Source organism: Magnolia sinica, chromosome 2, assembly GCF_029962835.1.
Source record: "Magnolia sinica isolate HGM2019 chromosome 2, MsV1, whole genome shotgun sequence".
NCBI lineage: Eukaryota > Viridiplantae > Streptophyta > Magnoliopsida > Magnoliales > Magnoliaceae > Magnolia > Magnolia sinica.
The window spans coordinates 48,569,959-48,642,047 of record NC_080574.1 but is presented as its reverse complement, the minus strand read 5'-3'; the positions used below and the strand labels follow the sequence as shown (position 1 = coordinate 48,642,047).

At 39.8% G+C, this 72,089-nt stretch overlaps 1 protein-coding gene, 1 long non-coding RNA gene and 2 pseudogenes across 2 annotated transcripts; all 4 read left to right on the top strand.

Moving 5' to 3' along the window:
• The first annotated feature begins 33,691 nt into the window (after positions 1 to 33,691).
• LOC131228701 (uncharacterized) lies at positions 33,692 to 34,901 on the top strand. The gene is made up of 3 exons (XR_009163071.1): positions 33,692 to 33,851; positions 34,223 to 34,415; positions 34,774 to 34,901. It is a non-coding gene; the product is annotated as an uncharacterized LOC131228701 (long non-coding RNA).
• Positions 34,503 to 34,682, top strand: LOC131238080 (U2 spliceosomal RNA; annotated as a pseudogene).
• Positions 34,902 to 36,525: 1,624 nt separating the features above from the next.
• Positions 36,526 to 38,030, top strand: LOC131228690 (exocyst complex component SEC3A-like). The gene is made up of 4 exons (XM_058224536.1): positions 36,526 to 36,624; positions 37,173 to 37,337; positions 37,428 to 37,572; positions 37,661 to 38,030. Exons 2-4 carry the CDS (start codon positions 37,302 to 37,304, stop codon positions 37,726 to 37,728), a joined length of 249 nt encoding a protein of 82 aa, XP_058080519.1. The 5' UTR covers positions 36,526 to 36,624; positions 37,173 to 37,301; the 3' UTR covers positions 37,729 to 38,030.
• A 10,223-nt stretch (positions 38,031 to 48,253) lies between these two features.
• LOC131225287 (E3 ubiquitin ligase BIG BROTHER-related-like) lies at positions 48,254 to 49,154 on the top strand (annotated as a pseudogene).
• Positions 49,155 to 72,089: the final 22,935 nt, after the last annotated feature.

The window sequence follows — 72,089 nt, the reverse complement described above, 5'->3', positions numbered from 1 at the left end:
ATCCTCGTGAGCCAATCCATACCCATAATAACATCGTAGTGATAAAGCGGTGCGACTAGCAAATCAACACGGATCGATCCACTTCCCGGATCGACCAAACAATCCATACAACGCTTGCCCAAGGCGGAGGACATCCCCGTAGCGGTAGTAAGCGTCACTCCGGTATAGGAACAGATCTCAAACCCAAACGCCTAATCGCCGCATAAGAAATAAGAGAAGTAGTGGACCCCGTATCCACTAACACAGAAACGGGAATACCTTCCATATGCGCGGTCACCTCAAGACCTCGGCACAAAGTCAGACATAGGCGCTTCAGCCGAAAGCGCATGAACACGAGCCGGCTGCTGACGATTCGGCGGAGGAACCATGGGACGCTGAGGTGGCCGGAACCGCAGTGTCAAGGATGGATGAGCTGGCGCCGATCGAAGAGGAGGAGGAGAAATAACCGGAGGCATCGGACGGCTAACCCTCTGCGGTGGAGTAAAACCACCGCTCGCATACGGGAAAAGCAGAAACGGTCCAAGTGCCCAACCTTCCCACAATAAGAACATCTCAGATCAGCTCTCATCTAGCGGGCGGCGCTGAACGCCAAGGAGGAGAATCAACACGCGGCCTCTTGCCAAGGAAAGGTGCACCATGGAAATCCGGTCTCGGCCTAGGAGGCATCGGTGCTCGCATGCGGGACGCTCTATCTCCGTCTTGCTCTGCTCGCAAGGACATGCTCACTAGCTCCGCATATGAAGAAATGCGAGCACAACAAATCTTCGATCGGATCTCAGGTCTCAATCCCTCAGAGAAACGCCGCATCCTCATCGGTTGATCACCCAAGATCAAAGGAACATACCGCCCCAACTCAGTAAACCGGTTCTCATACTCCGTAACCGACAACCCTGGCGGAGGCGAAGGAACTCACTCTCCTTCTCATGTCGGTACGTAACCAGGAAATACTTCTCGTGGAAGCGCGCCTCAAACGCCTGCCACGACCACACGAAGTCCTCCTCGACAGTGCGAAGCACACTGTCCCACCACAAACCGGCCTCCTTCTCAAACATGAAGGTGGCAAGCTCAACCTGCTCGACCTCAGAGCAGTGCAACGGCCTCGGCATCTTAGAGATGCGGTCAATCCAATACTCGGCCTCCTCGGGTCTGTGAGAACCCGCAAAAGTAGGAGGTCTCAAGCGCTGGAATCGCTCGAATGTGCCGCTGACACTACCTCGCACTGGCACTCCCGGATGGAGGCATAGGTGAAACAGTTGGAGTCGCCCCTACTGACTGAGAAAGATGCCCGCCATGGAGGAGAGGAACTCCTGCTGCTGCCGCTGCTGCTGCTGCATCGCTGCTGCTTCTGCTGCATCAACAACATCATCTGCTCAAACCTATCAACAGTGGAGCATAAGAAGGTGCATGGCTCGGCTCGAGGAACCGAGGGTGTGACTGGAGGAGCCATAGGTGTCGACCCAACACCGGCACGAGATGGACCCGCTTGCGGATCTGACTGGCTATCGCTCAAGGGAGGAACCCCAGCAAGCGACTCAATCAGAGAAAGACGGGCCGAAGCCTTCGAACCCTTAGGAGGCATCCCTACATTAAATCAAAGGATGCAACCTGTCAGATTCTAAGTCACATAATCCATCCACACAACAACAACACAACAGCACAACACCAAAACAAACCACATGCATTCCATTAATCAAAATCGTCGCAATACAAGTAGTGCGGCAATACATGAATCACTACTATGAAAGCATGAAAACAACAACATCTAACACAACAAACAACCACAACTACTACAACAAATAAAATCTAACACAAAACAACAACTCCAACTAAAAGACAACAAAGGCTACACACAGAAAAGAAACACCAAACAAAGCAAAGACGGCCACGACGATGCTACTCGTCGGAATCAGGAGACGGAGGCGGAGCACCCCTATCCTGCAAGCAACACAGGATAGACTTCAAAGTCCGGACATCTTCTTGAACTTGTGCTTAACCAAGCCTCGAAGATCCACCATCTCTGGCGTAAAGCGGCTTGCCCTTCTTCAAGCCGTGTAAGACGGGCATCTCTGCAACTGCTCTGCGCCCTGCTCTGGCACCACAGGAGGAGAGCAATCACTCGAATCTGTGCCCCACTCTCTTCCTCGTCTTGCTCGCTTCTTCCTCGGACTCGGCACCACCTTCAAGATAACTCTCATCATCACTCTCGGACCCGGCCTCACCCTCGAGGCAAGCCGACGTAACCAACCTCCATCGCCTTAAGGGTCCTCAAGTTGAGATGACGAACAGGGACCGGCTTCTCGGCTCCAAGCCTATAGCCAAACTCATGTGCAATCTTGCAAATGAGGCGGCCAAAGGGAAGAGACTCGGTCCGTCTACTCGAACGAGCGATGAGAATAATCGGGCGCAGGACGTACGTCGGCACCCACAACTTCGCATCCTGCCCCACCCGATATAGAAAATCTACCATCGCGCGTACACTCATTGCGGTTGCTCCACCTTGGGATACACATTGAACGTAAAGATGTGGTGAAGTAAGCGGAAGTCGTCCGTCATGTGAGAAGCCAAAAGACTCTTATTCGGCTGCCATTCGACCAGACGACCACACAAGGTTCGGGTGCGACGATCCCTCTCGCGCACACTGTCCACATTCTTCTCGCGGGCATGCACGTCCCCAAGTGGCACCTTCAAGAGTCGGGATATCAAAGCTCCATTGACACGTCCAACTCGACCGCTACCACAGGAAATCTTGAACTGCAGAGGATCCAGCGAAGGCTCCAGAAGTTGGCATAGAAGGCCCGAACAGTGCTAGCATTCGCGCGATACTCGCCTTCGAACAAGGGACCCCAACCAGCCCCTTCTAGGCGCTCCAACAAAAAGAACTCACCAAAGAGCCGCGGATCAACATGAGCCTCAAAAGGACTCTACGCCCCTCATAGACTCCATGCGACAATTCCGCCAACAAGGTCCTACTAACGGGAGCTCGAGGATCGAGGTCCCGCTTCGTCTGGAACTCGCGCGTGGCGGACGTGCTAGCGGCGGCACCTCTCGGCCTCCGTGCACGGGTTGGGCGGCTCGGCCCGGCTTCATCCACGGGCGCTCTCTTCTTCCCCATCAAGGAAAGAAGGGAAGAAATGGAAAAGATGGCCGTCACAATCTCAAAGAGGGCCATGAGAAATGAGAGAAAGAGAGAAATAGGAAGATGGTGAAGCTTCCACACAACTATGAGCCAAAAGGGAATGAAAGGGCTCAAATGAGAGGGAAAGATGGAGAAATCAGCAATGGAATGGAAGATTTGAGTATGGAGTGATGGGTTTGCACGAAAATGGAAGGAAGATGAAGATTTGGGAGAGATTTGAGAGAGTTTGGAGAGGTTGTTGAAGAAAAGGAGAGCTTGGAAGAGGGTTTTGTGAAGGAAATAGATGAAAGGAAGGGTTTTAAAATGGAAACCGTGGAGGGGTGGGCCACACAAGCCTCATGGACGATCGGCCCGCGTCGGCCCGCCTGGCCCGGCGACCGGCGATTCCTCGCCGAACCGGCGATGGCATCGCCGGTCTCTGGACATATCGGCGATGCCTCGCCGATTTGGCGAGGTCCTCCTTGGTCCAAATGATGTGGTTGATGTGGTTCCCCCCTGGGTCCCACAGAAAATGCCCCGATTGGCCCCTTGTGTAATTTGAAGCTTATCGGGTCATTCTGACAGATAGTTCAAACAGCGATTTTCGGAAGGTTTAAAATGAATAATGGGAGGGTAGACCATCTACACTCATTAATAGAGGGTCTAGAAAGGGTTTCGGGTCGCTGTGTGATCAGGTAGGGTACAGACTCGATCTCGGTAAAGGTTTTCAGAAACTTTCGCCGATAGAAACTACGAGCACAAACACAAAGCGATGATAGACCCGCACCCAATTACACTATAGTGGTGACAACGTGCGGTGTGTGACCATAACCCAGGTCCGGTTTAATCCAGATCATGCTCGATACCAACTTGTAACGCCCTGAAATTCGGGGGTCGAGCATAACTCGGCTCCCGAGTTCCAAAACATCACTTATGCAACATAATTAATGAGAGATGTATGTTGACTGTATTAGCACATAAACTCTGGATAGATTAAGCCAAAACGCAGATATGATTCAGGGGTAAGTGAATAAAGCAAGCGGAAGACTTATAGTAAAATATGTGTACAAGTGTAAGTCCCTGAATTACATATACAACCAGATCGTGTAAAAGTGTTATTTATCAAAATTTATAAGTACAAGTTACATCATTTCAGTTCCCAAAAATAGTAATCCCATAGATCCCGCGCAATACACCGAGGCTCGCTAGAACCCGTCAAAAACTGCATATAGGAGAAGGCGGCCTGCGTCGTCATCCGGCTCCGCTCTGCCTCGACGTCACATCCACATCTCGCAACATCGTGGCCTAAGAGCAGTCGGTGGGTGTGAAACACCGCCAGAACGTGGGAGTGAGTGATCAACTCGGTGGAACAATAAGGCCTGGTTAACATGCTATCAGATCAATCAAACAAATGATAAAGCACGACAATTAAATAAATCCTAAGTACTCTTGTTAATGCAAGTATGAATGCAATATGATGCGTGCCCTCACGCGTACACCCTCGGCGTCTTCATCTTACGTTACGCATGACATCGCCTCAAAGTGCGCCACATCTACAAAGCACATGCAAATGCGGTGCATGGATATGATTACCAAGTTGTTATTAGTCCAATTCATACAGCAGGATTGGGAAGCTAAGATACCTTCCTCATATCACCATCCAAACCATGATCCATACTAGGGTCGTCAATCCTAGACATCTCATACGATCATATAGTTGAGGTCGTAGCAAAGGGCTCGTCACCAATCAATGCACGCCTTTCATGCCCTTACTACCACAGATCGGCTCGTCACCTCCTTGTGGTATCCAGGTATGCTCGAGGTCACTACAAAGGGCTCGTCACCAATCAATGTAGGCCGACAAAGACGAATATAGTGTCCCATACCACCATAATCGGCTCACGAGTTTAGTTGCTCACTGGTCACTACGGGGAGTCTCGTCACCCGAGCGTAGGCCTACATCTCGACCACGGTGTCCCATACCACCATGTCCGGCTCATGAGTGTTAGCGGATCTGGTACCATGGTTATTAGGATTTCACTGGTAAGTTCTGTACCCTAGATTCAAGCAGTGTAGCGTCCATACATGGTTAACATACATCGGACAATCGGGTTAGTTGACGAACTCGACTAGCACGAGCGCACGTTGAATTGAACGACATAGAGTGCGCAAACACTCCGCGTGGCCAAACCACGCCGCCAACTCTAATACGACTCGGGTTCGTCTAATGCGTCTCACGTGGCGAAAGCAATCTCAACCACGACCAAAGGGTCAATTACCGATTTCTTGGACTAAGGCATAGTCCCAAACATCCTACACTACGACAGATATTCATATGGAATGTAAAACAATAATGGATCAACAACTCAAATCATGTTACATACACATCGAATAATATCAACTTAACATAAATGTAAGCATAGGAGATGCTTGAATTTAAATAACTTGGAATGTAAATGCATAAGGAAATCATGCGCATCCATAGGAGTATTGAGAATCACTTCTCAACGCCTGCATTTAGTGTAATCAGTTACACTTAGGTCATTCATGCATTTCTACAAACACTTAGCATACAAGGAATAACATACATGACGTATGTTGGAATACATGCACTTAGACAATTCCTTTACCAAGGAGTTGTCATACATGCATCTAGCATACATACATGACCAATAATCATGGCAAGCACAAGTGCGTATTTTATACGTATACGGTACTTTATAAATACACATAGAATACACAAATCTCAATATAGCACATGCATATCGGAAAGCAATGCAAACATAACATTTGACATGTGAAATCTCATCCATAACAAGAATAAATCACTAAGCTGGGATTGAAAGCCTTGAAAACCATAACCTATACACTTAAAGTCCGCACCTTAAGCGAAGAAAGAACCGCCGAACTGATTTAGACGAGTTGTCTTCGTCAACGGTGGAAGAATACCCTAAAATAAGGATAGAAATGAGATACAACAACACCAAGTCTAATCTAAGCTCTAACACGGGTTAGGGTTAGGTTAACTTACCCCAAAGGAACTCAGAATCGTCAGAGGAACGATTCAAAGTGAAGATTCAAAGGTGAAGAAGAACAAGGAAGAATCAAGATGATTCACCAACCAATCTCTCTCACTAACTCTCTCTTTTCCACTCTCTCTCCAAGCTAGGGTTAGAGAAAATTCGTATGGAAATGAGAGCTAGGGTTTAAGGACTATATATAGGCCTTAAAATGATGGAAATAACCCGTGGTCAAGGTATACTTAGGTAATAACCAAAGTACGCCTTTCTCGATCCAACGAAGCACTTCGGTGGGCCTATAACCACGAAAGGTCGGACTTAAGCTCATCGACCATGGATCTAGGTCAGCTGAGTTTTCGTATTGATCGCCTTCAGATCAACCGTGGCGGACCACACTCAATTCAACGGTCACGAAACTCGATCAGTCCACAAGCACTAGGATATGCATGGGCCAACCTCCCTGATTCGAGGGTGAAATTGGGTCGAGAATCCAACGGTCGATAGCTTAAAATCATGCAAGCGACACGACTCAATTTCATAAAAAGCTTATTAAATTCCAACCGTTCTCACACTCTTCACTCGAACTCAATCAAATCGACCCGGAACATCAGATCGACTTGATTTTGAGGTGAAGACCAAGCCCAACTCGTGACCGCAAGACTAAGATCATCGCCATCGGACTTTCGATGCGCGGTCCAGTCCGATCCGGATCTTCCAAAAATTCCCCGAACAACCGGATTTAGCGATGGATCCCAGATCAGAGTGATGTAGCGCTCACTAATCTGCACGTTTAGAGCCATGCAGATACAATTTAAAGTGATTGATGCGAATTTCACAAGCAATCAAGTAGAGCGCTAATTACCCCAAAAACAACTACTTAAGGAAAGATTAGCACAAAATTCCAAGGTCGTTACAGAGATGACAATAAAATTAAGGCTTTGTCTTCTTCCTCGATCTTCACCTCAACACTTGTCAAATTACAAACCAGTTTCTTGAACGTGTTAATATGTTCAGATAGATTTGACCCTTTCGGCATATTTAGATTATAAAATTACCTCTTTAGAAATAGACGATTGGTAAGATATTTCATCATGTAAATACTTTCTAACTTCGCCCATAAACCTTTAGTAATCATATCATCTATGACATTGTAAAAAATTTCATTGACCAAGAACAATTAAGTCGTATTAATTGTCTTTTGATCTAATTCATCACAATCTTCTTCATTCATAGGTTTCGGATGGCGCACTTTCCCAAGGAGTGCACACTGTAGACCTTACTGAACTATGAGGGCTTTCATCTTTAATATCCATAGTTCAAAGTTATTTTCGCCCATGAATTCTTAGTCTCAAACTTCACATTCGATCTCATTGACACCATATTTTCAAATCCAAACTAACAAACTAAGCAGTATCTTTGATTCCACTTATTGGTGAACTAGCCTCGCAGAAGCAGCTTAGTTTGGATTGATGTAAATAAGAGAAAATGAAGAATCCAAGAATCCAAATACAGAGAATACACAATTTTTATGTGGAAAACCCTTGCGGGAAAAAGTCACGACACAAAGCGACGATCAATATACTATTAAGAGAAATTACAGGGATGAAGAGACCTTATAACAAAATACCTTAGCTCTCTTCCCTCGGAGGTTCTAAAAACACCCAAAAATAATAAATAATCATAACTCTCTCTTAACCATAACATAACTTACCGTAAAAGCTACCTCGAGAAAAATGTCAAAAATACCCCTTCAAAATTCTACTAACACCCCTTCAAAATTCTACTAACACTTGCATCTTATTAACATATGAAATATAGGTTATATGAACTCAAAAAAGTAAATAGACTCAATAATAATTTTGGTGTCAGAATTTTAACAGTACCCCACTATTATAACTCCTGAATGAACCTGCCAGGAGGCTGTGATTAACATATACGTATAAAGCGAAGAAATGGGAACCCCCATGTGAAAAAGTAACAATAATTGCATCCCTATCCATGCTAACAACATCATATTATCTCATTAAAATAGAGATATAATACATGTACATGCCAGTGCAATGCAGAGGAGACAAGGTAGCAAGCCACTCGTGCATGTGTATATATAAATCATGTTACACCTAGCTACGAAGAGATGTGATGAGATGACCGTATATTACGTGTGACCCACATGGCATATCACAAGCCCAACCCAATCTCATCTAACCTTAACAGGCGGAGATTCCTTGTGTCTCCTCTCTACGTGTGCATTGCTACAATGTCATCTATATAAAGTGCTCCCCGTACAGGAGACCTGCCCATTTTGATAAAAGAAAGGAATAGAGAGAGAGAGAGAGAGAGAGAGAGAGAGAGAGAGAGAGATGGTCGGACCACTTGTGATGCCCAAAAATCCTTTCCATGGTTGCCAGCGAGCATGCTCTCAAGATCACATCCCCTCGCTTTTAGAGTCCAGTATCGATTGCAGAAATTACAGGCTTGGGAAACCTCAGCTTCATCCGCCCGACCCAAGATGGAGATGTTGTGTAACGTTTTGCATGGTCTCAGAGACTTGTACAATTCCGTCAAGGATTCGCTTCAATTTCCATTCGCCCAACAAGCCCTGGTGAGGAATGGGCGTGAGACATGGGTGAGTGACTGGGCGTGTTTGGCTTTTAATTTACATGTAAATACTAGGAAAATGTAATAATTATTTAATAATGTAATTCCAACACTACTCCCAATTTTTTATTATTTATAATTTTTTATTTGGCTTTTTTGAAGGAAAATTGACCATATTGGCCTCGAAGTTTAGGCAAATTACCTAAAAAGCTATGACATTCCATATATCCTAAGAGTGGCCTTCTGATAACTTTTGAATATTGTTTCGGATGAAACTGCCCCTGTCCTTGGTTCAGAAGTCGTACAGTCCTGGAGTGAATAAGAAGTTACCTTTTTATTGCAACCCCGAAAAAGTGACGGATTGGCTACTCCCCCTGCCACCGCCCAATGGCTAGTGGTCTGCGCTCTGTGGGCCCCACCATGATGTATGTGTTCCATCCATGTCGTCCATATATTTTTCCAGATCATTTTATGGTATGAGACTAAAAATGAGGTATATCCTAATATCAAGTCAACCACATTACAGGAAACCGTGTTGAATGAGCATAGACCATTAAAAACTTTTTGGGGGCTGTAAAAGTTTTAGATCAAGCTGATCTTTTTTTTCTTTTTTTCCCTTCACTTGTGTCTGTATGACCTAATCAACAGATTGGATGTTAAATAAACAATACAATGGGCCTTACGAGGATTTTAATGGTGGATATCCAATCACTATTGTTTTCATCTGGTGGTTCACATGACAACTACGATCCATACAACATGACAACCACGACCCATACAATATGATAACTACGACCCATGCAAACCACGACCCAAATGGGCCGCAGTTGTATGGATCGTAGTTGCATGTTATATCGGTCTTACTTGTCCTGTTATATGGGTCTCAGATCTATGGGTCGCAGTTGTCATGTTATATGGGTCACAGTTGTCTTGTTATATGGTTCATAGTTGTATGGATCGTAGTTGTATAGATCGTAGTTGTCCTGTTATATGGGTCACAATTATTCTGTTATATGGGTCGCAGTTGTCCTGTTATATGGGTCGTAGTTGTCATGTTATATGGGTCGCAGTTGTATAAATCGCAGTTGTCATGTTATATGGGTCGCAATTATCCTGTTATATGGGTCGCAGTTGTCCTATTATATGGGTCGTGGTTGTCATGGGTCGTGGTTATCATGTTATATGGGTCGTGGTTGTAATGTGACGTATGCAGTTCATAAGGGTCGAGGTTGTCATGTGATATGGAACCCACCTTGATGTATATGTTTAATCCACGCCGTCCACCACCTTCTCCATATTATTTCATGCTATGAGCCAAAAATGACACAGATCCGAGTCGTGGTTGATATAGGTTGTGGTTGTCATGTTATATGGGTCATGGTTGTCATGTTATATGGGTCATAGTTTTAATGTTATATGGGTCGTAGTTATCATGTTATAGGGGTCGAGGTGGTTACATGTGACATGTGCAGTTCGTGGTTGTAATGTAGCAAGGGTCGATGTTGTTATGTTATAAGGATCGTGGGTCCTGTCGTGATTTATGTGTCGAATCCAATCCGTCCATTGAATTTAGAATTTAATTTAATGTCATGGGCCAAAAAATGAGTTACATCCAAAAAATTTATGCCCGAAAAGGTTTTTAATGGTAGGTTTTCAATTTCACTGCTTTCTTTGGTGTGGTCCACATGAGCCTTTGATATGCGTCATTTTTTGGCTCATTCCTTAAAATGATCTTTCAAAATGAATGGACGGCATGGATAAAATATATACATCACAGTGGGCCCAATAAGACCATTCATCTCTACATATATTGGGATGGGTAAGTCAAGTAACATGATGTACTAAAATAACCTTCCCGAGGTCTTGGGAAGTTGGACTCCTCCAGCTACCTGACTATGGGGTAACGTGACCGTATTGGACTGGACACGGATTAACAACTGATAGGTTGATTTCGTTACCGAAGTGATGTCACCAAGTTATGTGGGACCCACCATGATGTATGTGTTATATTCGTGTCATCCATCCATTTGGAGAGATAATTTTATGGCATGAAAAAAAAATGAGATAGATCTAAAGTTCAAGTGGACCCCACCATAGCAAACAGTGGGGACAGTGATATCCCATATAACATGACAACTATGACCCAAATGGGCCCACATTGATGTATGTGTATAATCCATGTCGCCCATCCTTTTTGTCGTGTCATGTTATATAGACCATGGTTTGCATGTTGCATGGATTGTGGTTTGCATGGGTCGTGGTTGTCATGTTATATGGATTATGGTTTGCATGTTGCATGGATCGTGGTTTGCATGGGTCATAGTTATCATGTTATATAGATCGTGGTTTACATGTTGCACGGATCGTGGTTTGCATGGGTCGTAGTTGCATGGATCATGGTTGTCATGTTGTATGGATCGTGGTTTGTATGGGTTGTAGTTGCCATGTTATATGGGTCGTGGTTGTCATGTTGTATGGATTGTAGTTGTCTTGTGGCGTGTGGAGTTGATGAGGGTCGTGGTTGTAATGTTATAAGGGTCTTGTCGTGATTTATGTGTTGAATCTAATTCATCCATTGGATTTAGAATTTAATTTAACGTCATGGGCCAAATAATGAATTACATCTAAAAATTTTATGGCCCCCAAAAGGTTTTCAATGGTAGGTTTTCAATTTCACTACTTTTTATGGTGTGGTCCACATGACCCTTTGATATGCTTCAATTTTGGGCTTATTCCTTAAAATGGTCTTTTAAAATGAATGGACGGTGTAGATAAAATATATACATCACAGTGGCCCCAATAAAACCATTCATCTCTACGTAAGTTAGGTTATCCTATCCACATAAGAGTAACGTGACTTACTAAAATAAGCCTTCCCAAGGTCTTGCTAAAGAGTCCAGACTCCTTCCCAAAATTAGTAGACCATTTCAAAACTCAAGTGGGTCTCACAATATGAAAAATTAGGGGAAGAAATTCATACCGTTGAAACCTTTTTGGCTCCACCTTGATGTTTATTTGTCATCCAAACCGCTTATAAGGTTATTCCCACTTGGATGAAGTAAAAAACAAAACAAATTTAGGCTGATACAATACTGTTATGGCAAGTAGAATTTTTCAATGGTGCTCGCTGAAAACCCACTCTTTCCTCTCGTGCGACCCACTTGAGTTTTGAATCTTCCAGATTTTTTGTTGCATGTCATGAAATGATCTTGCAAAATGGATGGACGGAGTTGATTTCTAACAAACATAGCAGTGGGTCCCACACACCATCCTTGCATAGGAACTTCCGCCAAAGGCTTTTACTGGAAATCCGCTTCCAGATCCAAACTAAGTTGGTGTATCTTGGATGGAAAGGGATTGGCTGTGGTACCACACACCAGCTATATAGTTGCTGTATTAATGTCAGTAAGTTCTATAGGTCCCATCACGAGGTATGTGTTATATCCAAACCGTCCATTCATTTGGTGAGCTCGTCCTAAGGCTTGAGATGAAAAATAAGATAGATCTAAAGATAAAGTCGACCACACTACAAAAAGAAAAAGGGGATTGAACGTCTACCATTGAAACCGGCCTTTGGGGGGTTAGAAGTTTTGGATCAACATGAAAATTTTTTTCCTCTTCATATAGGTATTTGTGACCTTATGAATAGATAGGATGGAAAATAAAAGTTATGGTGGGCCTTAAATTTTTTTTTTTTTTTTTTATGGTGAAAATCATTATCCCCTCCTCAACTCGTAGCTAATCCATGTCCTTGTTTCCGGATAGTACGCAGGTTTGATATTGACTAACCAATCGCTACTAAAGTGACATCACCAAGCTATGTAGACCCCACCATGATGCATGTGGTGTATCCATACCATCCATCCATTTGGAGAGATCGTTTTATGGTATGAAAAAAAGAATGAGATAGATCTAAAGTTCAAGTGGACCCCACCATAGAAAACAGTGGGGATAGTGACATCACTATTCAAAACTTCTAAGGGGCCATAGAAGTTTCGGATAAAGCTGATATTTTTGTTGTCACTTCATCTATCTATATGTTAACTTATGAATAGGTTGGATCTCAAAAATACATCATGGTGGGCTCTATAAATGTTTCAACGGTGGGTGTGATTGCTCCCACAGTTTTTTTGTGGTGGGTCCACTTGAACTTTAGATCTATCTCATTCCTTTTCTCATGCCATAAAATGATCTCTACAAATGGTTGGATGGTATGGATACAATACATGTAATGGATGGACGGCATGGATTAACAACAAAATGCGTAAAGGTGGCCCCACATTCAGGTATTCATCAAAGCCGCGACCATGAAATTCGTGTAGCTGAAGGAGTCTGGATTCCCAAGACGTCGAGAAGGCTATTTTTGTAAGTCATGTTATTCGACTTACGCATCCCAATATATGTAGAGATGAATGGTCTTATTGGGCCACTGTGATGTATATATTTTATCCATGTTGTCCATTCATTTTGAAAGATCATTTTAAGGAATGAGCCAAAAAATGAGGCATATCAAAGGCTCACGTAGACCACACCATAGAAAGCAGTGAAATTGAAAACCTACCATTGAAACCTTTTGGGGCATAATTTTTTTGGATGTAACTCATTTTTTGGCCCATGATGTTAAATTAAGTCTAAATCCAATGGACGAATTGGATTCGAGACATAAATTACGACAGGACCCACAATCCCTATAACATATCAACATTGACCCTTACTATGTTACAACCACGAACTGCATACGTCACACATAACAATCTCGACCCATATAACATGATAACTATGACCCATATAACATGATAACCACGACCCATATCAACCATGACCCATATAACATGACAACCACAACCCATATAACATGACAACTACAACCCATGACGACCGCGACCTGGGTGACAACCACGACCCATATAACATGACAACTATGACCCATGACAACCACGACCCATGTAACATGACAAACCTCGACCCTTGCTACATGACAACCACGATCCATTCAAAGGGTCATGGTTTTCATCCACAAAGGGTCGTGGTTGACAACAACGATCTATAGTGAATGTGAACCACGACCCTTCGAATGAATCGTGGTTGTAATGTACTAAGGTTCGTGGTTGTAAGGTTGATGTAATCAATAACTTGTTTATTTTTAAATAACAGGAGTCGAGGCCCACCATGGGGTGATCCGTTCCGTCCATCTTGTCGGCCTACTTGCCGTGGGTCCAAAAAGTCCCGACTTAGGCAGTGACCACTTCTAACAAAGATCACATTGAGCCTGAAAAGTTTCAACAGTGGGTTTCATTGTCACCATTATTTTTTATTATGTAGCCCACACGAGCTCTGGATAGGGTTGATATTTGGGCCCTAGCCCTAAACTGACATGGTAAAAAGGATGGGCGGCATGGATTATACACATACATCAATGTGGCCTCAATGTATGGTCAAATTCCCGGGTCATGGTTGTAATATAGTACGGGTCATGGTTGTAATGTGGCAAGGGTCGTAGTTTTCATGGGTTACGATTGTGATGTTATGTGGGTCATGGTTGTCATGTTATATGGGTCGTGGTTGTCATGGGTTGTAGTTGTCATGGATCGTGGTTGTCATGGGTCGTAGTTGTCATGGATCATAGTTATCATGTTATATGGGTCATGGTTCTCATGTTATATGGGTCGTGATTGTCATATTATATGGGTCATGGTTGTCATGTTATATGGGTTGTGGTTGTAATGTGGTAAGGGTCGTAGTTGTTATGGGTTGTGGTTGTCATATTATATGGGTCGTGGGTCTCATGTGATATGGGTCGCGGTTGTTACATGTTGACTTCCTTTACTACCAAATGAAAGGATAACCATTGGTACAATAGCCTAAAGCCCACAATGGGGTGATTCGTTCTGTCCACATTATTGGCCTGCTCGCCGTGGGCCCAAAATGTCCTGACTTGGGCAGTTTCCACTTCTAACAAACATCACAGTGAGTCTGGAAAGTTTCAATAACGGGTTCCATTGTCACCATTATTTTTTATTATGTGACCCAATGAGCTCTAGATTAGGCTGATATTTGGGCCCTAGCCCTAAAATGACACGACAAGAAGGATGGGCGGCATGGATTATACAATACATCAATGTGGGCTGCACAAGTTTGGTCCTTGCCTATGTGCAAAATAAGGTTCTGTACACATCACTTTCTTGGCATTAAATACGATGTAACTTCTTATTCTCTAGAAAATTGTACAACTACTAAAACAAGGACAATGGCATTTTAGTCCAAGTAATTTTCAGAAGCTTGTCAGAAGGCCACTCTTGGAATATATGGAACGTGGTAGCTTTCTAGGTAATTGACCCAAACTTCGAGGCGAGTACAGTCAATTTCCCTTTTTTGAATGCTAAAATCGAGTTTAAATTTTGTTAGCAGTCTATTGTGATGTATATACATTATCCATGCTATCCATCTGTTCTATTAAATGATTTTAGGACATAAGCCAAAAAATAAGGTAGATCTGAAGGTCAAGTGGGCCACACCAAAGGAAACAGTTGGAATTGAACGCTTATAGCTAAAAACTTCTTGGGGCCTTAGAAGTTTTGGATCAAGTTGATATTTGTTTTTTCCCCTTCTCCATGTTTGTGTGACCTCATGAATAGGTTAGATGACAAATAACAATCTTCTAGGCCTTAGGAAGAAAAAACCTTTCAACGGTCCAAGTTTAATGACCACAATTTCTTGTGAACTGGTTAGAACATTGGATTTCTGCGAGACTACTGGAGATGACTTCAAGCTGATGAAGAAAAATGTGCAGGACCTCCTATCCTCCTATCTGCTCTTTTGCTGAAGAAGAGTAGGAGACTCAGGCCTCTGTAGCTAAGTTCATGATACATTTCTTCATTTAAGAGGATGAAGAAGGATATGGACAAGTACCTTCTTTGGGGATTTGTGCTGCGGAATCACACAGATCTAGATCTAGGATAGTAATCCAATGGCACTAAGCATACACAAGAGAACACAAAGATTTAATGTGGAAAACCCTTGCGGGAAAAAACCACAGCACAAAGCGACAGATCTCCACTATGAAAGCATAAATTACAAAGAGAGAGGACTTACCCGATTTGAACAACCTCGAATCTCACCCTTGCTACACCCTTTGATAACCCTAGAACCCTTTAGAATACCTTAGAATAACCTAAGGACCCCTATTTATAGTTTAGGAAACTCCAGTTACGCACCTAGTCCGAAAAAGTCTGAAAATCACCTCAAATTTACGCAGTTCGTGCAGGATCTGCGTAACCTCGATTAGTCGAGCCGAGGCCTCGACTGGTCGAGGGATCCCACTTGACCGATTGAGCTTGACCCTTAGCTAGTCAAGCATCACGGACACCCAAAAAACTGAGCTCGCTGGACTTTGAGTCGAGCGTGTCTCGACTAGTCGAGCGGAGTACTCGATCGGTCGAGCGACCCAGAAGATTTAAGACATATTCTCTGACAACAATCTCCACCATGCCTTCAATATTCAACTATGTAGCTGCTTGACCTCTTATCTTATCTCTGCATCGCATCATAACTTCAATCAACGCTTCTTGTACACACTCCGTTATTCTTTTTACACCTTTGCCAAGCTCAGAGAAGTTGCACAGAACTTGAACTTCTCTTAAGGAACGATCTTGGTGAGCATGTCTGCCGAATCTGAATCCGTATACCCAACTAACTTTGTTCCTGTCTTCCCAAAAGAAAAGATGTAATCTTCTTAACATCTCACCGCTACCCAATATTGCTTGCCGTGGTACTTGCTCACAACACTAATAGCCTATGAAATAATCGATCTAATCCAGACCATGACATGCATTGCTAACCGCATTCAAATAAGGCTTATGAGATATCCTGCTTTTCCTCATCTGTTTTGGGACATGTCCTAAGGAGGGAGAGATGCGTAGGGAATGCTCTCCGACTTTACCTGGCCCATCAGATCCTTGATCAATACCTACACACAAGGTATTCCTCCCGTGATTACCAAAGCCTACTCCTCTTTCAGTCTCAATGCCGGGAACCATCTTTGCAGCCCTCCGATCCTTCATCCTGAATGTCCCACTTAATCGAGTCTTCAGCACATTGATTTTAAACATGTCATAATTGACGATCTACATATCATCAATTCCTGACTCACCATGAAGGAATCAAACTACTGCCTAGGCGACAAGTTGAACCATGACCTCCTGCAAAGTCTTTTCTCATCCCCTTTAACTTCGAACCGCTCTGGTTGCTTCATGTAGATATGCTTTTCACTTTTCCTTGTAGAAGTGCAGACTCCACATCCTTCCTTCCAGCTTAAGATCACCTTGGCCAATCAGCGCCAATCATTGATCTAATAGACACTTGCTATACCGTCAACGCGAATATCTCTGAGAAGCCGATCCCTTCTCTTTGAGCATAACCCTTCGCTACTAACCGCACCTTGTATCTATGTTATATCCTCCTAAAGATCCACCTGCATCCAACTGCTCTTTGGCCCATTGGAAGCTCCACCCACTCCCATATGTCGGTCTGGTACAACGAATCCATCTCATCACCCATAGTCACCTTTCACTTCTCAGCACCAGGCTCACCTAGAGCCATCTGAATAGAAGATGAATCCCCTGTGATATTGGAGTTGTCCATGTACCTCGCCGATATCCTGCAATCATGCTGTGTGATTTTTCTCACAGGTGGTTGCTCCACCTGCTCTGTATCCCCGTTCGCACATCTCAGCCTTCATGCCTTGCCCGTTCTTGTGGCTATGCCTAACATGCCACACACGTGCAGAGATGGAATCCGCTACATCGACTGTAGCTCTACCTTTTGAAGTGCTCCCGATCAACCTATACAAGTTATCGAGTTGTTGCACTTTCATGATTATCCATCCCCTTAGATACCTTAAGAGCACCATCAATACCTGTGTACTTACATCATTTTGCGTCAAGTACACTAAGAGAAATCAGATTCTTCTTCAAATTAGGAACGTCCCTGACATTAGTCAAGGTACACTCCACCCCATCAAACATCTTGTTGCACACCGAACCAACAGCCATAACATTACAGGCACTGTCATTGCCTATAAATACCTATCCACCACACAGTCCCTGTAGCTGATGAACCAACTCTGATGAGGAATCATGTGAAAAGATGCCCCTGTGTCTAGTATCCACTTGTCCTTATGATCGTTATATGGTCGTCTGAGCGAAGACACAGATAAAACATCACCATCACATCTACTCGATCCATCTGATGTGGTAGCATTGGCCTCCCTATACGAAGCCTCGGAATCTTCCCTATTTGATTTAGGATTTTCACAATCCTTCTTCAAATGTCCTTCCTTTCCACAGTTCCAGCACTGTACCTTTCCCTTGCCCTTGCCATTGGATTTAGATCTAGAACCTGAAGAACTTGTACCTTGTTCAGAATTCCTACCCCTTGTAAGCAGTGCCTTAGAAGATATCCCCATGTCGACGTTAAGCTTTTTCATAGCCTTCCCTTGAAGGGCCGAGATAATGGTGTCGACACTCAAGGTTTTATTCGTTGAGCACATTGTGTCCTTGAATGACTCATAAGACGCCATAAGAGAATTCAGCAACATACATGCTTATTCTTCATGTTTCATCACTTCCTCTGTATCGAACAATTTACAAACTAATTTATTAAAATTACTGATATGAGCCTCCAGATCTCCACCCTCTGCCAACTTGAAGTTATACCACTGTTGCTTCAAGTGCAGGCGATTTTTAGAGGATTTTTTCGCATAAACATCCTTTAACTTCGCCCATAACTTAGCCACAGTTTTCTCCCTCATGACATTGTAGAAAACCTCATCTGTAAGACATAAACGGATCGATGATAAAGCCTTCTTATCAAGAGTATTCTAATAATTATCAGTCATAGTAGACTTTCGCTCCTTAAGAGCACCATCTTCACCTTGCTTGATTAAGGAACTCATCATCTTGATCTTCCATAACTCAAAATTATTTTTCCCTGAGTACTTCTCAATCTCATACCTAGTGCTTCCCATTATTACTAATCCCTCAGATTTAGATATGTGCCCCAATGATTGCTTTGATACCACTTGTTGGGGATTTGTGCTATAAAATCACACAGATCTAGATCTAGGATAGTAATCCAATGGTACCAAGCATACACAAGAGAATATAAAGATTTAACGTGGAAAACCCTTGCGGGAAAAAACCATGGCACAAAGCGATAGATCTCTACTATGAAAGCATAAATTACAAAGAGAGAGGACTTACTTGATTCAAACAACCTTGAATCTCACCCTTGTTACATCCTTTGATAACCCTAAAACCCTTTAGAATACCTTTAGGAAGCCTTAGAATACCTTAGAATAACTCTAGGGACCCCTATTTATAGTTTAAGAAACTCCACTTACGCATCTAGTCCGCAAAAGTCCAAAAACTGCCTCAAATTTACATAGTCCTTGCAGGATCTGCGTAACCTCGACTAGTCGAGCCGAGGCCTCGACTGGTCGAGGGACCTCACTTGACCGGTCGAGCCTGACCCTCGACTGGTCGAGCATTACGGACACCAAAAAAACTGAGCTTGCTGGACTTTGGGTCGAGCATGTGCCTCGACTAGTCGAGCGGCCCACTCGACCAGTCGAGCAGTCCACTCAACCGGTCGAGCGACCTAGAAGATTTAAGACATCTTCTCTGACAACACCTTCAAGGAATTGAAGAGTAAGGAAAGCAAATTCGTATTCTCACCTCTCTCCAACAAGGATCAACACCTTGTGGCTGTTGAGAGAAGCAAGGCCAATCACCATCTCTGCCTTCAAATCCTTCTTGTCTGTCATCTAATTATCAAGGTTGACAACAAAGACAGTTGGGCGGCCATTGATTTCGAAATGGAGGCTGATCGAAAGCAGGTAGATGCTTATCTCTGTAGTCTTTATCGCAACAAACCATGCGAAGATGTTGGGATAGAGTGATTAAAAACGAGGACAAGGGATTGAAGGAAATGGATGTCAGTCTTCAAAGTCTCAAGGACGGAGTGGATTGCGTCTTTAGGAATTTGATAAAAAAAGAGTCTCCTTTCTCAACATCCTGAATCACCAGCAGATCTAATGAATAATCTATCCCTTCATAATGGTAATCCTTTTCACCCACTCTCCCTTCCATGGTGGCATCTTTAATTTTTTATAAAGTGCCCATGGATTTTAGATGTATATTGCTGTAAATGAAAGAAGAATACATGTAGGATGTTATAAAAAATCAGATCAGTATGCATATTCATCTCAAATGAATATTGCTAGTATTGTCATTTGATTTATTGGTTGCCTGGAGTGGTTCTACAATTTAAAAGCATTTCCTTTTATTTGTTTTATTGACCAAACACAAGAGGGACCAACTTCACAGTGACCCAAACCATTATCTTGCCGTCTACAACATGGATGTGCTGCAAAACATTGGCCCATATAGACGTTCTTGGCTATGGGTTAAAGACTCTTAACTCTTACTGCCCGTTGAGATTTTAGTTTTAAAAATAAAATATTTTTTAAAAATTTGATTTCCCTCAAAAAATGATTTTGAAATTTTCAAACGAAAAGTTGTGGTTTCTTTACTCTCGTATTAGAAAGAGTGGGAGAAAAGTCGTGGTTTATAAGTGGTTGAATGAGTAGTATTTTTACTAGGGGAAATGAAGGATGAAATGCTCAGTTTGTATGTTTTAGTACATAGCATTGGAATGCATGCGTGTGTTCGGGAGTGGACATGGGTAGTGTGGCTATAATGGCGTTAGATGGCTTACTTTGTACTTCGCAAGTATGCATTGTGTCGCAAAGCGGTTGTTTTGAGAATGACTAGTAGCCTTAATAGCCAAAACGGTTTGAAAACAAACGGGCCTTAATGATTCAATGGTCAGATCATTTGATCCAACGATCTAAAATGCTTGGAATTTAGTGCCAATGGACATAAATATTTTATAAATGTTTTGAACCATTGATGATCACCTATCACTGGTCCACTCCTCTTATGCCTATATAAATTGGACCATCTTGGTCCAGAATCATCAACTCCAACAGATCCCATTAGAACTGAATCTGATCTCTCCAAACATTTTTCTTCTAAGAAATTGCCAGACGACCACTCATCAAGTCTGCCAGATGACCAGGTGCATTTACCGAGTTACTAAGTACATCTCTTCATGATTGTTGCATGCAGGATCTAGAGAGAAGGCTTGTCTTATCGTGAAAGCATTTCGCTTATAATGAATCAAGCTTTAAGGTCAACATATTTATACGTGATTCAGCCTGGTGTTAAAATTTAAATAATTTTATTTTCATTTTTTCAATATATATTTTTCAACAATCTTAAAGCTTGATTATGGATACGGAAAGTGTTGTATCAGTCAAAATGATGAACCAAGATTTGATTAGATTAGGCCGATTTGGTGGTATGAATTTCACCAGGTGACAAGATAAGTTGAAGTTTCTTTTCACTTCTTTAAAGATATTCTACATCCTGGACCCAACCCTCAGCCTCTACCAGAAGCAACAGATAACGACACTCCAGAATAGATTGTTGTCAGAATTAAATGATAAGAAGATAAACTGCTATGTCACGGCCATAGTCTCAACGCTTTATCTAATCGGTTATATGATCTGTACATAAGAACCACTTTAGCAAAAGAAATCTAGAGTGCACTGGAATACAAGTATAAGGCCGAAGTAAAAGGAACACAGAAATTCCTAATCACTAGGTACTTCAATTTCATGATGGTGGACAATAAGCATCTACTGGCCTAAATTCATGAATTACAATTGATCTTAAATAAAAAAAAGTCTTTGAAAATTAACTTACTTAAATCTTTTTAAGTCAGAACTATTGTAGCTAAATTAGCTCTAAGCTGGAAAGACTAGGGGAAGAAGTTACTCCATAAATTTGAAGAGTTCACTCTTAAATAAATATAAAAGCATTTTCGTATTAAGGAAGAATCTCGTAACCGAGATAAGAGGGATGACGCCAATGGTGCATCCTCATCCAAGGTGAATGTAGTAGAAAAACCAACCCAGAATAATAACTATGAGAAAAATAATTCCCTAAAACCTAACAAAGATCAATGGAAATTCAAGAAAACCCAAAAGAAGAAAAACAGTAAACACAAGGGTCATTGCTATGTCTGTGGCAAGATTGGACATTTCGTCCGAGTCTGTAGGGACCACAAAAAGCCTAAGATAGAGGCTAATACAGTAGATGATGATATCGTAGCAATGGTCATGAAAGTGAACATAGTTTAAGAGAAAGTCTCTGGTTGGTGATATGATATATGTGCCATTGTCCATGTATGTAACGACAGATCTGCCTTCAAAATTTATGAAGACGTGACCAACAGTCAAGAGGTTCAAATGGAAAATAAAGGTCAATCGACAGTCATTGGCAGAGGAACTGTGAAACTACTATTTACCTCTAAAAATATGGTAATCTTTACCAATGTATTACATGTCCCAGATATAAGAATGAACTTAGTCTTATGGGATCTTTTGAGCAAACTCAAGATAAGGGTTGTGTTTAAATTCGGCAAGTTGATCTTGTCCAAGAATGAAAACTTTGTGGGAAAGACTTATACTTGTAATGGGATGATTAAGTTGTCACTAAATGAAAAGAAATTTTCTACTTTTTAGGCTGAGTCTGTAACCTTATAGCATGGTAGATTAGCACATATTGGCTATACTAATCTAGAACTCATGACTTAGAATGACTTAATCTCATACATAGTGAGAATGATAAATGTGAAGTATGTTGTAACATCTCAAATTTTCATGGCCAGAGGTTGTATTCGTGCCCGAGAAAATCGAGTGTTAATAATGTATAATTTGGATGTCTTAAAAATCACACCTTATTATTATATTTTCATTTGGATCATATCCAGATACATTCATGAGAATAAAATGGACTTTATTGATTATTTCATCAGAGTAAAAGAATAATCAAACACTCTCTCAATGAGAGCTTATTACATTTATCGAGTTCACAGCGGAAGTATAAAATTAATTCATGAAACTATTTTCTTGTATATTCAGTATGGTCTTCCTTAGGGAGGTGATCTTCTGGGTCTTTAATCTGTTCGTCACCCGCATCATCTATATGGTTGGAGAGGGTTAGCGCCCTACTCATAGTGATGGTCATTCCTTTACAATTTACAATAAATTTAACATGAATCATAAGAATGGAAAGGGCATCGATACTCCTCATACTCCACATATATAAGGCATCATTATGCACAATGTTCTATATGATATGCATGCTTAACAAAATATGTGTGATCCATCACACTCAAAAGTCATGATCATAATGTGGAAGACAATTTATCACATCCAGCTCGCCCTGTATTCTCACACTACGGATATTCGCCGGTGTGTCCCATGTTATTGTGGCTTTACACGAACATCTCAAGGCGACATAACAATGCGGTTGAGAGATTTACGTAACACCATGTGTTCATGGAGTGACTATTTGCGACATCCAATCTCGAGAAGTGATGTAACATGTATGACATTTTACTTACATCAATTGTGCACCACGCCAACCAACCCACAGAATTACGTGCTGACTAAGAGAGCCGCTACTCATAATGCGCTATGTCCATGAATTTATGATGATTATTAGAGATGGGATGTTTGACACAATACTTGCGTGTAGGAGAATAAAATGATGTGAATATCTATGATGATGATTCACAAGGAGATTTCAAATAGTGCAATATCTTTAAAGAAAACAGGTAAAGGGCATGATCAATTAAATTGTATAGTCTAAAGGAAGGATCCTCACTTTTAGCTTGCTGATTTCCTGGGAGTTTCTTTAAGGTCGGGTTTTATCCTAGTTCACCTGGGCTAAATTGAATGTTAACTAAGTTCAGTTTCACCTGAACATGTTGAGCTTCTTTATTGCAATTGCCTAATACCAATTCTAAACGTGCAGGAACTCACCTGGTTGTGTAGAACTTATTATAGTCTACACCTCTCTCTCTTTCTCTCTCTTTTCCTTCTAATGAAGGAGCGATTCTTCCTTCTTCTCTCCCGCATGTTATCTCTCTCTTTCTTTCTCTTTTCTGTTCTTCTCTCTTGTGGAACGGACAGGGCTATTTATAGCCGGCTCGAATGCTGAATTCCCTTTCGTAAGACTTCCTTACGCAGAATTTCCTTATGCAGCTTGGTTCTGACAGTTTCTTACGGAACTTCGATTGTGTAAGGTGTAACGGTGGATCCAGTCATCGTGATTGGAATCTTGTTCTCTTCTTATCTTCCTCCTTTCCAACTTGTCTAGCCACTGATCGTCCGATGACCCATCAGCAGATCATCATTGGGTTTCTTGATCGGACAGTTCTGTTTGGGTGGAGGGTTGGTGCCGGTTTCAATGGTGGATTGATTCCAAGGCGTCTTCATCCTATTTGGACGACTCTAGGTGGGTCGGATTGGCTGTCTAAGCCTTCCTGGCCATCCGATCTGCTGTGAAGATGGATTCTGTGGGCCCACTGCTGCGGAGTGTACGTCTCGTAGGAAGAGTGCGAGTCGGAAGATCTGCCGTGAAAATCGACGGGAGTTGTGGCCAGATCTGTCTTCTTTGTTTGGAGAGGGCCTGGCCAATTTTCTTGGGTAGGTGCGTCGGTTGCTACGCAATGTAGGAAAATGCGGATTCAGCTTGATCGGCGCCATGACGTGTTGTCGAGATGGTGTGTTTCCTCCCTCACCTTTGCCCACCTCAAGCGGACCCTGGGTTGATGATTGATGGACGGTCCCGATCTCTTATCGGTCTGAAATGGTGGCCCACTCCAGACCCGTTCGTGGGTCGGTTTGTTTAAACCTCACAGGCGGGAAACGAGAGAAGAGTCCTCTTCGTGGGTAGTCGGTCAAACATGGTTTGACCGACTTGGGCTATCCGGTGTGTTGTGGTCGTGCAGCCTCCGTTTAGCGGGTGTTGGGTGCTTTCGTTTAATCCGCTCAGTTCATCCGGTTTCCTCATGTGTATGTGACTTCCAGGTTCTACGAGGGAGTTTGATCTAACGTCAAGGTAGGTCATGCTTATATATATATAAAGGAAGGGACGTGCGCCACCCTATGCCTTATCTTATTATTATTATTATTATTATTATTATTATTATTATTATTTAATTATTTTTATTTTTTTTAAGAAAAATCTCTTGCATTGATAAGGTTGATTACAAGGATGTACTTCGGGTTGCCCAAAATCTCAAAAAATGACAATGGGTAACCTATCATAACCAACTATACATGGACTCCCCTCCTAATGGCACCAATGCCTGAAGAATCTAAAGCTGCCCTGCCTCTAACCTCCTAAGGAAGCTCCTTCAAGGAAGAGTAAAAACAGCATGTTTGGGTCCTACAACCCTCCTTGGCCTGACCATCAGCCGGGCCATTGGCCTCTCTAAAGATATGAGAAAACTAAAAGGAACCGAGTTTGAATAAGTTGTTGATGCAGGCGATCCAATGCCGCCATTTTCAGCCACCGTTGGAAATGCCATTTACGAGCTCCACCACCATCTTGGAGTCCGATTCAATCATAACCTGGCGCAGAGCCATGCCAACACAAAAAGAAAGGTCCTCATGAAGGGCCGAAAATTCTGCAGAGTTATTTGTTCCCTGCCCGTAACCACTGAAGAAGGCAAATAACATTGAGCCATCCTGTCTTCTGCAAATGCTGCCGCCACCAAATGGCCCTAGATTATTTAGCACTGACCCATCAATGTTGAGTTTAACCCAGGGAGTAACTGGTCTACCCCATTTATTGATCGTGGGGTGCATCGAAGGAGGGGGAGATTCAGGGATACCCAGGTTACTGAGGAGAAGCCTATTGGACCAAGACTTTGGAATTGATTGAGATTTTCCCCTGAAGGCCCAACCTAGCCACCATTTGGTTAGAGAGATGACCGTCCCAACAACAATCATTTTGTCTTCAAATCTGGCAAGGTTCCTGGCTTTCCAGATTTCCCAAAGCAAGAAAATTGGAATAAGGCCAATGATCTGCCTATTGGGGGTCCCCGGGCCTAGGCCACCCCACCATTGGTCCAGCCTGGCCAGGATGGGCTGGTTGGCTATGCCTGAAAAATCCATGAGGCCATAGAAGTGGCGCCAAATGGATACGACTAAGTGGCCCAAGGAGAAGACATGATCCAACGACTCAGAGGAAGGGCGATTACCGTCATAGCAGACGCATGATGCGGTGAGGAGAACTCCTTTTTGCTGCACTCTTTCGTCCAACGGGAGAGCACCTGAGATAAGCCGCCAGAGGAAAATTGAAATCTTCGGTGGAACCTGTTGGTGCCAAACCCAACGAGAACAAAGCCGGCTATTAGCTCTGGTCCTGACCACAACCCACATAGATTTGACAAAGAAATCGCCTGAAGGAGGCATGGGCCATATGCATTCATCTTCAGCTTTAGTGGTGCAGAAACCTCCCTGGAATATGTGTTGGATGACATCGTGAGGGACCATGTTGAAGACCGAAGAGGGGGGGAGGGGACCCTGACACATGATGACATCTTTAACCCGAATATCTGATAAGGCTTGTGGAATCACCGTGCTTGCAGAAGTTTGGAGAGGGCACCTGTCCAATCATCAGACCAAAACTTGTAATCCCCTGTACCCACTAGTCAGCGCACCTTGAAAGAAAGAAACAAGAGAAGGGAATGGATTTTCTAACAAATAGGGGAAGCCTTAGCCAACCACAGATTGTCGTCCAGCTGGGCTGTTTTGGAGAGAATTTCACCATATTTAGCATGCATGAAGGATGCCCAGAGGTTATCAGCCCTGCTGAAGTAAATGTTTCAAGCCACCTTGATCCTCAACGCAACCATCATGTCATCCAGCCTCGTAATTCCTAACCCGTCTTCCTCCCTGGGGACAGGAATCCTCATCTACTTGGTCCAATGCATTTTCTTTTTACCATCAGTCCAGCCCCAGAAAAAATTGGCGAAGCATCTCTCCATATCGGCCAAGGACTGAGCAGGAATAATCATGGCCGCCATCGTGTGGACCAGGATGCTTCCTAGAACATGCTTGATTAAGGTGACCCGACCCGCCTGAGAAAGAATACGAGCATTCCAACCATTGACACGAGCAGCTACCTTGTCAATTAAAGGTTTAAATGTTGCCTTGGAGGTCCGACCTCTAATAATAGGGATGGCCAGGTAAATAGCTCTCGGACCAGCTTTCTGCATTTGAAGCTTCTGCTCAATGGCACGGACTCTACCGAGGGGCAGCTTGGAGGAGCAGAAAAATGAGCTTTTGGGCTAGTTGATCTTCTGACCTGACACTAACTGATATTCTGCAAGGAAACTATTAATGGTTAAGAGAGCGGAGGAGCTACCGTTTGCAAAAATCAGCCTGTCATCTGTGTATAGCAGGTGGGAAATGATAGGATAACGCGTATTGGTAAAAAAGGGCTGACAGAGACCCCTGTTGAGCAACGATCGAATGCCCCTGCTGAAAACTTCTGCAGCGAGGATGAATAGGCTAGGGTGGGTCATGCTTCCCATTTCAGATTCAAATCTTTGGGGTTTTATTTTTATTTATTTATTTTTCTTTTATCTATTCCAATGATCATATTTCCCTGAATCGGGTTGTCACACTTGACTTTGATTATGACCCCTTTTTATAGTGATCTCGGTATCTGTTCTTATTCATGATCACTAGGTTGATTCCATGGGAGTGTGTCCATGTTACGGTCCAAATGGGGCCTTGGTTAGAGATCAGGTAGATCTAAAGCTCAAGTGGACCACTCTTAGGTGAATATTCATTTTAACCGTTGATCTTGTTGATCCAAGGTTGAAATTGGGCATGTACGGTTTACTTATGATATATTAACATGGTGTAAGGTTTCTTATTAAGCGGATCATGGGAACCATGTAATCTAGGATTCATAGGTCTAAGTTAATGGCATTTTCGTAATTATTGTTGATGTAAGGGTTTTATGAAATCTAATAGTTCTATAGGCTTGTATGCACCTTTTTAAACAATTCTTACAAATGCATTTACATCTAAATCATTACAGGTAGGGAGCTATTCGCCAATTCGTTCAAGGGAAGGTACTTACGTCAAATTTCGTGATGGATGGTCTTGTCCTAAAATCAACAGTCATATGGCTTGGCCTATTGAGCAGAGATCATTCCCAACAGATAGATTCGCATAAGGGAATAGATGTAAGGTTAGGATAGTCAAATTGGTATGTACACATATAAGTATTACATTAAATTTTCATGGTAACACTCGAGAACTTTCAATACTCGGGTATTGAAAAGTTTGGGGTGTTACATATGCATACTGTAAAAAATAACTAAGAAACCATTCCCTAGTGTTAAGAGATTATCTCAGATATTCGACCTGGTGCATACTGACATATGTGTCCTAAATGACGTTCTTACCCGATGAGGAAAGAGGTACTTTATAACATTTATAAATGATTCTTTAAGATATGTGTATGTAGATCTGCTAAAATCTAAAGATGAGGCATTTAATGCATTTAAGGTCCATAAATCTAAAGTAGAAAATCAATTAGTTAAAAAGATTAAAATCCTCTGTAGTGACAGAGGAGAAGAATATTTTTCTAATGAATTTTTTACCTATTGTGAAGAACATGACATAGTACACTAGTGCACAACACCCTATATATAACAACAGAATGGTGTGGCCGAAAGAAAAAATAGGACTTCGGTTGAAATGGTCAACTTAATGCTAATACAAGTAGAGTTGCCATTAAGCCATTGGGGAAATGCACTATTATCTGCGCGCCACGTTCTGAATAGAATCCCATTAAGAAAAAACCAAGACCTCTCCATTCTAAATATGGAAAGGAATGAAACCTAAGTTAAGATATCTTAGAGTATGGGGGTGTTTCGCGTATTGCAAAACTCCTTAACCTAAAAGAATAAGTTGGAACCTAGAGCTATCAAGTGTGTATTTATATGATATGTACAAACTAGTTAGGCTTGTAGACTTTGGACTTAGATTCCAATGTGATTATAAAATCTAGAGATGTAGAGTTCTTTGAGGACTTTTTAGTCATGGAGAAAAAGAATACCAAGATTCAATCTCTTAATAAAACTATAGAGGGAACTCAATAAGAAGTTGAAACTCCCAACAAACCTCACAGCGGTTAAAGAATAGGAGTAGAGAAGAGTCTTGATCCTTGTCAAATAGACTTTCAATGTCTTTCTCTTCATCTTGTAGAGGGTAATAGAGAGAAAGTCATTAGAAAAATACATTTGGTTTTAACTATAAAAGATGAATATAAAACCTTTAGTGAAGTTATGTCTTTAAGAGACTCTGCTTTTTGAAAAGAGGCCATTAATGATTAAATGGATTCGATTGTGTACATGTACTTAATATTTTCTTCACATGCACAGTACAACATTTAGTATAAGGAGCATACTAATAAAGAAAGTTGTAATGTTTGTCAAGCAAGCAGATAGAAAGTGTATAATGTTTTTAAGGTCAAAAGTTTCACATATACCATGAAAGGTGCTAAGATATTTTCCATTAACACCAAGGCTACAAAGACTTTATGGTGCATCATGGATTGTAGAGAATATGATGTGGCATTCAAAGGGGGCTAAAAATGATTTGTGTATGTTCATCATATGAAATCTTCTATGCGGAAGTCTGTAGATAGAAAGTTTATTGATTTTACTGTGGATTCATGTAATGTTCGATTAGGACTTGCAACAGACAGATTTTAACCCCTTTGGGCATATGGGCATATGCCCATCTTATATAGTTGATGGCCCGTTATGATTGTTCCATACAATCTTCCACTTCATTTATGTATGTAAAAGGAATTTATTATGTTAACACTTATGATTCTTAGAAAAAATGGTCTAGGGTACGACATTGACATCTATTTGTGTAACACCCCATACTTTTAAGTATTCAGGTGTTACTCGATAACCTAACTTATAGAACCGTTCACTCATCTCCATTTTGGCCCAAATCTGACAGTTATAATAAATCTTCATCCATGGATCAAGCCATCCATCCGTCAAATTTCAAGCTAGACCGTCACATCATCGGGTTCACCGTTCATCGGGACCCAAAGCATCAAATCCACCATCCTTCGAGTTCCTAATACTTGAATTGCCAATCCACCACCCGATCATCATAATGAGAGCGCCAAATCATTACATTAGTAGTTGATATCTAGATTTATAATTTTTAGAGAATCCATGAGAGTCAGATATGGAATGATCTGACCTATGGATTGTCTGGAATCAACGACAGACACCATCTATCATCCTAAAAGGTCAAATCAACCATTCATTTTCCATGTCTGAAATCTAATCATCAAATCAACCGTTCATCGAGTCCATGACTTCCAGAAGGACAAATTGACACTTAGTTACACAACATAACCACCAAATCTCTAAAGCAACAATCTGGGGCTAGGTAGAGTAGTTAGGGGACATTTAAAGACATTTTGATCAGATCAAAAAGGGATACTATCATTACATTGTTGGAAATCATCAGTTAGGTTTGTCAGACCAAGAATTATGGCCCACCTAAGCATTAGATCTACCTAATCTTAAGCTAGAGGACCCTACTGAGTCCTCTATAGTGAATGGACGGAGTAGATCTTGTGAAACATCACTATGGACCCCACCTTCATACCAAGTGAACACAGTAGGATGTACACCCACAACACACAAAATTTAAGTTCGGGTCAAATCAGGTTTAACCCGAGCTAACCCGAAAAAGAGGATTTTTCCTTTGTTTTCTTCCGCATTTCCCGCTTGGCTATAATTTAAATGGACAATGTCTGTTTGTAGCCATTGTGGCCCACCATCTGCGACCACTTCGATGATCTAAACCATCCATCATGTGCGGCACCCAAATCTAACCAACCCTAGGAAGTTCCACATGCAACTGCATGCGATGCCAGTATACAACACCCGAGATACATTTCAAAGAGCACTGTCCGTTAGATCCAACTGTGGCCCATCTTAAGAAAATGTCCAGGTGATCTGAACCATTCATCTTGTCTAGGAGTGGTTTTCGTATAAATCCCAACCCATTTCAGACATTGAAGCATGAGTGCATGCACACGGTTGTTGGTGTAAGCGGGTGCGTGTGCAGCATCACTCTGAAAATGTAACTATTTGTGACAGTCTGGTAGACTGCACGTGATTCTCTCCCTTTATTGCATCCATCCACTTGGAATCATCTTAGCCCTTTGCCCTAGGGCTTTCCAAACCATGGTTAGGGCTTCAACAACCATTATTCGAGTTGTTTTTCCGCGTCGTATGTTGTACGCGAACTCATTAGGGAAAATGCTAATAACTATCCATTTGGTGGGTCCCACAATGATGCTAGGGCCAATCCAAACCATCCAGGTGCATTGGATTAAGAGATTGACCATCCATTGATAATCTGCCATTAACAGTTAGAGTATCTTCTTCATTGGCTAGGCAAACCCATCACCTTCGAGTGGGCTCCTTTGTCTGATCTAAGCTATCAGTTAGGTGGGCCAGTGTCCCAGAAATCGATCCATATAGTCTGAACGCAACCATGCTATTAGAATACAATAAAATCATCTCATATCACTATAAGAAATAGGCTTTTTACCGACGAAAAACTGTGTTAGTAAAAATTTTCCCGCTAAATTGTAAATTTTCGCGCAAAGAATTTTACCGACGAACTAGAACCGTCGGTGATAATGTTTTTACCGACGAAAAAATTTGTCGGTAATAATGTTATTTATTTCAGGCAAAAATTTTTGCTAATGTTTATTATCGACGAAGCAATACTGTCGGAATAATCGCCTGTTTTTTCCCGACGGACAAAACCCGTCGGTAATAATCACTTGTTTTTTACCGACGGACAAAAACCGTCGGTAATAATCGCCTGTTATTTACCAACGAACAAAAACCGTTAGTAAATGTAGTATATTTGTGTATGTGTGTGTGTGTGTGTGTGTGTGTATATATAGTTTTTATATCAAATGAGTGGATTTTTAAAATTTTTTTATTTAATTTAAAAGTAATATTTAAATGATTTGTAATATCACATGAAAAAGAATATTGAGAAAAATTTAAAATATGTCAATTTTTGAAAATTTGAAAATTAAAATTTTAAAATTGTATTTTAATTTTTTTTGAAATAATTTATAATAAAAATGATATTTTGTTAAAAGTTTTCAAAAATATACATTTTGAAAAAAAATGTTATTTTTAAATGGAAATTGAAATTTATGTGTGAAAAAAAAAAACTAAATTATTAGACACATCCACTAATTGTACCTTTAACCGTTTTTGATCAATCTAATCAGTCCAGATTGAAGAGTAAATAACTTCAGATGTTTAAATCTAATTTCACTAACATTCTTTATCAATCTTGTATGCCTAATATCTTTTTCATATGTAGCCTGATCAGGACGAGTAACTAGTCAAATTGAGTATTGATCAGAAAAATAGAGTGAATGGACCAGACATGTAAAATGGGCCAAATATTCTGGTCAAAATTGTGACCCAACTTTATTGACCTCGTGAGAACCTAAGTGTTGATGTTAGTAAGTTTTATGGGCCCCATCATAATGTGTGTCGAACATCAACACCATGAATTTAATGTGTCCCCTTTAGGTTAATATTTCCCAATGATCTGACAACCCTAAAACATCAAAGGCCTAAAATATTGCACTGATTAGATGATCTAACCATCTAACTGGTGGGTAGTAGCTAGGTGGGAAAAAAAAAAGAGCCCGTGCAATTGTCCACATTCAATATACGATAGTAAACCTCGCGATTAGCAGTCACCATAGAATGGCCCACGTTGTGGATGGTCCAGATCACGATATGCCCACCCCAAGTATCAACCATGCTACTACACCCTGAATGAGTGATGAACGGTTCCTCTACCATGTTTGTAGAATATTCTTATTCTATTTTATATTTTATAATTTAATAATCTTATTCTGCAGCTACATCTGGGCCCACCATCATGTAGGGCCCACATCCTCTTCGTCCATCGGGCACCACCCTTAAAGTCCACCGCGTATGCCAAAAATTAGGTGGATCCAAGGCACAAGTAAGTCGTGCCACAGGGAATGGTTGGCATTAGGTCCTTCAGCATTAAAACCTTCCATATTATGTGTGGGGCCCTGTGTTTTTTTACATGTCATCCAATCCATTCATAATATGAACCCTACCAGGATGAAGTGGTACCCAAAAATTAGGCCATTCCAAAACTCAAGTGGGCCATACAATATGATTTTAGAGGTTTTGGTAGGGCCATGCCATTTAAAACCATGTGCCTAAATTTTGAGCCCACATGAGTTTTGGATGCGGCTGAAACTTGGTGGGCCTCACATATGAAGACATCCTAAAAAATATAAAAGTACTCACTACCAAAAAAAGGGGCAAAGGATACAGACCACATTAGTTTTTTGCTACGGATATAAACCGTAGCTACAGTTACTACAGTTTTAATCTGTAGCTAAAAAATTGACACACCATTAATAATTAACGGTGTTGTAAGGGGCTCTATGGGGCCTAAATATATATATATATGTTCTATCTAAGTCGTCCATCTATTTGGAAATATTTCTTTAGAGCATGAAATAAAAAATTAGCTAGATCGAAGGTTTAAGTGGACCACACGGTAGGAAACATGGAGATTAAATCATATTTTCTTCCTATGGTGTGGTCCACTGGGGCCTTCAATATACCTTATGTTTGGGATCATAAACTAAAATAATTTAATAGAATTAATGGTCGGAATGGATAAAACAAATACATCATGGTGGGCCCCACAGAGCCCCTGTCAGGACCGTCCACAATCCCTAAAACGAAAGGTTGCTGAAATTTGGGCGCGTGCTCAAAACAGAGCCGCGCCCAAAACAACCTCAACTCTCTCTCTCTCTCTCACACACACTCTCTCTCTCTGTTCCCTAATCCCCTGTCTCTCTCTCCATTTCCCAATCCTCTCTCTCTCTCTCTCTCTCTCTCTCTCTCCGTTTCCTAATCCTCTCTCTCCCTCCCGATCTCTGCTCCATCTCTCACATTCTCCTCCCTCTCTCTCCACAACATCTCTGCCGTCTCTGCCGTGAAGATCCTACCCGAAGAAACACACGTGAAGCTTCTCTCCATAGGTTTGATATCTTCCTCTATTTGTGTTTCCCATGGGCTACAATGTTTGAGATGTTGTACCTTTTGGTTTCTTTTTTCAGGCTTTTTGATGCATTTTGTTCGGGAAATCATTTGGTTAGAAAAATGAAGGTTCAAACCTCCATAATTTGCTACTTTAGATTATCCATTGATATATCTTGTTCCTTTTCTTGTTTATTGATTAAAACTATTTAAGTTGTATCCACTAAGCTGTGTTCCTTACTAGTGACGGGATTTTAGTCACTTGTTATTCTTTCAGATTAATTGAAATAACATAAAAGCTATCCAATTATAGTTGGTTATTGAACTGGATTCTCTATCATTTATTCATAGTTTTTTCTTCCTCTGTCTGCAGCTAGTTTTCATCAATTGTATGCTGATTTTAAGATGCCACCTTTTAGTTTGAAATTTTACCCCTTTTAAGTTGATCTGTTGGTGGTATCCAGATAGAATCCCATAATAATAAGCTGGAGATGCAGTCTGTAAATAATAAATCACTCATGGAAGAGCTTGAAAAGCTTCTCAAATGTTTGCGTGTCCCTTCTGAGGTATGTTCCTTTAAAATATAGTACATTGATTGCAATTCAACTACTTATGATTCTTTGAGATTTCAACGGCAATGCACGCTTCGTGGAATAACTTTCGAATGAAGAGCTTAGTATTTGTTTTTATCAGTTTAATATCTGAAACATAGGCCATTTGTCCACATGATATTAAATAATTTCGTGTGGTAGAGGGCCCCACGGTAGCTTGCTACTAGGGCCCTCGAATGTTGCCCTTATGTTCCACTACTGCAAAGGCCTGGCACACTCATTCGATTAAAAAAAAAGAAAAAAAGAAGAAGAAAAAGAAAGAAAGAATACATACATCTTAGTATAGTTTCTAACCATATTCCCTTCAATGCAGTTTGCAGCATCTTTAACCGGAGGCTCATTTGACGAGGCACGCATGCTAAATAATGTTGAAGCTTGTGAATGGTTAACTGGTGCTTTGCATGCTCTAGAAGTGCCAAATCTGGATACTTGCTATGCAAACATGAGAGCTATATGTTATAGTTGAGTCTGACTCCAAATTGGTGGTGGATGCGCTAAACTGTGTTTCTCAGGTAGGCTGAAAATGGGCCCATTGGCTGGCCCGGATCACTAGCCTTAATTCGAGGGGGTCATTTCGATTCGCTCACATCCTTAGGGAAGGGAACGGCCCGGCCGATGGCCTTGCTCGATTGGGCAGCAGCTCACAAGCCAACAGGATGTTCCACTCTCTTAGGGACCATCCTCATGATACTAGGGTGGTGCTAGATAAAGTCGGGTTGGGTACTGTCAGGGTGACGGATCATGTATAGTTTTCCTTTCCTTCACGATAGGCTCCCCCTAGTCCCTTTTTGTGCTATTGGGGTGACCCAAAATACATGTATCTATCTTGTCATGATATGAAATTCTTCTTTAAAAAAAAAGAAAAAAAAAGAGAGCTGTATGTGTACTGCCTCTTTTAATTTGTTTTGAGTCTCCACTTTCTGTCCAAAAACCCATGATATTGCGAACTTAAAGTAGGGTATGCTTACAAATATCGGGTATGGGCCATTGCGTGGTTATGACAAAGGCCATAAAGTAGAATAGGAATTGAACAAAAAAGAAAAAAAAGAAGAAGAAAAAAGCAGGGGAAATGAAAATAGATCATGTCTTGGTGTATATCCAGCCATACACTACCAACCAAGGCTTTCCTAATTGATCCACAGGAGTTGCTAAAGAATTTTTGATGGTCATCAGGCTTTCTATTTTTATTTAATCTAATTGTAGATATCTGAATTAGGGCCTATTTGGATACATGAAACTAGTCAATTCATGATCTTCATGAAATTGGAAGTTCATTAATTAGCATATTTGTTGTTTTTTCCCCCTTGTTATATTCATTCTTTTTCATCATGTGGGGTCCACTTTGCTTGCTTATCCCTCTCAAACATGACTTTCATTGAATGATTGTAGCCATTAGACCAATTGGGGAATTTTAATTTTTAATTTTTTTTGTTAATCCCCACATCCATGATTTATGCCTCCTCTAATTGTGAGATTAGTGGATTTATCAATTAAGGCCAACCTAAACACATCAATTACATAATTCTTGAATTTGGCAATTAAAAATCTGTAAGATTTATGAATTTGGTGTGCATCTAAAGAGGCCCTCACTCTCTATTCTGTCATATTAACATTCTCACTTCTGTCGTGTGATTAACTTGGATTTGAGATTTGGATACTGAAATCCATACAGGTTAAGGAGAAGCGTGATGAACGTGAAAAACTAAAACTACATTTGTTAGGCGCGCATCAGAATTCTTGAGAAGTTACTTTGCTAGTCTTGTGGATTTCATGACAAGTGACAAGAATTACATTTCTCAGGTATACTCTGAGTTTCCTGCTGTCGTATTCCTGACAATTTATGGAAGTTGTCATAGTTGATAAAATCTTAGTGCAATTTGTTTTCTTGTATCTTTATAGGGAGGGCAGTTGAAGAGGCCTAATCATACTGATGTTCGATACAAGTGCAGGACGTATGCACACCTTCTACAACATTTAAATGTTTGAACTCTTCTGGAATGCATAAACATTAACAGAAGATTTTACTTCTCCACTTTCTCTAATCATTTCTCATTTTTCCTCATTACTATAAAATTTCTAGAGTCTTGATAAGAATTGCATGGGCCCTTTGAGGAAAGCTTATTGTCATTCCCTTAATTTGCTGCTTCGTCGAGAGGTCAGAACTGTTTTTGATTTCATCATCTTGATAATCTAATATTCCCATCTCCATCTACATGCTTTATTCATGAGGTCATTATATTGATCACTATATTTAATATTTTGTCATTCCATTTGTTTATACTTGTATAAAGTTTTTTTTTTTTTTTTTTTTTAAATTTTTTTATCTATTAAAAGGAGCTTTCCATTTATCAAAGAGGCCAATTACATTCGGGGGTCCCCCGGGAAAAAAGAACCCAAGGGACGCCTATCGTAAGAACAGGAGAGAAATCGAAAACACTATACAAAAGAGAAAGAACAGAAACTTATCTGTGGCTTCTCTCAGCTCGAGAACCTTCCCTGATAGAGCCAAGCCTAACCTTGTCTAAGAAAATCATACCTCTCACTTTGTCCGGAAGGTTACTCAGCTGCTTGTATAAAGCTTGCAATGGGGCATGATGGCCCACTTTAATGTTTCAGAATTGGGATGGTTAACAGTAACAGTAGGTTTGTTTGTTGTGGAAGTGTGGGTACTAGATTTTTTTATATTTTCCCTATCATTGACAAGCTCGTGAGTTTGTGAATGAACTTCATGCCAGTACCAAAGCATCAAGAAATCCAACAGTTTGGCTTGAAGCTTCTGCAGGTTCTAATTAGGCTGCGAACAGCGCAAACACTTCTACAGTTTCTGAAGCATACTCGAAGATGCTTACAATATTCATTCCTCTTCTTGTGGATGAGGTTATTCTGCGTTGCTTCTCTATTCTTATGCTTTTACTAAGACCCTAGTAGGGTATGGGATTGTTAACTGCCTTCACCACTTAATTGCAGAGTTCATTTTTTGCACAGTTCATGTGCTTTGAAGTTCCTGCACTTGTTCCACCCGTTAATTCTAGTAAAAGCGATGCCACTGCTGATGATGCTAATGACGATGAGTTGAGCCTTATGGACCTTGACGGAAATGACATAAAGCCTAGTAATCCCCTTCGATATGTTTTCTCCTCCAGTTCTCTCACAGGATATTCTCTTGATAGTACAAGTTTGACATGTTTCAATCTTTTCAGGCACTAATTCTGCTGAGCTAGGAGCATTAAATGAATCTCTACAGAGTTGCTCGATGGGATCCAAGTAACTTTATGCCAATCTGATTTTCTATCTGTGCTCATGGACAATGTTAGTTGCAGGAAATCATATTTGGGATTTTTATATCTGGGGTGGGAAATGCTCTCTATGAAGGAAGTTTCCCCTGAGCCTATGGGTGTTGATTTTTACAAGTTTGTATAGTTTCCTCTTGGTAAAATCTACTACTGCATCTCTGGTAGAATTCTAACATATTCCTTCCTGGACCAACAAAAAGGCTGTTAAAACTGTGGGTGGAAGTTATTAGCTACATACTTAAGTTGTGAAACCATGATGACTAAATAAAAACCCAGGAAAGAAGTTAAATCAGGAAGGGAAGTGCAAAACTGAAGTGATTCAATGCCAAATTCATGGCGATTTGGCCTTTCACTTTCATTTCTTTGTTTATTTTGCCATGTACTGGCTAATCCATCATGCTACCGGACAAGGAAAATCATTTTGTGCATTCCGTGTTCTTTACAATATACTACACTCTTCAATCTCATGGCCTGCTATGGATGAGAACACGCATTGAATACATGTTACTTACAAATTCATTTCAGAGAGAATCTTCCCCAGTTTTTTTCTGACGATAATTTTCTCTTGCAGAGACCTTTCCTTTAACAATTTGATAAGAGAAATTCCAAGCAGCTTTTCAAGACTCTCAGTGCTAGATTATATGTAAGAAAGTAGACATTCATTACCGAAATTTCACTAATTCTCTTGCTAGATACTTCAGGAAAATGGACAATCCTTCTGTAATTTTTGGACCCTCAATGATGCTTCGGTGATATTTTTGTCACAAATTAGAAATCCGTCTCTTGAAATTATATTTTTTAATGTAGGTATCTTACTAGCAACATGCTGACTGGGGTCATACCCTCTTGGGTCCGAGGTAGCAACCATAACTTGTAAGTATTACTCAGTAAATCTTAAATTACATTTCACTGGCAATAGGATCTGTATATTTTCAGGCTTCTTTTTCCATGCATATTAATGTTTTGTTAAACTCTCTTGTGAGATTATTCCATGCACTTGACCGAGGGATGAACAGCATGGATATGATCCATACATCATGGTGGAGTTTACGAAACAATGTCACATCAACACACGTCCACCAATCTATGTAATGCTGTGATTCAGAAGGATTACCATGCTTTTGTTGGCTGTATAAGCCAGGGCTTTTCTTGGCTTTACAAAACCTTAGATTCAAACTCCCTGGACACATGAAGATTGAGAAGAAATTTTTTTTTTATTATTATTATTTACTATTGCTTACAAGCTTGCTGTCTTAGTTACAAACAGACTACAAGAGCTCCCTTATATAGATATTTTTCACCAAGGTGAAAAGATAAAAATGCCCTTTTAAATTACACTATAGGGGCATGATATTAACTACTATAAGAAATATTAAAAGAAATATTACAAGATTCTATATTTTCAAGGCATCTGGAACTGAACAGCCGTATGGAGGAATGCAACTGGTTACTGGAAGCTTCCTCCAACGTTTACTCTTTTTTGAGAATCCAATGGGATTGGTTTGGACTTCCAACGCTCCCCTTCAAACCAAAACCGGCTTCATTCCGAACATCATTCTTAGTCATTTGAATGCATTTATCGGCAATGCCTTTGTGAAAATAACCATCACCTGTTCCATAGTATGATAATACTCTAATTTCATCGTTTTCTGCTTCACATGATCTCTTAGAAAATGGTATCGGGTATTAATTTGTTTGCTTCTTCCATGCTATACCGGATTTTTGGCTAGCACCATTGCTCACTTATTATCCACATACATAACTATGAATTCTTCCTGTGGATGCTTAAGCTCCTTTAGCAGGTTTCTCAACCAAATTCCCTCACAGACAGTGGACGATGCTACCACGTACTCTGCTTCACATGTGAACAAGGCGACCACACTCTGGTTCTTCGAATTCCATATGAAAGCAGTCGTTCTGAGATAGAATACATAACCAGTGGTGCTCTTTCTTTCATCTTAGTCACCTCCCTAATCACTATCTGAGTATCCATACAATATTGCTTCATTATCGTATGAATAGAAAAGAATGAATTCCATTGTTCCTTGACATACCTGAGGATTGTTTTTGCGGCTAGGCAGTGTGATTCTTTTGATGCTTTCATGTACCTACATAGAAGCCCAACACTGTAGACGATATCTGGCCTTGTGATTGTGAGGTACCTTAGGCTTCCAATCAGACTCTTGAATATAGTCGAGTCAATGCTTTTTCCTTCTTCGTCCTTTCTCAGTTTTAAGCCCGTTGCTACAGGCGTGTTTACGACATTGCAATCGGCTATCTTGAACTTTTCAAGCAATTCCTTGGCATACTTCTTTTGAGATATATAAATGCCATCATGTTGTTGCTTCACTTCAATGCCTAGAAAAAAGACATGAGACCTCCGTCAGTCATCTCGAACTCCTTAAACATGGCCTTCTTGAATTCATCAAACATCGGTCGGCTGTTTCCTGTAAACAGCAAATCATTAACATGTAGGCATGGTATAAGCATATCACCATGAGCATTCTTTTTGATGTAAACTGCATGCTCATATAAACATTGGGCGATGCCGTTCTCTTGAAGATAGTTGTCGATGCGTGCATTCCAAGCACGTGGAGCTTGCTTCAATCCATAAAGGGCTTTCTTTAGTCGATATACTTTGTGTTCCTCCCCTTGCATAACAAAGCCTTCAGGTTGGTCAACATAGACCTCTTCTTCCAGAATTTCATTCAGGAATGCAGATTTCACATCCAGTTGGTAGATCATCCAACTGTGATGGGTTGCAAGGGAGATAATCATCCTCACAATGTCAAGGCGAGCAACAGGAGTGAAGACTTCTTCATAGTCCTCCCCGTACTTCTGTTTGTAGTCCTTTGCTACGAGCCTTGCCTTGTAGCGATTGATCTCACCATCAGCATTTCTCTTGATCTTGTACACCCATTTGACGCCAATAATTTTCTGACCATTAGGAAGCGTAGTCAGCTCCCATGTGTCATTTCTGTCAATGGCATGAATTTCTTCTTTCATAGCGATTCTCCAACATTCTTCTTTTATAGCCTCCTGAAATGTTAAAGGCTCATGATTTGCATACAGGTAGAAAATATTGACCTCTTCAGTTTACTCATAGATGTCGCTTAAGCTTTTCATTTTTATAGGTGCCATGGGTGAGGACAAGCTGGCCAAATTTTGACTTGATGGAGTACTTTCAGGAGTGATGGAATGTACTCCTGGACTTCTGCATACTGATGATGCAGTCGAAGAAGGTATTACGGGTGTTTGCTCTTGACGGTCATGCCTTTCTTCATGTTATTCTGTTTCGACTAGAATATCTTTGGTCGATTCTTCATCGTTCCATTTCCAAACTTCTTCCTCACTAAAGACCACATCTATACTCACCACTAGTTTATTGGTTAGTGGATTGTAGAGCTTATTGGCTTTAGATCCTTCACTGTGGCCGATGAAGATGCATTTTTCACCCCGCTCATCAAGCTTCCTTCTTCTTGCTTCTGGAACTTGAGCATAAGCAACACACCCAAAGATCCTTAGGTGTGCCACACTCGGTTTGTAGCCACTCTATGCCTCCTGTGGTGTCATGTTTCTGACGCTCTTGGTTGGACACTTATTGAGCAGGTAGGACGTACATGTAGCTGCCTCTGCCCATAAGCTCTTTGGAAGGCCTTTCTCCTTCAGCATGGTCCTCGTCATGTCAAGGATGGTGCGGTTCTTCTGTTTCGCAATTCCATTCTGTTGTGGCGTTTACGCTGTAGTATGTTGTTGTTTGATGCCTTGTTCCCTACAAAAATCTCGAAATGCATTTGAGGTGTACTCTCCACCTCTGTTAGATCTGAGTACTTTAATTTTGTGACGACTTTCAACTTCAACACGAGTTTAAAATTTTTTTAAGATAGTGAAAGCGGAAGATTTTTCTATAATGCAATACACCCAAAGTTTTCTACTGAAATCATTAATAAATGTAATAAAGTATTTATTACCTCCAAGAGATGGTGTTTCTAGTGGTCCGCAAATATCAGTGTGAACCAACTGAAGTGGTACCTTTGCTCTTCTAGATATTCCACTTGGAAAGGAGTTCCTTTGTTGCTTGTCGAGTGTGCACGCCTCATATACATGTTCTGGAGCTTCAATAGCTGACAAACCATGCACCATGATTGATGATGATAAGAGTTTAAGGCCACTGAAATGGAGATGCCCAAAGCGAAGATGCCATCTCCATGAATCATTCTTCACGAGTCCATAAAAACACTTCTCAGCCTTTATGTTTATATGGAGGAGAAACATGCGATTCTTCACCATTTGGACTTGAGCCACAAGTCTCCTTTAAGCATCTCTTATAGAGTGAGAATAGTTCTCCATGTGTACGACATATCCCTTCTCAAGGAGTTGGCCGATACTGAGGATGTTATTTTTCATGTTTAGTACGTAATACACATTAGAGATGTAATTTGGCTCATTATTCTTCTGATAGATTTTAATTTTTCCTTTGCATATCACGGGTACCTTTGATGAGTCGCCAAAACTCACGTCGCCACGAACTCCTTCTGTGAGTTCCATGAACAGTTCTTTGTTACCACTCATGTGGTTGCTTGCACCCGTGTCGAGATTCCACACATCTGGCCGTTCGCATGCCTTTTCTTATGCGAGGAGTGTGGAGTTTTCTTGTTCATGGTGTGATGCTTCAGCATAGTTGGATCGTTCATCTTAATCCACTTTGCTCCAACACTCAGAGGCATAATGGCCAAATTTCTTACAATTGTGGCATTGAACATTTTTTGTATTTCCTCGACCACATATAACCCGGCCTCTACCATTTCCTCTTCCATGGAAACTGGTAAACTTTTGTTGATTTTGTTGATGGCTTGGATGATATCCATGCCCTCTGCCTCTTGCACGATTACTAGTGCCACGGCCGCCTCGTTGTGTATGGCCATTCTTTTGTTCATTTAGAGTCAACTTAGACTCTAAGGCATGTTCAAGCATTGAACTAGCATTCTTTTACATTTGTTACTTATGCACTTGCAATGATCCCATTAGTTCTTCAATGGACAATTTTTCAAGGTCCTTTGATTCTTCGATCGCCACAACCACGTGCTCAAACTTGGCTATGAGAGATCGTAGTGCCTTTTCAATGATATGTATGTCTTCAACTTTTTCACCATTTCTTTTTAAATTGTTAATAATAACAATTAGATGTGAGAAGTAGTTAGATATACTTTCACCTTCCTTCATGTGCGCCGCTTCGAACTCGGCTCTTAGTGTTTGAAGGCGAACTCGCTTCACTCGATCAATACCCTTGAAGATGGTGCCAAGGGTATCCCAAGCTTGCTTGCTTGATGTCACTTTGGCAATCTTTTCAAAGGTTGATTTATCCAACCCTTGATGGAGGAGGAACAAAGCCTTGTTGTCTTTCTTTCTTTGATTTTTGAGAGCGGTTTTTTCTTCGTTGGTGAAGGCGGCTTCTTCCTCCATAGTGCATTCTACATACCCATCGGTGACGATCTCCCATAGTTCTTGCGACCCGAACAATGCCTTCATTTGGATGCACCACTTTTCATAGTTGTCCTATGACAACTTAGGAACCTGCGGCTGGATTGTGCTGGCCATCTTTTCTATTTTTTAAGGAAGGAATGACTGAATTTTTTTAATGAAGGGATAGAAGGATGGAATAGATGATCTGATTATGGTCGAAAAAGTCAGATCGAGCAGCTGTGATTTCACAACTGAAGTCGTTAACTGCGGAGGATAAATGGTACAAAATAATTTTTTATGAGATGAGAAAGGAATTGGAATTGCTTCAAATTGCTCTGGGCAAGCTCCGTAGTCTAAGCAACACTACCAAAGAGAAGGGTGTGGGCTTATGCTCTTCAGAGGAAGAGCTTAATGATCTTATTGCTAGTTTGCACTACTACATGCAACATGAGAGCAACACCTTAGTCGAGGATAAGCAGTTGCAGGCTTATGCTCTTCAGAGGAAGAGCTTAATGATCTTATTGCTAGTTTGCACTATTGCATGCAACATGAGAGCAACACCTTAGTCAAGGATAAGCAGTTGCTTCGAGAAATCAAATAGCTTGAAGGGACCAGGGATAAAGTTATTGTCAGGGCTGCTATGAAGGCAAAGATCCAAGATTCACTAGGTCAAAGAGATGCTATTTAGGACTAGGTCAAACTTATAGGTGGTAATTTGGATGGGGTGAGAAAGGAGCAGCAACCACACTACATGAAAAATGGAAAAAAATGACAGATTTAGAGACGGTTCTGGATCGTCTCTAAAATTGCTTGGTTTAAAGATGCTTTAGAGATGGCCGCAAACCGTCTCTAAAATTTTAGATGGCCCCTGACCGTCCTTAATATTGTCTTAAAAATTTGAACGTCCACAAATCATTTAAGACGGTCGTTGACCGTCTTATATGGGTCATTTGAGACGGTCATTGGCCATCCGCATTAGAGACGGTCCTTAACCATCTTATATGCAGTCATTTGAGATAGTCATTGGCTGTCTTTTACTTGTAATTTGAGACCGTCAAAGACCGTCTCTATTAGAGACGGTCCTTAGCCGTCTTATAGCCCCGGCAAAGATCGTCTCTATTGGAGACTGTCAAAGGCCATCTCTATTAGAGACGGTCCTAAACCGTCTCATAGCCCTGTCAAAGACCGTCTCTATTAGAGACTATCAAAGACCATCTCTAATGCTTAGGTCAAAATTTAAGAAGCTCAAAAAAATTATGAATTTCGAAAAAAAAATTAGTTGAGAAGCTTAGAAAAATAATAATAACAATGTTGAAGAAAATTTAAATTTTTGAAAAAAAAAACTGTAATTTTATAAAATCTAGATTTTGAAAAAAAAATTAAGAACTTTGAATAATGTTGATAATTTTGAAAAAAAAAAAATTGATAAAAAAATGGTATTTTGAAAAAGAAAATTAAAAAATTAAACAAAATTGAGAAAAAATTGATAAATTGTAAAAAAAAAAAAAAAAAAAAATTAAAAAGGAAAACTAGATTTTGTATTTTCACAAGAAAAATTAAAAGTTACATAACAAAAGTGAGATTTAAAAAATGATATTTTGAAAAAGAAAATTTAAAAAATTAAACAAAATTATGAAAAAACTGACAAATTGTAAAAAAATATATATTTTTAAAAAGAAAACTAAATTTTGTATTTTGACAAGAAAAATTGAAAAGTTAGATAACAAAAGTGAGATTAAAAAAATGATATTTTGAAAAAGAAAATTTAAAAAATTAAACAAAATTGTGAAAAATTGTAAAAAAAAATATATATTTTAAAAAAGAAAAATAAATTTTGTAAAAAAATGTTAAATTTATTTATAATGAAAATGATATTTAGTTAAAGGAGTAAAAAAAATGTACATTTTGAAAAAAAATGTTAAATTTATTTGTGAACAATAAAATTACTAAATTATTAGGCACATCCACTAATTGAACCTTTAATCATTTTTGGACAATCTAATTAGTTCAAATTGAAGAGTAAATAACTTCAAATGTTTAAATCAAATTTTGCTGAAATTGTTGATCAATCTTGTATGCCCAATATCTTTCTCATATGTAGCATGATTGAGGCGAGTAACTAGTCAAATTGAGAGTATTGATCAGTAAAATAGAGTGAATGAACTAGACATGTAAAATGGGCCAAATATTCTGGTTAAAATTGTGACCCAACTTACTGACCTCGTGAGAACCTAAGAATTGATGTTAGTAAGTTTTGTGGGCCCCATCATGATGTGTGTCGAACATCAACACCGTGGATTTGATGTGTCCCATTTAGGTTATGAGATATCTCAAAAATCATCGGTAAATGAAACTCAAGTGGGCCATACCATTTAAAACTATGTGAAGACATTCGAAAAAATATAAAAGTACTTGGTGGGGCCCACATGAGTTTTGGATGCGGTTGAAACTTGGTCTAACCCCTCATCCAAGTGGGTTGGATATGTGAATTACATTTAGGCAGGCCCAATATATGATTATGAATGTTTTAAGGAAACCTTTCTCCACTACATTTAAGTGAGTTACTCGTTACCTTTACTAGAGTAAACTCTGTGGGGTTCACTGTTATTTATTTATTTTATCCACTCCATTCATCCATGTTAACAGATAATTTGAGGTCTAAAGAACAAAAAGGAAGCATATCCAAAGCTCAAGTGGACCACACCGCAGGAAATAGTGTGATTAAACCTCTACCATTTAAAATTTCTTGGAGGCCATAGAAATTTTGGATCAAGCTGATGTTTGTGTTTTCTATTCATTTATATAATTTTGATATTATGAACAACCTTTAACTATTTGGACAATCTAATCAGTCCGGACATAAAGAGTACATAACTTCAGATGTTTAAATCAAAATTCACTTAAATTGTTGACCAATCGTGTTTGCCCAATATCTTTCTCATATGTAGTATGATCGAGGCGAGTAACTAGTTAAGTTAAGGTTAATGATCAGTAAAATATAGTGAATGGACCAGACATGTAAAATAGGCCCATCATGATGTGTGTCGAACATCAACACCGTGCATTTGATGTCTCCCCTTTAGCTTATGAGTTATCTCAAAAATCATCCGTATACGAAACTCAGGTGTTGATTACCATTTAAAACTATGTGAAGACATCTAAAAAAATATAAACAGTACAATATTGGATGTCATACCATTTTAGGGCCATAAAAGTTTTGGATCAAGCTGATTTTTATTTTTTCCCTTCATCTGGCCCTGTATGACCTAATTAACATATTATATGTCAAATAAACAGTACAGTAAGCCTTAAGAGGATTTTAATGATGGATATCCAATTACTATTGATTTCATGTGGTGTGGTGCACCTAAGATTTCTGTGGTGGGGTCCACTACAGATTTTTATCTGCCTCATTCTTTGGCTCATGACGTAAAATGATATCTCAAAATGGATGGACGGTGTGGATATAACAAATACATCATAGTGGGGCCCACAAAACTTGGTGGATGTTGGTCGGTGCTCTATAGGTCCCACCATGATGTATGTGTTTCATCCAAGTGGGACACATAATGAATGGGCTGGATCTATGTACCACATCTAGGTGGGCCCAATAAATGATTATTTTTAAGGTCGTGGCCCACCATGGAATGGTGCATCTGACTGACGGGGCAAATCCAAAGTTCAAGTGGACCCACCATAGAAAAGAGTGGGATAGTGACACCCACTATTGAAACCTTCTTAGGGCCAGCCGCGATGTTTATTTGAGATCCAACCTGTTTATAAGTTAATACAGACATGGATGCAGTTGAAAATTGGTTTGACCCCTCATCCAAGTGGGACACACATAATGAGTGGGTTGGATATGTGAATCACATTTAGGCAAACCCAATATATGATTATGAATGTTCTAAGGAAACCCCTCCATTATATTATGTGGTGTGACGCACATTTAGGCTGATGTTTGTGTTTTCCCTTCATTCATATTTTTTTGATATTATGAACATGTTGGATGATGCTCTGTGGGCCCCGTGGTTGGTGGTTGATGCTCTGTGGGCCCCACCATGATGTATCTGTTTCATCCTATCCATTCATCCATTTTTACTGATCATTTTATGGCTTGATCCCAAAAAGAGGGGTTACCCTCCATTAAAATATTCATAATCATTTGTTAGGCCCACCGAGATGTGGTTCACAAATCTAGCCCATCCATTATGTGTGTCCCACTTGAATGAGGAGTCAGACCAAGTTTCAAATGCATAAAAATTTCAGGTGGGCCCCACCAAGTGCTTTTATATGTTTTAGGCATTTCTTCATATGATTTTAGATGGTATGGCCCACCTAAGTTCCGTATACGGCTGATTTTTAGGATATCCCATAATTTAAAGGGGGCCCATCAAATGCACGATGTTGATGTTTGACACATGTTCACAGCTTGACCTTTGTGTTTAATCTATGTCGTCCCCATGAGGTCAAGCTGTGTGGGCCCCACCATGACATGCGTCAAACATCAACATCGTGCATTTGATGGGTCCCCTTTAAATTATGGGATATCCCAAAAATCAACCATATACGGAACTCCGGTGGGCCATACCATCTAAAATCATGTGAAGACATGCCTAAAACATATAAAAGCACTTGGTGGGCCCCACCTGAAATTTGGATGCATTTGAAACTTGATATGATCCCTCATCCAAGTGGCACACACATAATGGATGGGTTGGATTTGTGAACCACATCTCAATGGGCCTAAAAAATAATTATGAATGTTTTAATGGAGGGTAACCCCTCTCAACTTTTGTATGTGGTGTGGCTCACATAAGTAATAGATTGATTTGATTTTTAATCCCTGGGCCCACCATGGGATGGTGCATCTGACTGATAGGGTAGATGTTTGACATGTATCATGGTAGGGCCCACAGAGCCCGGACTGATCACGACCTAAATTTGGGCGCGCGCTAAAAAACAGAGCTGCGCCCAAAAAAACCCTAAATCCCAAATATCTCCCTCTCTCGCTCTCTCTCTCCGTTCCCTAACCCACATCTCCTTCGATCTCTTTCTCTGATCCAAGCTTTAGGGTTCTCTTCTCTCTTTTCTTATCTACATGGAGAACGCCAAAGAATCTAACCATGGCAACAAACCCAACAAAGAAAACCCTAACCATAACTCCGAGTCCGAACCGGAACCCAAATCCATCCCCTCATCTCAACAGCCTTCCTGTGCGCCCTTCACCAACCTCAGCTAAGTTGATGCCGATCTGGCCCTCGCCCGTACACTTCAAGAACAGGTTCAATCCGTTATTCTGTTTAGGGTTTGGGTTTTCTTAAATCAGGTCCTTTCATTCTTTGTCTTTTTTGTTGATTGGGTTTGGTTGCTTATAGGACAGGAAAGGGCGTATATGATGCTTAGAATGAATGGCAGTGATGGAAGCGATTATGGAAGTTCTGATAGTGGTAGTTATGTTTATGAAGATGAAGCTGGTGATGATCTGAATGATGATGGGAATGATGCTGGGAGCATTGATGATGGTGAAGATAAATTCGATGTGCATGGACAAGCCCCGAGTGAGGATGAATTGGGTGTGGAGATCGACCCGTCAACGTTTGATAGTGATGAGGCATATGCGAGGGCCCTTCAGGATGCAGAGGAGCGAGAAGTTGTTGTTCGCTTGATGACCCTTGCTGGCATCAATGATTGTGAGTTCACTCAAGCTATGGTATTTTAAATTAGGCAAAATCTGGTTGGATTGCATGGCATGAATTTCCATGGCTGCTGCACTACACTTGCATTGGACACCATTAGCACCTGAACCATTTGTGGGATGGGTTCTACTGTGGTCGGGCCTTGTAGATGATATCACCAATTGGGTTGTCTTATCTATCCTATCTGATGACTTCTAAATGGATTACAGCATGGGAAAAGCTCGCCAGTTGATCTATAGGATAATCCAATCTATTCAATTTGTGGAGACTAGTCTATTTATTTGGGGGCCCACTCAATTCAAAGTATTATCATTGTTATATTTGGGCCTCTTTCAACTTCCAATTGTTATGTACAATTGCAGTTCAAAATATGGGTCTCAATTTTTTTAATCAAAATGATGAATGAATAACAATGGAATGGAGCATGTAATTTTATCTAAATAGCGATTTTAAAAAACTAAAATTTATTGACAGCATGAGATTGAAGGAATTTACTAGCTGCTATGGTCTTAAGATAAGCTTTTGATTGTGTGGGTGATTTGAAGTTATCGACCATGATAAATTTATCATGCTAAAATTTGCATATTCAATGTGTTCAACATGCAACTATTTCTCATATGCTTCTCATATTTGCTAACCTTTCATTTGCAACTAGTCCATGATCAATGTTGGTGCATGCGTATTAATTAATTGAGTATATTCTTATATGGGAGATTGGTATATGAGAGGTAGATGATGCATGGGAACCAGATTCTTTATGAAAACTTTCAGTTTCCTTTAGATCCTACTCCATCTATCATCTATCACTTTTGGCAGCCTTTTTCAAAGTCTTCACATCTTATGACTGCAAATTCCATCAGACAACATAGCCCGCTGGATTATTCAAAGCACCCTTTGGTGATATTCCTTCTAGAGCATCCGGCCTCTATCATTATAGAAGCCAATTTTGATAACAGCTATGGTTTTTAGCTAGGACAAGTTGATGCAAAAGAGTTTTAGGGTCCTCCAAATTGCAAAATCAAATGAGTAGAAAAGGAGTTGGTTCAATGACCTCCACTCTTAAACACTTGATTCACATGTTCATCATTATTTTTCATTAATTTTCTTTTTCTTTTTAATTTTTTGATCAGTTGGGTATGCTAGAGTTTTCTTCCATTACAGTATGTTCTTTTTGGAATCCGTAGTGTATGCTGCTGTATTCTATTTTACAATGCACCCTTCTTAATGAATGGCCTGGATCTTTGACAAGTGTTGTTCACCTAGATCTGTTTTCCTTTCAGATCTCATTGTTTGGAGTTTTGATTTTATTTATTTATTTTCTTTCTTTTTCATTTCAACCATCTCCACTGTATTGAAAGGCAAAGCAAAGGCACTATTGAGGCACTCTGGCTTGATAAAAGTAGTTGAAAACATCTTTTTCTTAATGTCTTTAATCTTTTTCATGGCTCTTTGAATCCCTTGATTAGAAATAATATTAGTTGACAGTTGTTGGTATGGGTAGCTAACATTAGCTGGTACTCATACCAGCAGCAAAAGGGTACAAAAACCAAGAAGAAGGTTATTACAAGGATGGTTTTATATAGCACACTTTACCTAGCCAAGGGTTTGTGACAACAAGCAACTCTAATAAGATTTTTGTAGATATTGTTGCATAAGGAATATGATATTCATTCATTAAGGATGAGCTACCATATTTGAAACTGAATCTGTCATTAGTTTCTTCAAAGAAGGGGGGTTGCCTGTGCTAGAGTGGTTCTTCAAATTTTTTTTTTTGGTTGATTAGTTTTAGTTCTTTCATGGTTTTAAGGGAATGGCATTGTGAGTTGTTTCATGCTTTCTAGGGAACTAGATGGTCATGATCTCTCTTTTTTGGTTCTTTCATAGATCCAGATAAATAGTCACTACCAAAAAAATCGAGCAAATGCTGTGGAAGTTGAAAGCATTTACCTACAGATTAAATCCGTTGCAAATTTAGCTACGGATTTAATCCGTAGCTAAATCCTAGCTGATCTGTAGCTAAAGCGTAACTCCTCTCCTAAACGGTATTAAACATAGATGGTGCTTATGGGGCTCCATGGGGTCATCTAAGTCGTCCATTAATCCTGATATATAATTTTAGGGGATGAGCTCAAAAATTATATAAATTAAATGTTTAAGTGGACCACACCATAAGAAATAATAAAATTTAAATATCTACTGTTAATATGTTGTGTGGTTTCCTTACAGATTCGTTCCGACTCGTTTTTTGTATTAATGTTTAAAATAATAATGTAAAATTAATGGACAGTGGATATATAAAATACATATCCAGTGGGCCCCACGGTCCTAAAAATAACTCCCAAAGGGCCGTCCGTCACGTGCCCTTTCAGAAACTCCCTTAATGGAGTTACGTACTGAGCTGTACGCTCTTATCGTACTAAGTATACTCAAATGGGCCCACCATGAATGCAATTGTCGTATCCACTCCATCCATCCATTTTTTCAGATCATTTAAGTGGTTGATACCAAAATTGAGGTATATCTAAAACTCAAGTGGATACACACCATAGGAAACTGTGGGAATAATGATTTCCACCGTTGAAACATTTTTATGGCCTGCAGTGATGGTCATTTGTCATCCAACCTGTTCATAATATCACAAAGACATGGAAGAAGTGAAAGCACAAATATCATATTGATCTAAAACTGCTATGGCCCCCACGAAATTTTCAATGGTAGATGTTGAATTCACACTGTTTCCAGTGGTGTGGTCCATTTGAGCTTTGGATATGCTTCATTTTTAGGCTAAAGACCTAAAATTATCTTCTAAAATGTATGGACGGAGTGGATAAAATTCACGAATGGCTGTGGGACCCACAGAGTTTAGTCAGTACGCTTAAGCGTACTGCGTTACTCAGTACACAATCCTCTTCCAAAAGGCCCTCAAAACCTTTCCGTCTGCCATATTCTCCCATGCGCAGGCAGACGAAAACCCATCTCTCCATGTCTCTCTCCATCTCTCTCTCGCACTCAGCCTCTCTTTCCACTGCCCTCTCTCGATCTCCCGCTCTCCCTCACCCTCTCTCCCTGTTTATTGGCCGCATTCCCCTATCTCTGTTGTCAAAACCCCCTTTCACCGCAAGAAGGAGAAGAAGAAGGAGAAGGAGAAGAAAAAGGAGGATAAGTTTCTCTCTCTCTCTCTCTCTCTCTTTATTTCTGAAATCTGTGGTGATTTTTTTTACACACCCCCACACACTCACGCCACACGCACACATACCCTACACACGCATGCCGTGGGATTTCACCACTGTGGTGATTGAATGCCCACCATTAAAGCTGAATACAGACCACTGCTGCAATGGGAGGGCTTGTATTGAGGGGATTTTTGGGTATGGCCCGTCTGATGGGTTGATGGTTACTGCTGAGGGCCAATGCGAACTGTATTGGCCTGTCTAGTATGGTTCATATTGGCCAATGCGAAACCGTATAAACCTAATACAATGCCAGAAATGCATTGCAAATAGGACGCCCTGAAAACTGATTTTTAAACACTGGTGTAAATCTCAAGTGACCCATATGACATGAAACAATGTTAATTGAATGCCCACCATTATAATTAAACTTGGCTGCCTTAAAAGTTTTGGATCAAATTGATATTTGTTTTTTCCCTTCATTAAGTCCTTAAGACCTAATCAACAAGTCAGATGTCAACCAAACATTATAGTGGGCTGGAGGTTTTTAATGGTGGACATTCAATTACTACTGTTTTCCTATGGTGTGGTCCAAAATACCTACAAGATGGTCTGCCTCACAGGGCACTAACCAGTAGCCGCCACATTGCTATACCAGTGCCATCTAAAGCCTTGCCAGATATAAAATATATTATATTAAAAAAATGATGAAGAGAGGGTTTTAGGGCATCCCTTTAGTGTAGCTGGAGAACTTATTAGCTACTGCATCATCCTAACTCACTTTCTTATAACTAGGGCTGAAAGTCCTGACATTAGGTTGGGCTCAGGCAAGATGTATTGGGTTTGGTCTCAAGCTTGGGTATATAAACACCAACTTGATAAAACTTGGGTCTGGCTCAGGTTGAGGTATCACGTTGCCCAAACCCGATCGATATATAAATTATAATTGAGTGCGGATTGTCTTTCTTGAAGGCACATGAAATTCTTATGTCTCAATATTGATATTCTTAATAGGAAGAATTTTTATTTTTATTTTTTTGATAATTCTCCACTCTAAATATTTTCTATCCGGATTTCTTCCTTGTATCCCCAACTATATAAAATGATTTGGCTTCAGGCGTGCTGTAATTATATTGAATCTCTCCATCTCCCAATTACTTGTAATGGCGATCTATAAATATATGAGCCCTTCCTGACCTCATAGGGTCTCATTGGTCCATGCCATTTCAGATGACTTGAGCTAACAAAGTATGTCAGATTTCTCTCTCCCAAATAAATTGCATGCTACACAACATAACTTCTAAAGGAGTAGTTGTCCTGTATTTTACCTTGTTTGTTTAGAAAAAATGAAGCTTTTTTACTATAAATAAATGAATATGTAATTAATAAAATCATAAGTATAAAAAATAAGATGGGTATTGAAATACAACGGATTAATTTAATAAAAAAATATTAGCATGTATGCACCTGACCAATCTGACCCGACTTTCAGCCCTACATTGACTTTTTTACAGTTTACAAAAGTAAAAGGCATCCAAACGGCCCCTACAGAGTTATAAACCTTTTAAATGAAAATCCTTAAAAGAATCTCTCTCAGTGTCTATAACTGCGGATGATTTATTTTTTGTTCGCGTTGGATGGTAAGACTATTGGCCTATTATAATGAGTCCTGATAGAAAAAAGAAAAAGAAAAGAAGGGTGTGATGATGTAATAGAAAGGAAGAAGAGAGAAAATTGGAACATGCTTAGGTACCCTACCTGGGTACCTTGGGTTTCTTTTACTAGCTCGGGGGTAAACATGTTTGGCTTTTATTCGAAAAATCAGGCAGTTTCAACTCCTAGTCTGGCTACTTATAAAATTATACCTAAAAATTCTAAATATACACCGTATGGTCCACTTCAGTCTTGGAATAATACAATTTTTGGGTAGTTTTTTTTATCGTGATGAGTCAATACTATATGAATGGATTGGATGCACAGGAAACAGTGGTAATTGACCATTAAAACTTAATGTGGGTTGAAGAAATTTTGGATAGAGCTGATATTTGTGTGGTTTCTTCATCCTACGTCTTTGTAAGCATTCCATTGCCCTTGTGTGGTGAAGTCTTTAACTGGTACGATCCATCATTTAGCTTGATATATTAGAATTGCATGCGAGACTTTTCATCTATGCAAGTGGTTTAAGATTTTACTTATAAATTACATTATTAATTTATTGTAAAAATACAATGATTGTAAACTCCTTAATACATTGTATTTGGTAGATAATATCTGTATGGGTCCAATCATCTGATAGCACTTCCTTCATTTCTAACTTTTGAGGAGGATGGTGCATCAGGTTAATTTCCAACTTTAATTTTTTGTAAGGTGTAGGTTGAAAATGGACCCGTTGGTTAATCGAGATTTGGCTGTAATGAATAGGGAGTGGATGACACTAAGTTTCCCAGACCCACGTTTTCTTTCTGGAATCAGAAATTTTTCAAAGTTTGCACAAGAAAACCTTCCTGGTAGAGAATTCGTTCCTTGTCCATGCACCACTTGCAGATGTACACGTTTTTCAATTCTTATGATGATATGGAAATACATCTAATGAAAAATGGATTCAACCCAAGCTATAGGGTTTGGAACATGCATGAGGAGCATGTATCACTTAAGTGTACTGTACGTGAATCAAGTTCCCAACAATACCATAGTGTCTCGAACTTAAATGAGGTTCACAACGCGATCGTTTAAGAACTTGGTGATAATAACCTAGATAAAGTTATACAGGATGAGCCCAATGTGACCCCTATAGTTGAAGGCGTCTTTGGGGAAAATGAAACTAATGAGTTTGAAGCAAATCTACGAGACGTAATGGCTGAGCTATACCTTGGGGCCCAAGATTTCACCATGCTGACTTTCATTGTACAACTTTTCAAATTAAAGGTGAATCATGGATGGAGTGAAAAAATCTTTGCAGAGCTCCTTCAACTACTAAAGAAGGTGTTAGCTTCCGGTAAGAAGGCCCCAACTAATACCTACCAAGCGAAGAAGATCATTACAAAGTTGGGTCTTGATTATGTGAAAATCCATGCTTATCCAAATGACTGCATCTTATATTGGAGAGAGAAAAAGATGAAAACCATTTGTCCAAATTATAAAACTTCTAGGTACAAGACTGAAATGGATTTTGAGAAAAAATAATCTACAATACCTAAGAAGGTGTTAAGGTATTTTCCATTAACACCAAGGCTACAAAGAATGTTCAGTGTGCCATGGTTGGCGAAAGAAATGTCTTGGCACTCAACCAGGAAATTTCAACATGAAAAGATGGAGCATCCGGCTGATTCTATTGCATGAAAGAATCTTGATGACAAGTATACAGATTTTTCAGCTAAGCCTCGCAATGTTCGATTGGGTTTGGCTACAGATGGGTTTAACCCATTCGGCACTTTCAGTATGTCGTATAGTTCATGGCCCGTTATGTGTGTGACGTACAACCTTCCACCAAAGCTTTGCATGAAACCTCAGTTTACTATGTTGACTTTGCTCATTGAGGGACCGCGACAACCGAGAAAGGATATTGACGTTTATTTACAGCCATTGATTGAATTGCAAAAGTTATGGCGAGAAGGGCGACGTTCGATGCATACCATGAAAACAAATTTAACATGCGTGCCATTCTGCTTTGGACAATCCATGACTTTCCAGCATATGGTAACGTTTCTGGTTGTAGGATAAAGGGTAAGTATGGTTGTCCTGTATGTGGTCCTAATGCAGATTCTTTGCGACTCCAATATGGAAAGAAACATATTTATATGGGCCACAGACGATGGTTGCCAATGTCAGAACAGGCTAGGAAGGACACAAGTGCTAGCACGTTCAACCAGAAGGTGGAGATACGACATCAACCGATCAGTCTGGATGGGATTGAGGTCAAAAGACAAACCGCGAACTTGAATATGTAGTGGGGGAAGACTGGGAAGAGTAATATAAGGGGTATTAATGGAGGCCGACAAGAGCTAGGGGATGATGTTGAATCACCGTGGTTTTTCAAACGGTCTATATTATTTGATCTGGAGTATTGGAAGGATATTCCCGTGCGTCACAACCTTGATGTCATGCATATTGAGAAAAATATATGTGAAATCCTTGTTGCCTTGATGTTAAACACGCTTGGCAAAACCAAGGATTATGCTAATGCATGCAGGGACCTGAAACAATTAGGAATTAAGAAGCGTCTAGGGTTGAAAAAGAACAATGGCAAGGTGATTCAGAAACAAAGTCCTTTCTGTCTAAGAAAAGAAGAGAAAAAACTTTTCATCTAGACTTTGCATGAGTTGCGTGTTCCGATCGGTTTTAGTGCGAATTGGAGGACTATCGTAAAGGAAGATTTCGTGGATTTAAAGGGAATGAAGACTCATTCTTACCATGTGTTGATGCAACATCTACTCCCAGTTCTCATCCAGCATGCATTCAGGGATAGAAAGGTCATTCGTCCTACAATTATAAGCTTTTGTACCTTCTTTAATGCCTTGTGCTCGACAACCGTAGACCTCCAAACACTCCTTACTCTCGAGAGGGGATGGCTAGGACGTTATGTCAGCTTGAGACTATATGCCCGCCATCGATATTTGTCATTATGATGCATTTGTCGATCAATTTGGCTTACAAGGCTTGCATATATGGTCCTGTATACTATCGATAGATGTATCCATTCGAAAGGTACGCTGTGAGCTTAATAAGAATAAATCGGTTTAACATCTACATTTACATGTATATATAATGTATCATTAACTTTTTCAGGTTCATGAAGACATTCAAGGCCTATGTTTGTAACAAGACATGACCTGAGGGCTGTATTGCAGAGCAGTACATCCAAGAGGAGACAGTTATATTTTGCAACCAATATAAAGGAAAATAGAAAACAAGCCTCCTAGAAAAGCTGGAAAACGGTTTAACAGAATCATTCCAGGACTACGTAAGTTGGAAGATATCGTTGATGATGACCCTAATGATGACGATGATGGTCCAGTAGGTTCGGGTCAAAGTGTTATCCTAGCGGGTATCGAATATGAATATGCTCGTAGATGGGTGCTGAAGAGTCATCCCAGCTACGACGAGTGGGAAGGGTATGCATAATAAGATCATATATATATATGTGTGTGTGTATATATATATATATATATATATATATATATATATATATGTTCCTTACTTTATGCGATTTCAATATAACAATGTTATCGAATATCACGCAGGAAGCACAAAGATTTCTTACAGCGATGCTATAAGAGGACCAACAGGGTGCCTAGTGAGGACTAATTCATATCTTGGTTGAAGAGGCAACCAGAGTTCATTGAATCTGACGATAATGAATTTAAAGATGTTGTGCGAGGACCTCTAGCTTTTTCTATGCAATACAATAAATATTGTATTAATGGTTTCCTCTTTGTCACTAAGGACTATGAGGAGAATAAAACGAACCAAAACAGTGGGGTTAGGACAGAGGGTATGACAACCTTTCGATTAAGTGCTAAGGATATCAATACAGTGGATGAAAATCAACCTTACTACGGAGTTCTTCGTAGAATTATCTAATTGGAGTACCGAACAGGGTACAAGCCCATCCTATTTAAGTGTGATTGGGTGAAAGTAACACATCATGGTGTTTCTTTTGATGCAGAAGTGAATTTGAGATTAGTAAATTTGGCTAGTCTTTACAGTTCAGAAAAAGTCGGTGACGAGTCCTTCATTCTTGCAGAGCATGCCACGCAAGTTTTCTACTCCAGAGATCCAAAAAATCCTGACTAGCATGTGGTCTTGGAGGTTCCCAAGAAATTTTTTGTCGAAGAAGAGACGTGCGTTCTATCGGAACGATTAAAGGCTATAAGTAATGCCGATGTAAGACCTGATCTCACCTTATTAGCAATGGTTGATGAGTTGATATTTAATGAATCTGAAGATGTCAGTGTTGTGGTCGAGAAAATAAAGAAAAGAAAATGATCGAAGAGAATCTACTGATTTATTTGTATTTTCTAAGCATGTAATAGAATGATATTTATTGGAGGAAATCTAAACAAGGTTTAGATAATATAGTGAATTTTTTGTACTCTATCTATGATCTAAATTATTTCTTACCCATTAGTTTTTTTTTCTTTTCTTATCTTTTCATATTAGGGAAGAAATAGGCACATGGATTCACAACCAGAGGTATTGGGTGCGTAGGTGCTTGGGAGTACAGATTCAAGCAACACCAAAGGTAATAAGATACTTCTCCTTAATTATATATGTAAATTTACTTTTCCTTATATATTGGTAGTAATCAATGATGTGTATATATAACTGTTATTCTTTTTATGTAATTGTGTCAGCTTCTTCTTCTTTTAAAAAAAGAGGCATTACTAGGGGGGTCTCTTTACTTGTGCCACCTGATAGGAAAAAAGTCCTAAAGACGAATGAATTCGGGCAACCGAATGAGGACTGTTCCGATCACAGAAACTTTGCATCGCATGTCGGTGTCCTCACCCGTTCTCATATCCCGATCATATACCTGAACTTTCGCCAAGTGCCTCATGAACAAATTCATATGGTCACAAAAAGATTGTCACAGTTTTATGAGTTTGAGGGTCAAAGTTGGGCTGCAAGTTTTGATTACGTTACAAAACGCATCAATGAAGCGTGGAGGAATTACAAGAGAAGATTGACTGCAAAATATATTACAAACAAGGATCCTATTACTGTAAGAGATGGTCCTGCCCCCCCAGGTATCCCTATGGAGGATTGAAGGGCCTTTGTGGATCAACGTACCACCAAGGAATTCAAGAGGGTAAGCGTAAGGAATAATGTCAATCAGGTTCAACTAAAAGGACCTGCGTGTTTTGGGAGGCACAACATGGCTGTTGCTCGCCATAAGATGGTATGTATTTAAAAATAGATATTATAGTTTAAAATTGAATTTAAATTTGAATTATCATTCATCTAAATCTATTAATGATGTGTATTTGAATGATATGTAATGTGCCAAAGGCGATGGAGAAGAATCTTACCTCTGATGTCGAGATAGGTAGATGTGAAGTCTTCTTAAGAGCCCATACAAGAAAGGACAAAGTTGTCCAATATCCTGACCTTGCTGTAAGTGCATCCCTCGTACCACTAACTAGTACCCTTATGAAAAGCCTATGTATAACTTTGAATAATATTGCATTCATTTGTATTTTTTCATAGGAAAAACTAGATGAGATCTATAATAGCAATCCTGCTTCTAGGATGACGGGCATGGATGATGCCCTTACAGAGGTACTAATAAAATTTAAAAATTACTTAAGTTTTATGGTAATTATGAATATCCTAATAACTTGATTTACAATATTTTAGAGTTGGTTGGTTCTGACAATAGAGGGCGAATGCGGGGTCTAGGTTGCTCAATAAGCAAGGTAAGACTGAAGAAGTCATCCCCTGCTCGTTCAAAGGTAGAGAATGTGACAAAAGAAAAAGCGAGCGTAACTCAAGAGTTATCTCAGGTGAAGAAAAAATTGGATGGTATGACTCAAGATATAATTGAGATGAAGAAAACATTGGTGGATATGCAGAAAGATAGACAGTATACTCAAAATCTCTCATCACCAACGGCCACTAAATCTACTCAGGCATTGTCGGTATGTAACTATAAATTTTTTTCTATAATAAGCTTACAATTATATTATAAACGCTAACAATACCAATGCCATTTTATGTGTAAATGTAGCCAGATATTATATATATCGGTAAGAGATGCGCCTTGCATAGTTTTGGAAAACGTGGTGTAGTTGTTCGTGGTGAAGTACACGAAGTTAATCCAAATGTAATTGTCCATTACGAGCCGTTGGAGCATGGATCTTTTGTTGTTGTCCTGACTGAGGTTATACAACCTCACGCTCCTTTGTAGAAAGAAGATGAGTTCGCATCTACACTTGGAGACGCCGGTCCAGGATCATTTGTGCAATGGGGGAAAGAAGCTTTGAGAATTTAATAATTTGAACAAATTTGGTACTGTATAATTGAACATGTGTTGTGTGCATTTTGAACTAATTTTGAACTAATTTGGCACTTATTTTTTTATTTTTTAAAATATTGAATGAATTTTGTACTCTATATTTAAACGTATTTATAGTCTTAGGCTCCATTTGGTCATCACATTAGTATTTATAAATATTTTTTTTTTTTTTGAAAACCAAATGGAGCTTAAGCCCTTTTTTAACTCTGCTAATGCAACTCCTTACATTGCCGGTCCCAAGCCCGGGTAAAGGAGGAGAGAGAAAGGCTTTAGAATGAACCGTCAATTATAGAGGAGATCCTGAAAATGCAGTGAGTATCTTTGATTTTATGGTTTTACTTGTACATTCCTGTATTGACTACTCAAGCATGACAGTTATGCGTATTCTTTCAGGTGGATGTTGCATGTGGGAGGGTTGGAGATGCATATTTCAGATTTAAGCATCTGGTACGTCTCTTGTCAAGAATGCACATGTGTAGTTCATCAAACAATACATTATGTGATATCGTGTGCATGATATCTTTGTTGTAATTTTCCTCATGTATTTTGCTTAAAATCCATGTTTATGCATGATTCTCATGCATTGATATGGATTTGGCCCAAAAAAGATCGAAATGGAAAATTTGAGAAAATAGGAAAATTTTTCTTTTATAAAGTAAGTATTTGGGGCCAAGTGGTTATGTATTTGCTCCATTAAATTTGCTCGAAATTAATGGAGCAAACCCGGATGTGCGTCAGAGCTATCCGGATGAGCGGGGGTCCTTGGAAGGTGGGAACCGCTGTTATGACCATGACAAAGCTGTCCATTTCCTATGGACAACATTGGAGGGGCTTGACCATTTGGACAGGCCATGTTTATGTATTTGCTCAAAATTAATGGAGCAGACCCGGATGTGCGTCAGAGCTATTCGGATGAGCGAGGGTCTATGGAAGGAGGGAACCGTTGTTATGACCATGATGAAGCTGTCCATTTTTTTTGGACAGCATTGGAAGGGCCTGGCCATTTGCGCTGGATGATCATATTTATATCTGTATTTGCAGGGACCATACCCTTAACCTAAACCAAAACTTATGACCTAAAACCTTAACCTATAACCTAAACCTTAACCTTAACCTAAACCTAAACCTTAACCTATATGCTAAAACCTAAACCTGAACTTAAAACCTAAATGTATTCTCAAATCCCTAAACCTAAACCTACACCTAATCCTAATCTCAACTCCCTAACCTAAACCTATACCTAAACTTGAAAACTCAAACATAAACCCGATCCCGAACCTGAACCCGATTTCTTAAACCTAAACCTTAACGTATTCTCAATTCCCTAAACCTATATCTTATAACCTAAACCTAAACCTTAACCTAAACCTAAACCTAAACCTAAACCTTAACCTATACCTTTAACCTTAACCTAAACCAAAACCTATGACCTAAAACCTTAACCTATAACCTAAACCTCAACCTTAACCTAAACCTAAACCTTAACCTAAACCTATAACCTTAACCTAAAACCTAAAACCTAAACCTAAACCTAACCTAAATGTATTTTCAAATCCCTAAACCTAAACCTACACTTAATCCTAATCTCAACTCCCTAACCTAAACCTATACCTAAACTTGAAAACCCAAACATAAACCCGATCCCGAACCCGAACCCGAACCCGATTTCCTAAACCTAAACCTTAACCTATTCTCAATTCCCTAAGCCTATAGCTTATAACCTAAACCTAAACCTAAACCTAAACCTATAACCTTAACCTAAACCAAAACCAAAACCTATGACCTAAAACCTTAACCTATAACCTATAACCTAAACTTATAACCTATAACCTAACCTTAACCTAAACCTAAAACCTAAACCTTAACCTATAACCTAAAACCTAAACCTAAACCTAAAACCTAAATGTATTCTCAAATCCCTAAACCTAAACCTATACTTAATCCTAATCTCAACTCCCTAACCTAAACTTAAACCTAAACTTTAAAACCCAAAACTAAACTGGATCCCGAACCCGAACCCGATTTCCTAAACCTAAATCTTAACCTATTCTCAATTCCCTAAACCTTTAACTTATAATCTAATCCTAAATCTAAACCTTAACATAAACCTATAACCTTAACCTAAACCAAAACCTATGACCTAAAAGCTTAACCTTTAACCTATAACCTAAACATATAACCTACAACCTAAAACGTAAACCAAAACCTATAACCTAAACCAAAACCAAAACCTATAGCCTAAACCCGAACCCGTTCTCAAATCCAAAAACTTATAACCTAAACCTAAACCGTTAACCTATAACCTAAATCAAAACCTACAACCTAAACCAAAACTAAAACCTATAGCCTAAACCCGAACCCATTCTCAAATCCCAAAACCAATAACTTAAACCGAAACCAAAACCTATAACCAAAACTTAACCTTTCCCTAAACCTATAACCTAAACTCAATTTCCTAAACCTAAACCTAGACCTAAACCTAAACCTAAACCTATAGCCTAAACTCAAATCCCTAAACCTTAACCTATAACCTAACCTAAACCTATACTTATAACCTAAAACTATTCCCAAATCCCAAAACCTATAACCTAAACCTAACCATTCCCTAAACCTATAACCTAAACTCAATTCCCTAAAGCTAAACCTACACCTAATCCTAATCTCATCTCCCTAACCTAAACCTAAACCTAAACTTGAAAACCCAAACTTAAACCCAATCCCGAACCTGAACCCGATTTCCTAAACCTAAACCATAACCCATTCTCAAATAAAAAAACCTATAACCTAAACCAAAACCAAAACCAAAACTTATAACCTAAACCCGAACCCATTCTCAAATCCGAAAACCTATAACCTAAACCAAAACCAAAACCTATAACCTAAACCCGAACCCATTCTCAAATCCTAAAACCTATAACCTAAACCTAAACCTTAACCTAAACCTATAACCTATAACCAAAACCTATAACCAAAACACGAACCCATTCTCAACTCTCAAAACTTATAACCTAAACCTAAACCTGAACCTAAACCTATAACCAATAACTTATAACCTAAATCAAAACCAAAACCTAAACCTAAAACCTAAACCTATAACCTATAACCTAAATCAAAACCTATTACCTTTCCCTAAACCTTAACCTAAACCTGTAACCTATAACCTAAATCAAAACCAAAACCAAAACCTAAAACCTAAACCTATAACCTATAACCTAAATCAAAACATATAACCAAAACCAAAACCAAAACCTATAACCTAAACCCGAACACATTCTCAAATCCTATAACCTATAACTTAAACCTAAACCTAAACCTAAACTTAAAACCTATAACCTAAACCAAAACCAAAACTTATAGCCTAAACCCGAACCCATTCTCAAATCCAAAAAGCTATAACCTAAACCTAAACCTTAACCTAAACCGTTAACCTATAACCTAAATCAAAACCTATAACCTGAACCAAAACTAAAACCGATAGCCTAAACCCGAACCCATTCTCAAATCCTAAAACCTATAACCTTAACCTAAACCTATAACCTATAACCAAAACCTATAACCTAAACCCGAACCTATTCTCAAGTCCCAAAACCTATAACTTAAACCTAAACCTTAACCTAAACCTATAACCTATAACCAAAACCTATAACCTAAACCTGAACCCATTCTCAACTCCCAAAACCTATAACCTAAACCTAAACCTAAACCTAAACCTTAACTTAAACCTATAACCTATAATCTAAATCAAAACCAAAACCTAAGCCTAAAACCTAAACCTATAACCTATAACCTAAATCAAAACCTATTACCTTTCCCTAGACCTTAACCTAAACCTATAACCTATAACCTAAATCAAAACCAAAACCTAAACCTAAAACTTAAACCTATAACCTATAACCTAAATCAAAACATATAACCAAAACCAAAACCAAAACCAAAACCTATATCTTAAACCCGAACACATTCTCAAATCCTATAACCTATAACCTAAACCTAAAACTAAACCTAAACCTAAAACCTAAAACCTAAACCAAAACCTGTAACCTAAACCTAAACCAAAACCTATAGCCTAAACCCGAACCCATTCTCAAATCCCAAAACCTATAACCTAAACTTAAACATTAATCTAAACCGTTAACCTATAACCTAAATCAAAACCTATAACCTAAACCAAAACTAAAACCTCTAACCTAAACCTGAACCCATTCTTAAATCCTAAAACCGATAACCTAAACCTAAACCTTAACTTAAACCTATAACCTATAACCAAAACCTATAACCTAAACCCGAACCCATTCTTAAATCCCAAAACCTCTAACCTAAACTTAAACCTTAACCTAAACCTATAACCTATAACCTAAACCTAAACCCTTCCCAACTCCCAAAACCTATAACCTAAACCTAAACCAAAACCTAAACCATAACCTAAACCTATAACCTATAGCCTAAATCAAAACCAAAACCTAAACCTATAACCTATAACCTAAATCAAAACCTATTACCTTTCCCTAAACCTTAACCTAAACCTAAACCTATAACCTAAATCAAAACTAAAACCAAAATCTAAAACCTAAACCTATAACCTATAACCTAAATCAAAACATATAACCAAAACCAAAACCAAAACCTATATCCTAAACCCGAACACATTCTCAAATCCTATAACCTATAACCTATACCTAAACCTAAAACCTATTACCTAAACCATAACTTATAACCAAAACCAAAACCAAAACGTATAGCCTAAACCCGAACCCATTCTCAAATCTAAAAACCTATAACCTAAATCTAAACCTTAAGCTAAACCGTTAACCTATAACCTAAATCAAAACCTATAACCTAAACCAAAACCAAAACCTATAACCTAAACCTGAACTCACTATCAAATCTCAAAACCTATCACCTAAACCAAAACCAAAACCTATAACCTAAACCCGAACCCATTCACAAATCCCTAAACCCAAACCTAAACCTAAACCTAAGCCTAAACCTAAAACCTAAACCTAAACCTATAACCTAAACTCAAATCCCTAAACCTAAACCAAAACCTAATCCTATAACCTAAACTTAAATCCCTAAACCTTAACATATAACCTAACCTAAATCTCTACTTATAACCTAAAACTATTCTCAAATCCCAAAACCTATAACCTAAACCTAACCTTTCCCTAAACCTATAACCTAAACTAAATTCCTTAAACCTAAACCTAGACCTAAACCTAAACCTATAGCCTAAACTCAAATCCCTAAACCTTAACCTATAACCTAACCTAAACTTATACTTATAACCTAAAACTATTCCCAAATCCCAAAACCTATAACCTAAACCTAACCTTTCCCTAAACCTATAACCTAAACTCAATTCCCTAAAGCTAAACCTACACCTAATAATAATCTCAACTCCCTATTCTAAACCTAAACCTAAACTTGAAAACCCAAACTTAAACCCAATCCCGAACCTGAACCCGATTTCCTAAACCTAAACCATAACCCATTCTCAAATAAAAAAACCTATAACCTAAACCTAAACCAAAACAAAACTTATAACCTAAACCCAAACCCATTCTCAAATCTGAAAACCTATAATCATAACCATAACCAAAACCTATAACCTAAACCCGAACCCATTCTCAAATCCCAAAACCTATAACCTAAACCTAAACCTTAACCTAAACCTATAACCTATAACCAAAACCTATAACCTAAACCCGAACCCATTCTCAACTCCCAAAACCTACAACCTAAACCTTAACCTAAACCTATAACCTAAATCAAAACCAAAACATAAACCTAAAACCTAAACCGATAACCTATAACCTAAATCAAAACCTATTACCTTTCCCTAAACCTTGACCTAAACCTATAACCTATAACATAAATCAAAACCAAAACCAAAACCTAAAACCTAAACCTATAACCTATAACCTAAATCAAAACATATAACCGAAACCAAAACCAAAACCTATATCCTAAACCCGAACACATTCTCAAATCCTATAACCTATACCCTAAACCTAAACCTACACCTAAACCTAAAACCTATAACCTAAACCAAAACCTATAACCTAAACTAAAACCAAAACCTATAGCCTAAACCTGAACCTATTCTCAAATCCAAAAACCTATAACCTAAACCTAAACCTTAACCTAAACCGTTAACCTAGAACATAAATCAAAACCTATAACCTAAACCAAAACTAAAATCTATAACCTAAACCCGAACCCATTCTCAAATCCTAAAACCTATAACATAAACCTAAACCTTAACCTAAACCTATAACCTATAACCAAAACTTATAACCTAAACCCAAACCCAAACCCATTCTCAAATCCCAAAACCTATAACCTAAACCTAAACCTAAACCTTAACCTAAACCTATAACCTATATCTAAAACCTATAACCTAAACCTGAACCCATTCTATAAGCCCCGTATCCTAGACCATACCGTTCCATAGGCTTCCGCGGTCTTTCCGGTCGAATTCCGGCAACCTTCGACCCTTAATCGGTATTTGACTCAACCCAGGGCTTATACCTTAGCGACCGCGTCGTTGCCGCGGTTCCGATGCCGCGACTCGCGCGTCGAGGCGATACCCTGGTTGGGAGATGTGGGCCAACGTTCGGTGCGAGGAAAACGCCGCACGTGTAAATTTCGAGGGAATCTCTACAAGGTGTCACATCAATCAATCAATCTCATCAATCCCATCATGTTAAGTACACATCACCTTTCACCCTTTCCCAAGCAAACCCCAAAGTCAAAAAGTTCTTACACCACCCATACCCTCTCTTACCATTTTTGCCAAAAAAGTCAAAAGGTCTCTTACACTCCCATCCCTCTCTCTCCCATCCATCACTCCATCACCCATCACTCCCTCTCTCTCTCCCTTTACAACTCTCTCTCTCATTCATTTTTTTTCAAATCCAATCCAAGCAAGAGAAGTCCATATGTATGAGCCTCTCCCTATATCTCCCAAGCTACATGTGTGGCCCACCTTTCCATCCTTAGATCTCTCATCTTAACCATCCATTTCTCATCTTCCTCCATCAAAGAGAAGCACAAGGAGCTAAGGAAGCCAAGGGAGCAAGAAGATCAAGCGGTGGGTGTTTTGATAGGATAGTTTTTGATGTTTTTAAGATGGGCCAAGTGAGGCCAACCGATCAATGGTTCGAATCTCACTTTGGACCCTAAGATGTGGCCAATGGCCCACTTGGATCATCATGATCATTCCATGATGGGGCCATTCTCCATGGACCCCATCATGATGTTTACTTTCTTGCATATTTAGGGTCATCTAGACCGTCTAATTTAGTGGAGAAGGGATCTCCACCGTTGGATTTAATTTTAATGGGCCCACATGTAATGGGACCCACTTGATGTATGATTTAGTGTAAGGGAGGGCCCATAGTGCCGTGGTCCCTCCATCACGCGAGTCTCACTCTCTATCCCTCTCTCTTTTATTTTATTTTATTTTTGTAATGATAATGAGATTGTGTGGCCCACTTGAATGGACCCCACCATTGGGTAGGTATTTTATCCAAACCATTTATAAGTGGGGCCCACCTTATATGTGTAGTACCATGCCATCCATCACTTGGTGGCCCACCTAAGCAAGGCCCACCTCCAACAAATATGGTAAGTCCAGCGTCCAGGGACGCTGGACGCTTGCTGGAAAGAAACACAAATATCAGCTTCTTCCCAAGCTTTGGGGTGGCCCACTTATGTAGGCCCCACCTTGATGTATGTCTTCAATCCACGCCGTCCATTCCCCTTTTAACCTCATTTCAGACGTTGAACCGAAGAATGGTGTCAACCCGAGGTCCTGGCGGGCCATACCATATCAAATGGTGGTTTTCACCACTAAAACCTCCCCTGATTATTTATACACTGAAATATGCCCAATATTGGGCTTGTTGTGTTTGTCTGGAACCATGGAGGGCCATTGGACGGAGTGGATTGCTTAGATGTGGACCCTACCTATGAAAATCATGAAAAAACAAAAATAAAAAAATAAAATAAAACCATAACACAGCAGCAACGCTGCTGTGTCAGGGAGGACAGCAGGCACTGCCTGCGCGCCAGCGCCCAGCGGACGGACGGGCGTACGTATAGCTACCCATGGCTGTAGCCGTGGGCCCCACCTTGATGCTTATCTGTCATCTGACCCATCCATCGGGTGGGCCACCTCCTGACGTGGGCCCACTCTAAAAATAATCCTGATCTAAGACTCTGGTGGCCCACATCATTGAAAATAGCGGGATTGAACCGTTAACTTTGAAACCCTTTTTGGGCCCACAGAAGTTTTGGATCAGGGTGGAATCTGTGCTCACCCTTCATCTAGGCCTACGTGGCCTTATCAACAGGTTGGATGGAATATAAACATTATGGTGGGCCCCACATGGAGCCACAGTGATGTATGTGTTTTATGGCCACCATCCAGGTGGACGGTGGGGCCAGCTGTGACGTTTGTATCCCCACCGTCCAGGGACAGTGGGCCTGTGGTGTGCGTGCGTGTGTGGTGTGTACGCGTGTGTGCATATTTAGATATATATATATAATATTATATTATATATAATGTTATATGTACTATATATATTATATATTATATTATATATGATTTATTGGTGATGGGAGGCCCACCTCAGTTACTTTTGGCCCATGATTGAGGCCCACTTTGATATGTATGTAAGGCCCATGGGTCGAGGCCCATTGATGTATTAGGGGTCCATGGGTTATGGCCCATTAAAAATGTTTTGGGGCCTATAGGTTGAGGCCCATTTGATGTACATTTGGGGCCCCATTGGGGTGGCCCATTTGTTACACATGAGGCCCATAAGATTAGACCCATTTGATGCACTCTAAGGCCCACGGGTTATGACCCATTGCAATGCACATAAGGCCCATTGGTGCGGCCCATTGATGTGGCCCATTTGATTAATATGAGGCCCATATGATACGGCCCATTTGATGTATGGAAGGCCCAATGGGATATACCTAAGGTCCATTGCAATGTGCAATCCCAACATGATTTATGTAATGATATTTATGAAAGTCGTGCCTTAGGAGAAATGTTGGTTTGACGTCCACATTGCAATTATAATGTTGGTTAAATGTCCGCATTATGCCTTTCCCTAGGGCCCATTGTTAGGCTCGTACGTATAATGTGTAGGTCTTCTAAGCCCGCCTTCATTATGAACATCATCCATCCTATATAACATGTTTAGTTTCATGATTCATGATCATATGCATCATACGTATGCTTGATATGAGAAATGACTGATCATAATATATGCCTTCGGGCAGATTGTTTAGGGGCTCCTGTACAGGGGGTGTTGCCCTACATGAGCGCACGATACGCGAAGGATTTCTGTATGACTGGATAGTGTGATTCATACATTCGCATTGTGTGATATGGTTACTGTACGCCCTAGCGACATCAGGGTCGTAGCCTCCATAGACGTATCATGGTTGGCATGATTGGATACCAGAAATACTGTTCTACATGGGGTGCGATAGATATCCCTGGGTGAAAGTCCCTAAACCCTTATGGTACCAAGAGGTTGCTCCAACGTCTAGACCGAGTGGGTGTATGAGTGCTGAGTGCCGATCACCAGACAGTTGCGCTTTCCACTGTGTCGTGGTCAGTTGGAAGGGGGTGCGGCCTTACCCGCCCGAGAGTAGGGGGCAATGCTAGGCTGAGTCTGACCAGCTCGAGGAATGGGTCCGCTATTGACGAGCCGAGCTCGATTTTAGCAGGTGGATAGTGAGGTCTTTTTCACTCACCTTATTACGCGCAATAAGGCGGCAATCTGGCTTGGAGTGTACTAGACCTCGGTGATATTCCAAATTTTGAGATATATTGATATGTGGACTTAGATGAGGATTTGTATGCTTGAGTTGCATTTCGCATTGCATGGCCTTGGTATGGCTGACATCATTCATGCTTTGTATTGCATGGCCTTGGTACGGCTATGGTATTCTTAGCCTTCATCAGCATGTTCCGCATTACTCTGATACTGTATGGCTGCATTACCACCTTGAGCATACACTTTCACCACCCTCTAAGCTTTTCATAAGCTTATGCACGACCGTTGCGTGCACGTGACGTAGGATCGCAGCAGCGCTGAGGCTTGAGTACGTAGCAGATCTTTTTGGAGCTTTTGGTCTATCATCATTGTATTTCCCTTTATGCTCATTGTACTTGTAAAGTTTTTGATCATAGTGGAAATGTGATGGGGTTTTTGGTTGTTGTTTGTGGGTTATGCCTTTGGTTATGCTTATTACGAATCAAACTGATGTTGAAAATCCTCCTTGTAGCATCCCAAGATCGGAACCTGACGAATGGGCGCTGGGAGCTGAGAATGGGGTTCTACGGAGGCTGTCGGTGCCGGATTCGGCGATCGGGAATTTTGTGAGCCTGATTTCCGAGTTTGGGGCGTGACACATTCTCAAATCCCAAAACCTATAACCTAAACCTAAACCTAAACCTTAACCTAAACCTATACTTAAACCTAAACCTTAACCTAAATCTATAACCTATAACCTAAATCAAAACCAAAACCTAAACCTAAAACCTAAACCTATAACCTATAACTAAATCAAAACCAAAACCAAAGCCTAAAACCTAACCCTATAACTTATAACCTAAATCAAAACATATAACCAAAACTAAAACCAAAACCTATATCCTACACCTGAACCCATTCTCAAATCATATAACCTAAACCTAAACCAAAACCTAAACCTAAACCTAAAATGTATAACCTAAACCAAAACCTATAACCTAAACCAAAGCCAAAACCTATAGCCTAAACCCGAACCCATTCTCAAGTCCAAAAACTTATAACCTATAACTTAAACCTAAACCTTAACCTAAACCGTTAACCTATAACCTAAATTAAAACTTATAACCTAAACCAAAACCAAAACCTATAACCTAAACCTGAACCCATTATCAAATCCCAAAACCTATAACCTAAACCAAAACCAAAACCTATAACCTAAACACAAACCCATTCTCAAATCCCAAAACCCAAACCTAAACCTAAACCTAAACCTTAAACCTAAACCTAAACTTATAACCTAAACTCAAATCCCTAAACTTAAACCTAAACCTAATCCTATAACCTAAACTCAAATCCCTAAACTTTAACTTATAGCCTAACCTAAACCTATACTTATAACCTAAAACAATTCTCAAATCCCAAAACTTATAACTTAAACCTAACCTTTTCCTAAACCTATAAACTAAACTCAATTCCCTAAACCTAAACCTAGACCTAAACCTAAACATATAGCCTAAACTCAAATCCCTAAACCTTAACCTATAACCTAACCTGAACCTATACTTATAACCTAAAACTATTCCCAAATCCCAAAACCTATAACCTAAACCTAACATTTCCCTAAACCTATAACCTAAACTCAATTCCCTAAAGCTAAACCTACATCTAATCCTAATCTCAACTCCCTAACATGAACCTAAACCTAAACTTGAAAACCCAAACTTAAACCCAATCCCAAACCTGAACCTGATTTCCTAAACCTAAACCATAACCCATTCTCAAATCCAAAAACCTATAACCCAAACCTAAACTAAAACCAAAACTTATAACCTAAACCCGAACCCATTCTCAAATCCCAAAACCTATAACCTAAACCAAAACCAAAACCTATAACCTAAACCCGAACCCATTCTCAAATCCTAAAACCTATAACGTAAACCTAAACCTTAACTTAAACCTATAACCTATAACCTAAACCAAAACCTATAACCTAAACCAAAACCAAAACCTATAACTTAAGCCTGAACCCATTCTCAAATCCCAAAACCTATATCCTAAACCTAAACATATAACCTAAACCAAAATCAAAACCTATAACCTAAACTTGAACTTATTCTCAAATCCCAAAACCTATAACCTAAACCTAAACCTTTACATAAACCTAAAACTTATAACCTAAACCAAAATCAAAACCTATAACCTAAACTTGAA

Coding starts and splice junctions, on each gene's coding strand:
- LOC131228690 (XM_058224536.1), top strand. CDS start 37,302: ATGCTTACAATATTCATTCCTCTTCTTGTGGATGAG. Junction 37,338..37,427: donor TTCCTCTTCTTGTGGATGAG/GTTATTCTGCGT, acceptor ACTTAATTGCAG/AGTTCATTTTTTGCACAGTT. Junction 37,573..37,660: donor CGGAAATGACATAAAGCCTA/GTAATCCCCTTC, acceptor CAATCTTTTCAG/GCACTAATTCTGCTGAGCTA.